Genomic DNA, 72,089 nt, shown 5'->3' with positions numbered 1-72,089 from the left:
CTCCCAGTTTGGAAATAAACAAAAACCACCACAGTGAAAATAAGCAAAAGCTACCTGATAGAGCTGTGACAGCAAGGAGAGCCAGCCACCATCTCGTGTGTGCGAACCTGTCTTATCAAGAAGACTTTCTACCTTATTGCAAAGAAAATTATAAAGGCTCTTGAAATTAATGCAAGCTCATAGAGCAATCTTTCCAAAGTGCACTTCTAGGAGATAAAGACATCAAACATCATGGCCTACAACTTGGAGATATTGTCTGTTCAAAAAGGCTAAGTCCACAAGGACTCCTTCCAGCCTCACTGGAAGGGACCATACTGGGTATTGTTAACTAATCCCTGAGTTGCCAAGCTAAAAGGTACTGATACATGAATTTATGTTTTTTATTTTTAAAAGATTCCCATGCTTGCACCTCATTCACCTGATTGAAAGTTATCCAGGATAGAGAACTGCTCACACAAAAAGCAGACAGCACTTGAAGCAAATGGCTTTTCCCAGATTCTGGGACTGGGCCAATAAAGTCAATTCCTGCTATACATACATAACCTTATGTTTATTTCATAGTTGTCATTTTTTTAGTATATTAGTGATCTTAATTCTCTTGCAACAAATCAGTCACCTTTTCTATGTTTTAAATTATGTGTTCCAGCTACTCCATATCATTAATCCTTGCCTATATAGTACTTCCTGATTTTTGCTGTTTTAACTCTTATAAATGGGAAACCTTGGCTTAGAGGTATTATAATACAATGCTAGATTGCCATCCAATGCCTTCCTCTACTTCTAGTAAAACCGATGATTTCATAGTTATTTCTGTTAGCAATTTCTCAATCATTCCTAACTTTACTATTGATTTCACCAAACCTCCCCCTTCTGAAACTTATCAGATTAAATTGCAAAAGTGAGTTCCATTTTTTTTCTATGCACACCCTATGTATGGGCCACACTCACCCTAAGTGGGACCTATCTCCCACAGTTGAATTAGGTGCTAGTCACCTCTTAACACATCGCTATCTATATCTTAAATGCCTTAAATCTGACTGCACTTATTTCAACCCTGATTGCTGTTGAACTCCCCTTTATAAGGCCCTTGTGCATGGAAACAGCTCACACTGTCATGAACCTAAATGTTCACCCCACAATGTTTAAACATACTGGGAAGAACTTCTTCCCAGGGATGTTCAAAAGAGCCCTGGTTGGAAAACGTCCTCACCTCCTTTCTTGTTAATGAATCCATAAATGAACAAGCTCTTGCAGTCAATCACCGTGCCCCCGCAGGTTATATTTTTGTCTGTACACACAAAAATCAACATTGAATATTTGAATATCTAGATAGCTGGAGGCTGATTGGCCCTTAAGGTCGGTCGATATCCTCTTTTGCTGTCCTCAAAATGATAATAGCCACTCATCCAAGTTCTCATCAGAAGAAAAAGAAGGCCTTGTCAATAGTGGATTACTATCCTGATGAGAATCTCTCTGTCTATGAAAATGATTCTTGTGGCTTTTCTTTGGGATGTGACTTGCTGGCAGGTTTTTCAGGAGATGAGAGTAATCGCTTTCTCAGAATTATATTTAATTATATTTTCATGGGGTGGCCTTGGTACTGCTCAATTAAACTTAATAATGAGAAACCTAACTAGAACTGTCAATCAAACCACTTATTCAACCACCAGAGTCATTCAAGCCCAGCAAACATCTTTAGACTCCTTAGCATGAATAATCCTCAACAACGGAATTACCCCTTATTATGTGTTCACAGCCCAAGGAGAAGTCTGCACCATGGCCAATACCTCCTGCTGTACCTGGATGAATACTTCTTCCCAGGTAGAATTAGAAAGAATCAAACTCCTTAATCTTGCCTGTGGAGTTAATTCAAAAGTAGCCCCTCCACATACAGAAGACAATAAGGACTGCTTGGTCAGCAGCCCCAGGAGGACAGGGAAAAAAGAGGACAGTGAACAAATAGTTCTCTGGGCTATACTGGCTCCCAAGGATATTTTCAACTGTTCCCATGAGCACTATCTGCTCCTTGTGCAGTTCTCATGGACATTATCTGCCCGCTCAGCTTGAGGACATGGCTGGTCTGCCTGAAGAGAAATTTTCCCCTCAAATGGCTAACCTTGTAATCAGCTCTTTGTTCTGCTTCTATGGACTTGCTTGCTGCATAGACCGAAGGGCAGAGTGATCTCAAGATCAACTGAAGACTTACCCGCCCCTTTGATTGTTCTGTCTCCAGAACAGACGTATTACTTAAATTCCTGTTTGAAAATCTCATGCTCTATAACTGCTCATAGCCCATAGCAACTCCTGCATGCGCCTGTAACCCATAGCAGCTCACGTGGTCTGTAACCGGTTGAGGACAAATCAACCTATCAGCCCATGCTAACTGTAACAACGCAGATATAAAAGCAAAATAGCCCCTGAGCTCAGGGCCCAGATCTTCAGAGCACTAGCTCTTCTGGGACCACTGGCATAAACCTGAGTTCTCCAACTCTCCGAGTGGTACTTGGTTTCTCACCGCTCTGATTTTGCAACATTTCTGCTACATGCCATCCTCACAAATGCTATCTAGGTAACGGAGGGAGGAAGCAAGAGAATTAAAATGTTAATCAAGCCACAATCAGAGACTGCAATATGCTGATCAGCCCCACAGCCAGGCCAGGAGGACACCTTTAAAACAAAGGAAGATTTCTGCTGGATTGTTAACAACACATGCCCCATACTTGTGAAGAGGAAACAGGAACCAAGAGTCATTTTCATGGCTAAAACCATGGGGAACCTTACCTTTTCAGGCTACATACTCTTTCACTTCCTTCCTCACTGTATGTCTACATCAAAGGAAGTGGGAACTAAAGAATGACATATAAACTGAATTCCCTGAACACTCAGGGTCCCTCTCAGTGGCTTTTCTCTGTCTCTCTTGTCTCTGTCCCTCTGAGTCCCACTCAGTGCCTTTATTCTGTCTCTCTCACTGTTCTCCTCTCTATTGTCGTTGTCCCTCTCACTGTCCCTCTCTGCCTCTAAAAGGAGACCAAACTCTGTGGAGTGTTACCCCTTTTCTAATAAACTTTCCTTTTGATTCTAACTTTGGTGTGTGTGTTGAATTCTTTCCGCACTCTCCACCAAAGCATCCTCTTCTTATCTCAGTGCAGGGCTTGGTCTCCCTTCCACTGGGGAAATTGGTCCTGTCTTGCATCATAGGCAGCATGTTCTATTTTCATCTACCTGGGAATGCATCTGCTCCTGTGATGAGGTAGGTAATCCCTCTCCACTCTGCTCACATGTAAAACATTACCTGCTCTTGGCCGGGTGCCTTTTCCTGCAGCTCCAACCAATCAAGTGCTAAAGCTTCCCTGTTTCATGAATAATAAACAGCATTTCACACCTCTCTGATCCTCCCGGTGGTTTTTCAGAATACCAAAGACCCAGGTTTGAGCCCAGGGCTGGAACTCCTACTTTACATTGCCAGATCCCCTAAGGGACATTCCAGGTTTGCTTCCAGTGTCAATGGCTGGTTAGGATTTAAATTTTCTGACATTTTCATTTGGCTCCCAACTGGGCTTAGAGATATTTTAAAGTCTGAGTTGCAAATTGTTTTGCTCATTGTCATTCTAATTTGTTCAATATATTTCACTGTCAAGTTATTGATGTTCTGTATAACCGAATGTCTAAAACCTACAAAAACTCAAATAATGTTTACATGAAGGATAGAAATAACCTATCAAGTCACTGTCCACTCCATGTTTGTAATTCATGATGGTTAAAACCTTTACTCCTGTTGTCATATACCTTTTGTCAATTACTCCTGATTTCTCTTACGAACTAAGTGCATTTGTTGTTCTTTAACCTTTCTCAAATTGTTTTGGCTGCCTTTATTAGAGACTGAATCTTTTTAGTTCCTCAGGTTCCTGAGAAATCTCTTGTAAGCAAATGGCTCTAGTTGCCCTATTGGCTGTTGCCCTACCCCAGGAGCACCATGGGACTTGATGAAACTGGAGCAGGTAGCCAAGCCACTCTGGCACTGACATGGGACAAACTGACCTGATCAATCATCAGTGCTCAGTGCTGTCTGTAACAGGTTCTGATCAAAGGGGAAAATGTGGACCCTGAGAAAAAGGATACCTATTAAGAGCAGCACTTGGTAATTAACTGGGCTCAAAGTTAAAACAAAAACAAAAACAAAAACAAAACAAAAACAGAGCCTAGCAACCATTTCTACACAGGGACTTCTCACACAAACTACACTTCAGGGAGAAGGCTGCACTAAGCTGCCTTCCTCCTGCACTGAACTGCCTGCCTGCACTGTGTTCCTGCCATCTAAGCCAGCCCTAAATAAGGAATTCCTGGAATAGTATTTCAGACAATAGAACTGAGGCTTTTCCTATTCAATTGAAGCTGCATAGGTATATCCCCATCAGCATCTTCACCGACCAATCAGAGCTGCTCCATTCTGACCAATCAGGACAGTGCCTTTGGACCAACCAAACTGCAAAGATTTGGAACTCTCATTTAAATGAGGACGGACCAATCAGGGACCAGGGTCAGGGATTTCTGTCTACATAAGTCAGCTCCCTGCTGTCTCCACACACTTTCTCTTTCCATCAAAGACTGAAGACTATGTTTCTCTAGCTGCAGCTGAAACACCAAAGATGATACATTGAAATCTCACAGGAGCAGAGAGCAGACCAGGGCTGAGCAGAGCTATCTAGCCAGAGAGGATCCTGGCCTCAGGGATGCCTCACAGCCATGCTGATTCATAATTGAGCTGTAACACTATTGAGCTGTTCTGCAGCCCTTCTGTTCTCATAGCTACTGTGCATCTGAGTTGTTTGTACTGAATAAGGTTTCCTCTATCTCTGCACCCAAAACTGAGGATTCCTGTTGGTGTTGAATTGACACCAACAACCATTGGTTGACACTTGCATGTGGCACAGACTCGAACGCAGGCTAGGAAGTGGGCAAGGTTTATGATGGAAAAAAAGTTTCAGGTTGGTCTGGGAATGCTGGAGGCAGGCAAGTATAAGTGGGGTATCCCATGTGAATGGTTAGGAGAGCACATTTGTCTTTCTTCTCTGGACATGGGAACAAAAATTAGGGCAACTGGCATTTATTGACCAAGCCTGACCATTGGACAGGTTACTGCAGAGGTTGTGGCCTGGCTTCCTGAGCTGGAGGTATAGGTGGTGGATCAGGGTTCTATTGTCATGTATTGTCTAGCCATTGTCATTATATGTGTTTCTCACTGAGATTCCCTCCCAGATATGCTGGGTGCACTCCAGCATTTATTTCAGGATCTATTTTGGGAACTCAGCCCAAGAGAGTCCCAAAGATGAGGATGCAGGTGGAGTGGTCTGTAAGTCAGCTGAGCCATGGGGCATTCCCCAGAGGCCTGCCAGCTCTGCCCACCATCTTGCAAGGCCATAAGGAAGCATGGTTTCAAGTCCAGTGGGGCAGAATCAGCCTGTGCAACAGGAGTAGGTCTTCCTCTTCCTGATACACCATGTGGCTGACACAGTAATGGTCCCCAGAGATACCCATGTGCTAACTCTGAAACCTGTGTCATGGCACTTTATAAGGCAAAAGGACTTTGTAGATGCGATTAAGAACCTTGAGGTAGGGGATGTCCCTGGACTACCCAGGTAGGCCCTAAACATAATCACACGAATCTGTAAGAGCCAAGAACTGGTTTTGGTCAGAAAGATTGAAGAGGGAAGGTAGGTCAGAGAGACATCTCCCCTTGGAAGTCAGCACTCCTTGTGTCCCTGTCCCAGGGCCACACTAGGCTCCAGGCACCCAGGCATCCTGCCCTGTGCCATTTCTTCCTTGTCCTCCAGTCCCAGCTTCTTCCCAGAAATTGCCAAGAGTTCCCACTTCAAACCCATGGAGAAGAGGTTTTCCCAACAGTTCTTGTACACAAAAACCCAATTTAGGGAAATAATGCATGGTAGAATCTCAGCAGGGCAGTGGCAGGGGGCAGGGGAGGGGAAAGCGGGGGGGGGGGGGGGGCAGGGGGGCGGGGCGCAATTTACGGTGAACACAGAATCTAAATCTATACACGGCCCTTGGTTCTCCCAACGCCAGGTTGTAGGTCACACTGCCACTATTCTGCAGGTGAGGCTTAAATAGCTACTGGACATGTGCCTTGCTGATAACTGCAGAACAAAATTCACTTTCAATACCACCACTTGTTCCCCTTGATCAAACCTTCCTAAGGTCAGGCAGTTCCAAGAATGACCTAAAGATCAGGACCACATGATGAGGCTTGGACTGGCCTCCTCTGAAGTCACATAGAAGCAGCATGGCTGTCCTAACAAGGAGCTCCCTAATAACTGCATTCATGCTTTGCTCACGCTGTTCTCTCTGCTTTCACTCCTCTCCTTTCCTTCCAAGAGAACTCCTTCCTAGTCATCAGAACCTGACTTAAATATCTATTCTGTGGAGATGGTATATCCCACTTTTTAGGGATAAGTTCCCTGGGGAGAAAATGAGATGGTGCTGGGTGAACAGAACCTGGTGGGGAGTGAGGACAGTTAGAATTCTGGAGCAGTGATATGCCTGTAGAGATGTCCTGCCATAAGCTAAAGGGGTTCAGGTTGGCCCTGAGCAAGGGCATGACCCTGGGCCACTCGGCTATCTTCAACCAAAGGCAACCCTCCCAGTCACTAGGAGAATGAGCACCTCAGGCCTGACCTGGGGCCTGGTGGTGCCCCACGCCCACCAAACAACCCAACAGAGTGCACAATTCCACCCTCAGCTCTTGCTGGGCAGTGCTGGCCATCTGAACTCCCCTCTTAAGACACGGGCTGGGCCCCATTGTCCTTAGGTCAGGCACAGATAGCTTTGCCCGCAGAACTCTGGTCTCTGGACACTCTTCGGGATCAGAGTAAGAGGCTGCTGCTTCCTTCAAAACAAAACACTTATAAATAAGTTAATGTGGTGAGAAATTATCAGAACAATGCAGCAGGAAACCTGGGCAGCCAGGCAAGTGAGCCCAGCCCTCCTAGATCTACCTGGCCAGGTGCAGAGCCCATTCCCCACACAGGTGAGCGTGTTTATCAGGGCTTCTAAGGTCACTTCTCACCCACAAATTGTAAGAGTAATAGAAGCAAAGAAAACATGTCCCATCCTATCAGTACAAGGTTCTGCTTCTGCTCTGGTGACCAAATCAGAACTCAGGGTGTGGCCAGTGTGGTCAGCTGACCAGGTTGATCCACCAAAAGCCTGAGATCCAAAGCCTTGAGCTGAGAGCTCCCCTATTTCACACAGAAGAATCATGTGTAAAGAGCTGGCAATTCTGTCCTTCTGCAAAATTCACCAGGCTACAGAAAGGTAGGGCTGTCAGATTTAGCAAATACAAACACAGAATGCCCAGTTAAATTTGAATTTCAAATAATGAATAATTTTTAGTATAAATATATCCCAATATTTATGATATGTCTATACTAAAAATGTATTTGTTGTTTCTCTGAGATTCAAATTTAGCTGAGTGCCCTGCATTTTAATTGGCAACTTTAGGTAATGGGATGTCAGAAGCCATGCCAGGTTTTTAAGTCATTTCTGGACATATGCCACAGACCTGGGGACAAGTAAGGCAGGCTGTGTTAATGCTCTAAGAACCAACCACATTCCAGCCTGCTAAAAAGTGACTATGCCCGTGGCCCGTGGATCTAAATTCAGATCCACCCTTGAATCTGGGTTTTTGTCACCACCAGAAAGTTTCTCAGTTCTCCTACTAAACAGCAGTACCAACTTCTCTGCCCTTCTTGATTTGCTAGCCACTGGCAAGCACACACTCCTGACACTTACCCAGCCACAAACCTGTTTTCCATCTATGTCAGTTGTGGCCTTTTTATGCTGAGAAAAATAAAAACAGGAAAATCTAGCTTGAATGATCTTAAACAGTGAGAGACTTTGTGGAAACTCATAACTGGAAAATCTAGCAGCATGTGAGCTTCAGGGTGAGTTTGATCAAGGGGTTTGTCATAACTCTCTCTACAATGTTTCCCTCTTGTAGCTTCCTCCTCAGCCTAGCTGGCTTCATGTACCAAAAAGGCTACCAGCAACTCTGGGTGCTACATGCTGCTTTATTCACATCCATGAGAATTAGAAGGAAGGAAGAAGGGGGAACAGGATGAAGAATGGAGTACACCTTTTCTTCCCCCAAAAAAGAGTACATAAGTCCTTCACTGGACTCTGAGCCACCTTCAGTCACCTGCCCACCTTCTGAACCAAGTGAGCTTACATGGGTCAGAATTGAGAGTGGTATGAACTCCTCCCAAATCCCTCAGCATGCTTCTTGCCTCATGGCTTGGCCCTTACCATGCCCAGCATTATGGCAAGCATGGGCCATCTGCACTAAATGGGCAAAGTCAAGGAGACAAGCTCCTTTCCAGAGATGTTTAGACCTTAATTTTTTCTGGACCCACTTGAGGCACATAACTTTACAAAACTACTCACATCAGTATGTCCCCTTCCACATGCCTTTCTTATAATGTGACAGTGACACTGTCCCATTGAGAGGTGGGGTCTGCTTTGTTTCCCATCCTTTGAATCTCGGTAGGTCTGTGATTATGGCAGAAGTGACACTATGCGACTTTCAAGGTTAAATTATAAAAGATAATGCAGCTTCCACCTGCTGCTCCAGGAAACACTCATTCTTAGAACCTGGCCGCCATGCTGTGAGGAAGCCCAAGCAGCCAGGTGGAGGTGTCCCAGGCAACAGCTCCAGTGGAGACTCAGCCAACAGCAATTATCAACTCCAGACTTGGTATGAACAGGCCTTAGGTGATTCCATGCCCATGCCTTCGGTTCTTCCCAGCTGAGATCCTAGAACTCTGTGGCAACAGGCCATGCCCACATGAGTGCCCAACCTTCAGCCTGTGTGATCATAATAGAACAGTTGTCAGTTTATACCACCAAGTTTTGCAGTGGATGCCACACAGAATTTAGGTGAGGAAACCCTTCTTCTACAAGGTGCCCAGATTTTCCTGGATAAGATCAAGTCAGAATGAGTGTGAAGGGTCTGCAGGCCTTGACGATTTGCAGGGTCTTCCCATTCTCTGAGAACATGGAATGCACAGAGCTTTGCAGTTTAGACAGAACTGCTTTTCCCTAGGGAAGGCCAAGGATTGCTGAAATCCCAACACTATTACAGAGGAAGCAAGCCTGAGACTGGAGCAAGTCTAAGAACAGGACAAAGGGGAGGGCTAATGGCAGGCCCTTAAGGAGGAAGTCACCCAGTCCTGAAGAAAAATTGGGAGTTATCAGTGTCCTGACAAGGCCTTGCTCATTTCTTAGTTCACAGCGCCATCATGTGGATAACATTCTCCTCACAGTCACAACCACTCAGGAGAAATGTTTAAACAGCATTCTTCACAGAGAAATATAAAGACGATAAAAGGTCTTCTATCCTTACCACTCGAATAACCACCACTGACTTAAAAAAATAAAGTACAGACAGAACACAAAAGTATCAGAAGGCCATCAGATAATCCTCTCCAGGGGCAACCAGTTTTTGTTTCTTCCATACATTGTTTAAGTACACAAAAAATCTCTCTCACCACATACACACATACCCCGAGACTCCTTCTGAAGCCACCTCACTCCTTGCTCTGCAAGGCTTTGTGATTTTTTGCTCACAGTCGTTCCGGTTGGTATATCAGCACCACCTGGCCTTTAGCTTCTTCCAGAGGCTCAGGCCACCATTAGGGACCTGCATTGCCAAGCTGGCATCTGGAGGCTGGCCAGAGCTCAGGAATCACTCTCCTAACCCCAGCCCAGCCAGTGCCAGCATGGCCAGCACATAAAGCCACAGGTGCAGGGCACTGGGCCCAGTGGGGGACAGGCAAAGGACAGAAACCAGTACCAGGGCCTGGGCTCCAACTCAGCAGAACTTTCCACAACTTCTCATCCTTTCTGTATGTAAAATGATGCTGTGGGAATTAAATGAAGAAATGGTAATTAAATTGCCTGGCACATAGTAAGTTCTGTCAGCATGCTTCCTCTTGTTATTACCATTGCTATCATAATTAATGCAGCATTTGCTGACAGAGCCCCAAATGCCCTGGGACCCAGCTGTGGCTGAGGCAGGCAGCATAAGGAGGAATCTCAGGATCTAGAGGTGACAGGATGTCTTAGATGTCCCATCTGCTTCTTGGCTGAGTGACTGGGTGGTTCTGGTCAACCAAGCCCCGTGTGCTGCAAACATGAACCAGGGCAGGGCAGGCACGCACCAGAGAATGGGCCCACAGGGTTTAGGGGTTTCACCCATCCAGCCCTGCAGAGTCCCAGGCTGGAGTCAGGTCTGCACTCCTGGGAACCAGGCCTGTATACCAGGGTCTCAGTGGCCTGGATAGATAGGGAGTGGGTAGTGGGGACTGCACCCTTCCCCACCTCACTGCCTACACCTAAGCCCTTGCACTCACACATACACACCTCTCACCACCAGCTCCTCATTCAAGAGGCCAGGCCTCCCATGGGTGGCAGGGTCTCCTGTGGCCGCTGCCTAGACTCCCGAGTCCTGCAGCAAGGGCCATGGGCTGATGGAGAGAGCTGAGTGCAAAACAAAGGGTCATCTGTCCTGGGATTAAACACACTTGCTCCAGTCACAGTTGACAAAGATTGGAGCCCAGAACCCACTCAAACTGGTCTTCTGATCCCATGCTCAATCCCACCTCCACAGAAACCACAGATACCCTGAGGACATCAAATGTCAGATCTTGAAGGTACCCTGAAAGGGCCAGCCAGGCCCTTCCCTCTGGGCAAGGCTGTGGCCTCCAGCTATGTTCCCTAGGATGCCAGAGCTCTGGAATGTTCCAAAGCTCAATGTAATGTCCAAGTGTTGCTGAGTAGGTGCATTTGTGAGCAGCCCACTCTGCTGGCGGATGGTCCAGACCTCAGCAAAATCTCAGAGCAGGTGCTTGAGTACACTAGCTGTGTGACCTTATGCAAGCGACTTCAGCCCCTGAAACTCAGTGTTTCTCATCTCTAAAGTGGGGACACTCACACCCATCTTATAGAGTTATGATGACAACCAATTGAGCCAATTTGCTAATGGGCATACAGGAAGCAGTCAGTAAAAAGCTGTTCTGATTATTTCCATCCACTCAACCATGCCAATCCCGCCACTCTCAGACCTTTTCTGCCTCCTCCCAGCACTCCTGCCTGCCCACAGCCCAAGACCAGCTGACCTCCCAGGGTTGGGGAGGAAGGCCACCCAGCTGCTAGGCTGGTGGCTGCAAACAATCACACTTCTGCCATTGGTTTTGGAGGGTGGTTTTTACAGTCTTGTAGGTGCCTGACTGACATCCTTTCACCCTAGCAGGGATTCTGCCAGGAGCATGTTTCCTGGCCCTTTGTCTCCAAGTAAAGCCACAGGCCTGGGGCTGCCTTCACAGGGCTGGTGTTGGACCCTTAAAACCACAGGGCATGGCTTGTGCCTTTTATGAAGATGCGAATCCTGAGGCTCAGAGAGCCGCAAGCCACTAAAGCTGCTAAGTTGGAGCTCAACGGCAGCATGCTCCATTGCAGTCCAAAAGAGTCAACTGCTTGGGCCTAATGTGACAGGAGCCCTCTAGTGGCCACATCTGGGAGTGCCTCCTCACTGAACTCAAAACTCCAGGGCAGGCTGCAGCAGGTCACCCCCAGCTCCCTACTGAGTCTTGCCCACCTGTCATTCCTCTCCACAGTCCCGCCTTTCCCTCACTAGAACCCTCAGACTGGAGCCCCATACACTGGTCAGAGACATTTCGAGCAGAGGTGGCTCTGTGTTGCCATTACAAATAAATCTGGGTATCTGCACACTATCCCTGCTTTCTAAAGGCTCTTAAGTCCCACATACATCATGCCTATTTGTGCAAGGAAACTTTTTGGTGCACACCTGATAATCAGATAGTCTGGAGAACGCTACTCCAGCTATGAGGATGGTGATAAAACAACTTACTGTTGTCAGGCACTCTGTGGGTCATCTTCTGGCTCATAACGCCATCCTCCATATCACCTCTTCTAAATCCCACAAGAAGCCTAGGAGGTGAACAGCGTAATGTCTCTTTCTTTATTTCTTTCTTTGGTTTTATAACAGACAAGGAGACCGAGGCTGGAGAAGTCTATTGACCCACCACAGCTAGCACCAGGAAACTCCATCCTTATGGTTTCTCAGGAACATGACATTGTGCAGGTCAAGGAGGGCTGCAATTTCCACGGCATAGAAGTATCTTTTTCCTGGAGCTTTGTGGAAATGGGAAGGACACTTTCTGCAGCTGGGTTGTAGAGTAGAGGCCAGTGTCTGGGAGAAGGGCCCCCATCGACCACATGGCCCTCAAAGGTTGGGGAGGGGGCATCGTCTTTATAATCATTGTAAGTGTCATTATAAACTCACCGTTTACAAATATTTGGTGTGTTTCAGTCCTCTGTCATTATTATTCTTATTGATGCTAAGTTGTCCCCTTGGGCCAGTGGTAGCCTCTTCAGGTTGACTCATATGTTCTTTTGACATGAGCCCAATGGTCTTTGATGGCTTCCCTGTTCTCTTGGAAGACCAGATGTTCCTGACTCACCTTGTACATTTTCTCCCTTGGCCTGGAACCACCATTTCTCCAAGAAACCTTAGCTCTTTCTAATGAGAAGTTGCATTTAGAGGTGCTCATTGCCACCTCATTGGTCATTTTTTGTAGGCGTCTTCAATACAAGTGTTTGTACTGAACTTTACTCGGTGTGGTAGCTAGATTCTAAAGTGGCTCTCACAATGCCTTCCTCTTCATATGCAGACCTATGCTGCTCCCCCCTGAGTGAGGGCAAGACCTACGACTTGCTTCTAAACAATAGAGTTTGGCCAAGGTGACGGGTGGTCACCTCTGTGATAACCTTACATAAGTTTGTAACCCATTTTTCTAGGACACTCTCTTTCTCCGTTACTGCGTTTAAGGAATCACATGGCCACAAGGGAAGGCCCACATGGCTAGGAACAATACATAAGAAACTGACAGTTGCCAATAAGCATGTGAGCTTGAAAGGAGATCCTTCCCCAGTTCAGCGCTCAAATGCAACTGTAGCCCTGGTGACACCTGGGCTACAGTGTGGTAAGGCTTGAAGCAGAGAACCTAGCTCAGCTGTGCCCAAATCCTGACCTACAATTATTGTGAGATAAGAGATGTGTGCTGTTTTAAGCTGCTAAATTTGTGGTTATTTGTTATGTAGCAGTACATAACTAATCCAATAACTGGATACACTTCTTTGAATTTTTATTTCAAATTGCAAGAGATCCATGATGAAGGCAACAAGTCAAGTACCCTGAGAACAGGACCTGCCCAGAAGTTCATACCACAATGCCATCTTTGCCAAGATGTGCCCTCTGTAGTGAAATTCGATGTATTTAAACTGATTGTGTGGCCTCCAGCTATGTCCTGTGAGCTGCAGAAAATAGGGCAGAGGGAAGTCAGAAACATCAGAGGAGAGTTGGGGAGACTGGGTGTCAGGGTTCCCGCCACCTAAAATTCACTTGCCTCTTTTTTACCCCAAGGGGAGGCAAGGAAGAGCTCCCAGGAGACCCAGTCTGGCGGGGAGGGTGGGGGAAGGAGATCCATACCACCCTGTCACCATCAGTGTCCGTAATTCTGTTAACTACTCAAATAAAAATGAATAGCACTTCCCTGCCCATTGAGCCAGAGACAGGAGCCTCCCCAGCTGCATGGGATGGGCTGTCAAAGTCCTGGCTCCAGAGGTTCTTGCAAAACCAGACTCTACAGCTTCACAATCAGTGGAGGGATATATCTGGAGTCATGGCCACATCCACTGGGGAGAAGGAGCATGCATACACCTTGACTTCACCAAGCCAGGCTTCCCTGACCTACCCACATCCCTCCAGCATCCCCTCACACCCTTGGGGGACTAGGGATCACTAGGGGCCCTGCTTTAGGACCAGTTAGTGGGCAAAGCCATGTTCTTCACATGGTGGGATGATAACTGGCCAAGGTCAGCAGTGGGCACAGTGTGGAGGCCAGAAGGACGTCATGCATATCCACAAGAGAGGAAGACAGGAGAGGCAATAAAGTGGGTTCAATCAGTGCTTCCCAAACCTTAGAAGCCAAAAATCCTCCTGGAGAGTTTGTGAAAACAGATTCATGGGCCCCACTCACAGAGAGTCTGATTCAGAAGTTCTGATGGGGGCTGAGAATCTGCATTTCCATCAAGTTCCCAGGGAATGCTGACACAACTGGTCCAGGAACCACACTTCAAGTAGCAAGGAGGTGAAGGATGGAAGCGTGATAAATGGATAAATGAATAAATGAATGAATGAGACTCAGTACAGAGCCCATCACACCTGCAGCCGTTCAGGCATGCCTTGGATGGAACAGAAATAGTGCACATAACACACATACACATAATCACACACATGCACAGATACAGACACAAATGCACTTGTGCACACACGATCACATGCACAGAGACGCACATACAAAGCTTTTTACCCAGATTCACAAGAACATACACAGACACATAAACATGCTAACATACAAAGGCACAGACACAGAAACAATATACGCTTACACACATGTATACACGTGTAGGCACAGACACATGTGCACAAATGTATCAATCAGGGGCTCTCCAAAGAAACAGAACCAACAGTGTGTGTGTAGAGATTTACTGTAAGGGCAGGCGGCAGCCTGAGAGCTGCCCTCTTCCAACATGGCGCCCAGAAGGAGGCTCTGCCAGCGGCACTGTGGTTCCCTGCACCTGCGCATTTTGGTTCCGGTGTAACTGTACTCTCCGCGTCACCGCTGCAGCCGCTGAGGCCTCCAGAATGCACGACCGCGGGCGGCAGGGCCCGATTTTGCATGAGCCCGCTCTCTGGCTCGAGGTGGGGCAGAGGACTCGCCCCCTGACGCTCCGGCAGAGGGTTCCCTTCGGCTTTCTCGTCGTCTGGCAGCTTCTGGGCTCCTTCCAAACACCGAACAGCCCCAGAGTGAGTCCCTTCCAGTCTGAGACCCTCCCCTTCTCCTCTAAGGAAGAGTGGACACCTGCCACTGTATTTCCTTAAAATGGGGCTTCTTGCAGCCGTCTCCTCACCACACAGTCGGCTGACAGCTGGGGGATACCGTTTTGCCCTCTTCAAACTCTGGAACCTTCTGACCTGCGCTAGTTCCTACTGGTCCCTGCCACTTGCCCAGTCCACGTTTTCAGAGAAACATCCGTCAACCCCATACAGCCTGATACCCCTCACACCCTATGTCCACTTTTCTTCTGTCTCCTTGGATCCACCACCTAACCAGGGGCCAGCAGAAACCTCCTACCCCAGGATGTGAGCCCCTTTAACCTGTAATGCTGTCACCAGCCATTGGCCCCTTCCATGCCATGGTGAACCAGGTGCTGGTGATTCACATCAAGATTCCAAATAGTGCAGTGGACTGAACAGTGCACTCCCAGCCACAGTTACTCTTCAGGGGTGTGCTGTTTGTGATAGGCCAGGTTCTGCCTGAAGCAACAGCCACAGCTTTTGAATATGAAGATGAAGATGGTGATAGAATTAATAGAATTACAGTGAGAAGTGTTGAAGAAATTAAGGCAATGATGTCATATTATCCCAAAGTAATGGAACAGCAAGTAAATGGACAGGTAATAGAGCCTCTGAAGATATTTCCAAAAGCCTGTAAGCTTCCTGGGGAACAGAACATACATGGCCTGAAGGTGAATACCTGGACTGGACCCTCTCAACACAGCAGCCCAACAGTCTCACATTTATTTCCAAGCAGTAGCTTAAAGAAGTCTTCTATTAAACTGAAAAAATATATATATTAGCCAATGGCCAGATGAATGAACAATACATATGGTATCCAGACACTGTTGGTCATGGCAATGGAAGCACAGTCTACAAAACATATCATGTCCTAAATGGGAAAATATCAGCTGTAAAGGTCATACTACTAGATATTACACTGGAGCTTCAGAAGCAAGTTATGTCTGATTGGAAATTCTTTATAAGTGTGATTCATCATATATCATAGGGTTTTATGGTGCACTTTTTTGTAGAAAACAGGATTTCAACATGTACAGAATTCACGGATGGGGGATCTTTGGACATATATAGGAAAATTCTGGAACATGTCCTTGAAAGGATTGCAGTAGCAGTTGTTACCTATTTGTGGAGTTTAAAGGTTTTACATAGAGATGTGAAACCCTCCAATATGTAAACACAGGAGGACAGGTCAAGATGTGTGATTTTGGAGTTAGCACTCAGCTGGTGAATTCTGTAGCCAAGACGTATGTTGGAACAAATGCTTATATGGCACCTGAAAGAATTTCAGGGGAGCAGTATGGAATCCATTCTGATGTCTGGAGCTTAGGAATCTCTTTCATGGAGCTTGCTCTTGGGAGGTTTCCATATCCTCAGATTCAGAAAAACCAGGGGTGTTTAATGTCCCTCCGGCTTCTGCAGTGTATTATTGATGAGGATTCACCCGTCCTTCCAGTTGGAGAGTTCTCCAAACCATTTGTACATTTCATCACTCAGTGCATGCAAAAACAGCCAAAAGAAAGGCCCGCACCTGAGGAACTGATGCTGAGAGCATCCACTGGAATGCATGACCTGGAGAACCCACTTGCTATTGTGAATGAGGGCCTGCCTTTCACAAAAAGAGCAGTTTATCTCCTAAGCATGGTAATTCCAGTCACCAAGGTACCAAAGTGGTCTGCACAGCTTGGGCCGCATTGGCTATGAGGCCTGCAGGATTGTAGAGGTTTCCCTATGGGCCTGTGCTTTCCAAATCAAAGTAAGAAAATCAGAGATTGGGTTGGGTAGAAATACTGAGAGTTACAGATTTGTGACCCTGACCATCAGTGAACGCAGCAAGTCTCAGCCTAAGTAAATCAGACTGCAGGGAGGGGTGGGCCACACACATAGTGGGAACTCGAGAGATTTTTATTTTTTTATTTGTGGGGGTCACCTTATATTCAGAATACCCAAGTCTTAAAATCATCATCTTTGCAACCACATTAGTCTTAAAGATGAAATGTGTAACTCAAGCTTAGACTTTTGAGGCCATTAAAATTCAAGCATCAGAACTCAAAAAAAAAAAAAAGAGAGAGAGAGAGAGAAAGAGAGAGAGAGATTTACCATAAGGATTAACTAACACAATAAAACCAATGTTATAGTTCCAGTCCAAGTCCAAAGACCCAAAAAACAGGAGGCAACAGTGTCTGTTCCAATCTAAGTCAGAGTCCGAAAGCAGAAGACTAATAATCCTGGCTTGAAGAGAATTCTTTCTTACTCAGTCTTTCATTCTACTCAGGTCTTCAACGGATTGGATAAGTCCCACTCGCATTGGGAAGGGCTGTCTGCTTTACTCAGTCCACTGATGCAAATGTTAATCTCCAGAAACACGTTCATAGATACACCCCATGGCCCAGTCAAGTTGACACATAAAACTAACCTTCACAACATACATACACAAAGATACACACACACACATGCACATAAGCATATATAAACTCATCTTTTGTATACACTCAGAAAAACACACACATTCGCATTCAAACCATATAAAGACTGAAGCAAAGATAGGCTCCTAGACACATACAATACAGAGAGACACAGACAGACACATCTACATATATGACACCACACACACACACACACACACACACACACACACTTTGCCTGGAAAACTCTGTAACAATGCTAATGCAACATCAGCTCTCCTTCTTGCCATGGCACTTTGTGACTTAACAAGGGCCTCCTTGTACCTTTGCTTACCCCACAGCTCTGAGGGTGGCAGGACTGGGGATGCAACCATCACCCACATTCACAGATGAAAAGGCTGAGGCCCAGAGAACATACAGTGACTGAGGCAAGTCCCAAAATCACTCTGAGCCTCACTCAGTGCAAAAATAACCCACAGCACTAACAGCAAGCACTAAGGACAACTTGCCACCTGAGTTTGGCAAAGACACCAGTGCCATGGCACTTGCCTCTCTTTCAGAAAAGTCCCCTGCTGGGAATGAATCCCAGACATGGCAAATGTGATCAGGCCATAGAGCCTGGCAAGGAGCCACCACCCCAGAGCCCTTACGCCACAACAAGTGACAGCCAGAGAGTGAGCAACCAGGACCTGCATAGCAGGCCTAGTGGAACATGCAGGCTATCAAAGCAGCCATAGTTTATTAAATGCTGCAATCTACCATGCACTGTGCTAAATGCACTTTGCTGATGATAAAGACAAACAGGAAATTTAAGCAAACATAATCAGTCAGGAGGGCCTATGGGAGGAGTTAGGGCTTATAGAAGTTCTCACGCTCTGTATAGCTATGAGAACCCTACACGTGAGAGCCCTACAGGAAGAACCCTATGTTTATAATAAAGCTCTATGTTTCTAACTTCCCTCCCATAAACTTCCTTTTCTTTTGTATAAATACCCCTCCATCTTGGCACGCAGGCCAGAGTGTGCACATGGTTTGCCATGTCTACACGTACTAAGTAGCAACTCTTTCTTTTTCCTAAATAAGTCCTTTTTGGTGACAAAACAGCTAATCAATGTTTTTCAGTCCACTCTAACAGTCTTCACAGCAGCCAGGAACCTAAGGGGCCTCAAGAGGTTACATGGTTTGTCCCTGCCATTTGCCAAGTCACACAAAACCCAGATCCCCTACCTAGAATACGGTAGGACCCAGTAGGAACCATCTGGGACAGATCGTCCTCTGGACAGTGTTAAAATGCAAGTGTTGATTCAGGATTTGCCTGTCCGACCAACTGGGGGAATGTTAGAGCATGCAAGGTCTAGATGGCACCAGGAGCATTAAGACTGGGGCATCTCCTGTGTTGCCCAGAAGTCTGGAGGAGTGCATGAACTGCCCACACAGCTTACTCTATCCAGGCCTTTAGTATTTACATTGAGGAAGTCCTCAAATCCTGACCACAACCCTATCAAGGGGGAAACAAGCATAAGAGCCTGTCCCACACCCAAGGCCAACAGGTGTTAACAGTCAGAGCTCGATTGGAACAAACTCCTGCCATTTGGCTCCAGAGCCTCACTCCTAATGCTGGGTCTGACATGTTAACAGGCGCTCTGCGGGGAGTACTAGAACCTCTGGGCCACATACTGTTCTTTCTTCTCCACTAACTTTGAGCCAAAGATGGGCTTGATTCATCAATCAGCAAACACTGCTGGTCTCTGGATTCCAGGTGCAGAAATCACCAGTGTGTGCCCTGACCACATTCATCCTCTGAAACTGCAGTCTGCCTGTTTCCTGCCCACTTCTGGAGTTGGGGGAAGAGTTGTCCACTCACACCAACAGGCAGACAGTCCCCTGCATGGGGCCACTCAGAACCTCAGAAGGCTGGAGTCTTGGAGCCTCAGAAGTATGGTTTGGAGAAGGAAATCTAAGTGATTCTGCTTCCGAAAATTCCTGTTAATTTTTTAATGCAACATCTCTTCCATGTGTGTTTCGAGGGTAGAAGATGGCAGCAGCTTTGTTCATAGGTCTCATTTTCTTCCTCCTCCCCTTGAGAAGAATCGCACTTTGGAAACTTTAATAAAGGAAGTGGTTGACTTTGTAGCTAACAGATGTGGAGGTGAAGAACTTCTGGTCAAAATGATTCAGCAAGAAACCACCACGCCCTCCCCGCTGCAGGGCAGGCAGCCCCCACCTAGGCCCCAAGCTCTCCAGCACCTGCCCGGGCAATCCACAGCAGTAACTGCCTTCCGCACAGCCATGCAACCCGCCAGGGCGCTACTTGCCTTCTGCGGCCTAGTCTTGAACGCCACAGAAGTCCCTTCCCCAGGTAAGAAGAGGGTTTCCCCTCATCTCTGCCTCTCCAAGACACCATTTGGATATTGCCAGGTGGAGACCGGGCTGCCTTAAACTCCCCACACTCTTAGGACCCCGAGGCGTGTTCCTGGTTGGGCGGCCCCAGAGAACAATACAGCGAGGTGCTGGGACCCAGAGTGCTGGCTGCAGCTGCCTTCACGTGGTTCAGGGATGGGGATATGTAAGCCGCCTGAGAAGCATCTTCTGTTTGTTGATGCTCCCTGCATCCACGGGGTAGCTAGAGAGGACCTTCTTCCCAAGGTAGGCTCCCCATGACCCCTCCTCAAAGACTGAGCACAGGGATGTCCGTGGTTAGACGGTTGCTATCTTATGGCTTATCCTTCCTGCCTGCTGGCTGCTGTCCTGTGACTTGGCCTGATGATTAGGGCCCGTGATGATCAGACACCATCGTCCTTCCTGCCAGGCCAATGCTGGGGGAGATGGGGAAGAAGAGAGACACATGGCCTTTGCACCAGGAAACTGAGGCACTGCTAGGATAGGTGACTTACCCAAGTCACACAGCCAGTGAATGCTTCCCCCCACTCAACCCCACACGCACTGACAGAGCTGGAGATGCCCTCCCAGCACCAGAATCAATGGTCCATGGATTCTGGTGGAAACCTAGAGAGCCCCCATCACACCTCCTTTAACTAATGAGGAAGCTGGTGCTGGAGGGCTGAAGTGACCTGCTAAAGTCACACAGCCACTGCCCAGGGAGCAGGTACAGTGCCCAGAGGGTGGCTGGTTTCTGCCCTCCTCCCTCTTCAGAAGGATGCTGGAGCCTGGCCACAGGAGACCAAGTGGAAGGTGTTCAGGTAGGACTAGTGACAAAGAGAAAGCCCCAGAGCCCTCAGTCCATGGAAGGGTAACACTCCCTCATGGTGGCATTGTCTCAGGCCTCTGGACCATCTCAGGTGGGTGCTGCACTCAGGGACGATGGAGACAGGACACTGAGCCTCTTCTCTTTCCCCGAGCTTCATTCTTAGCTCGCACAGTGATGCCCTGACACTCCCTTCCTGGCCTGGCCTGATTGGATGCCACTGTCTTCCTGTGCCCCCCTAGTGCCTATAGGATGAGACAAGCCAGAGAAAGAAGGGAGATGCTCAGACCAGAGAAGCGCACTAATTCTCGAACCTTAGTGAAGGCGCTCCCTGGGGGATGTGGTGCCTGCCTTCTCAATGGTACTGACATTTAGTTATTCATACTACTGGCAATTATTTTCTAAGTTCTTTCTATTTACTTCAGGTTCCTCTCCTAACAAAGCAGGGATAGCACTAGGATTTCATGGGAAATCTTTAACTAACTATCAGTGCCTTTCACTGGCAGGATTGTTGCCTCTCAGCTGGTGTTTTGCACTGGACAGAGGCCTCTCCAATCCACTCCCCCATCCACAGCTGCGCCTGCCTCAACAGATGAGGGAGATGGCCTCTCCCTGGGCCCTCCCCTGTCAGATCTGCTCTCTGCCACCAAGACCCAGATAGAGGGTCCACAGTCCACACACATTCAGAGGACTTTGGGGCACACAGATTCCCTGAACCTGCTAGCTGTGGAGCCTGGAGCCTTCCTAAGCATCAGTCTCATGACCCATGAAATGAATAAATAACCCATCCTCCTCAGGCCCCTGGAGAGGCTTGACTGCTGTGGCCACAGAAGGCATTCTCACTGGGCCCCAGATTCTTGCAGCTGCCCACTCTTGCCCTGCTCCTGAGTCTGTGTGGTGTTGGCAGCCCCTGTGCTTTACCGCCCCACCCCATCCTACCCTGGCTTGGATCTTTTCTGGTGCTTCCTTCACTTGACAGATAACGCCCTCAGCAAGGGCCTCAAAATGAGGGACTTGGAGACCCCTCTGGTGGTGGACCAGAGATGGGAACCTAGTCCCCGACCTGGTTCTCCCCAACCCCTTACCCCACCCCAAAGCTTCCTCAGCCTCTCTCTCACCTCCTGAGAACAGATTCCAGAGTTTTCCCATGGTGAGGAGGGTCAAGTACCCACAGGATGGTGCCATCTGAGCATCTGGCTTCTCTCCATAACCAGGCACTAAACTGCACTGACCTAAATGCAGAGACCCAGCAGCTTCACCAGCCCCCAACTGAGCCCTGCAGAACTTAGGGAATTGCTACATCAGTTTCCTTAGCCTTTTTGCCTTCAGTTGAAAATGAAGAGCCCTTCTTTCTCAGTCTGTTAGCTCTCCAAGGAAGCTCCACTTAGCCACCATGTCACCCCGCCACCCCCAGCCAAGCTGGCAGTGGCCCATCTTTTCATTTTGAGGCCATGTGGTCCGGGGCCTGGGGTCCAGAAGCCATCATTCCTTCCACCTACAAGGTGACATCAGTCTTCAGTTACCAGTAGTAAGGGCTGGGAGCACCTGTCATGCCAAGAGACCACCTACATCAAGGGAGGGTCCATTCCACCCCTGCATCCTGGAGAGGGGCCTTGGGAACTGTGTTGGGGCCCATGAGGGCTACTAACCCACTCTCTGAATCTTGAGATTTTTCTTCCAGTGGAGGACACCAATTTGCCCTCAGAGACTCACACTGTAGCCATATTGCATATTTGATATAATTCTTGATAATAATTACACTATTGCATGGCATTTATTGTTAAGAGCCCTATCTGTTACATCTCATATAGTCTCACCACTACCCTGTGAAGTCAATGCTATCATCATCTCTATTTTACAGATGAGGACATAGAGGCTCAGAGAGGTTAAGCAGCTTGCCCAAAGCTACACAGTCAGTGAAAGCCAGAGCTGAGATTCAAACTCCGGGCATATCCCAATGAGTTAAGGCCAGCATCCTGTTTGTGCCAAAATAATACGTACCCTAAGAAAGATGGGCCTAATCATTACTCAGAGCCCCCAAAACACAGCTGGGGGAGGGGGGCGACTCTTGGAATAAATGGCACTGAATTTTCGTATCATATGAGAGGAGCAGAGAGGCACAGGGCTTAGGATGACATCTCCAGGTAGGCAGAGTGGACACCAGCACCCCTGAGCCTGACAGTCACCACCTACCTCCCCAGTCCTTAGGCCCAGCCCTCTAGACAGTGCGCTCCAGGAGCAGGAGGCTGATGGGGGCTCCTCCAAAAAGGTTCTGGCACCTTGCCCACAATAAGTAGATTCCAGAGCCTTCCCGTGGCGTGGTGGAGGGAGGGCGGGGGCAGGCCCCTGATGGTGGTACCATCAGAACATCTGGCTTCTCCCACACTCAGGCACTAAACTTGCACTGACTTAAATGCAGAGCCTCCAGCAGCTTCCCACCCACCCCCATCCTATCCCCCACCACTGAGCCCTACAGAACTTAGAGAATTCCTACATCAGTTTCATGATAATGGCCAGGAAAGCCCAAGCAGCCACCTGAAGGTGACACAAGGAGGACACTAGCATAGGCTGCCAGTGTTTGGCTTTTAAACACCCTGGGGCTCTCTTCTCGGGGATGGTTTCATACTTGGGTTATCTCCACATCCCAGGCAGCACCTAGAAACCTCCTGAAAGAGGAAAGTGGTGGAGAATCCCAGCCTCCCCTGAGTACCCCTTTCCCTCCACATGCAGGACAGTGCACAGGATGGGCAGACCCAAGAGGACAGGAGTTCTCTCCGAAAAGTCTGATCCTCCATATGGATGTAGACACGTGGCCAATGTCCCAGGTTCTGGTTCCCCCCTACTGGATATGCATCCAGTGTGTCAGTTTTTCAGAAGAGTAAATTAAGGGATGTTTACCAAAAACATTCACTAATGGATTATTTTATCAACTGTTGTCAGGAAGTCTTTGTCCCATGTCTCTTATGGGACATTTGCATGTATGTTCATGGAAATTTGAAGGCAGATTATACCCTCTTTAATCTGCCTAGAAACACTTAACTGTTGATGCTGCAACGAATACTCCCATTATTGACAGTCCTCCCAAGCTGTGGTGTCACCTATTCGCCTGTGGCTCTGACTGAAACTCTTAGCTGTTTTCCTGTCAACACATACTAGTGGGCCTATAAATATAGTCCTCTGCTCACAGAGGACAGGGCAGTGTCCATGAGGGTAGCCTGCAGAGACTGGCATGCTAAAAGCAAATCCAGGGTCAGTGTCATTGTTCTGAAGGGGATATGGAGATGCGACAGGAACAGGAGCAGTGTGCTAGAGTATGAATCATTTTGTGATTCGTATAGAAAAATTACATTTTTAAGTGAGAAACATCAGAATTTCTTTTGAAGCTTTGATTCCCGTTTTGATCACTAGGGAGAGGAGAGACCCCTAGATGTCTTTAATACATGGAAGATTGGAGAGGACTAGGGGTGCAGGGGACATGGTCCAGGGATCCACTGGTGCAGGCCTGGCACAGCCCTTAGTCATCCCTGTTCCTGCAGCAAGTCTGAACTGTTCACAGGCAGATAGGGAGGGTCTGTGCCTTGGTACTCCCATGGCTGATTCTTACCCAGATGTTGGGTCTCAGTGTCAGCTCTCCAAGGCCTATTGTCTGAGGACACTATCTGCACCATCCCAGGCAAGAGTCCACATGAGCAGGCAGAAAGCTGGTGGCATCCCGATGCTCTGAGGGCTGGAACTCAGCTGTCTTCCTCCATGTCCTCCAGCATTTTCCATCTGCACACTGTGCTTGTCCCCTCCTGTTGTTACAGCTGTGCATCCTGGGGGTGCCCCTCGGTCACAAGCACATCATACCCTGCTCAGTGGCTTGCACTGCCCTGAGGTCATCTTGATCTTCCCTCCACATCCCCTGGCCCCTACAGGGAAGGGACCCTTTGGAAGTGGGCAGTGCTCCTCCCTCAGCACTCTCTATGCACAGGTTACAGTCACCTTCCTGGAACCTGTCCAGCCCAGGTATGCATGCCTCCTTTCTTCCTATACTGTGGACTCCCCAGTCTCAAAGTCATCTTGGCATTGCCCATAAAAGCTGCCAAATACACACACACACACACACACACACACACACACACACATACTTCTTGAATGAGAAAAAAAAAACATCGTTTTTAGAATTAGTCAAACCTGGGTTTAAACCTGCCCTGCACTCCTCTGAGGTCTCAGTTTCCTCACCTGTAGAATGGGGTGAGCACCACCCCTGCAAAGGTGTGAAAAGAGCAGGCTCTTCCTGCTCCCTCAGACTTCAGCGCCCTGGCACAAAGCCCAGATGCCCTTCCTGCCTGCTGTCTTCCGGAAGGGCTGGCCCCCAGGCCGGCTCCCAGGGAGCTCACCATGGGCTCAGCACCCACTTGAATGCATGTTTTCTCCCTGCAGGAGTCACCTCATTGGGATGCTTTTCTTCATGATCAGCCCTTCTTTGTTAATTTCTCTTAAATCATTCTAAAAATCGGTTTGACTTGTCAACTTTTTAAAAATTAAAAATGGAGTTTTATTGTTTGTTTGGACCCCTGTGTTGACCTGAAGCCTATAATTTAGGAAACATGGAGTTAAATAAAAATAAATCAGCTTCAATATTTTTCATAACTTTTTTATAACTTTACCAGAATAACTTAGGAACTAACATCATATTCATCAGAGGTTCAGCCACATCTGGTTTCACTTAAACGTTTTAATTCTGCTAAATTCAAGCAAAATTAAATGTAATACATTTTATTTAAAAACAGTTGACAGTGGTGTTACCTTGGAGATAATAAGAATTTCTCATAATTTTGCTAAAATATTAGGTATTTTTTAAATTTCCTACTAAAAATAGGTAAGCTTATAATCGGATAATGCAATGAATGTAATTTTTACAAATTAATAAATGTATTAACCCACAATGGGCAGTGGGGGACCATGTAATAACGAGACACGATCCCGCCCTCAAAGAGGCTTTTTTCTTTCTCCACTGTGTAGACTACAGTGATGAGCAGAAACCAAGCTGTTTTCTAAAACAGTGTTTGTTAAAACTGAAATCCACACCCATCTTCCTATGGTCAGTAAGCACAGGTACCCCAGGAGCAGCCATCCCCCACATGTGTACACAGGCCCACCTGAGTCAGAGCCACATTGGTAGGGGAAATGAAGGTTCTAGGGCCTGACACAGCCTGATCAACCCAGCTCCTAGTGCTCAAGGGACAGAAACAATTTTCGTTGCTTCCATCTTCAGACACCTCAAGTGAAAGCTTCAGCCCAGCTTCTGTGGGGATGTCATATGAGGCCTGGGTTATTGGAAAGGAGAATCTCAGATGATGCCTGCAGAAGACAAAGCTCTGAAAAAAAGAGACCAGCAGATGGCCATAACCCTCTGTTGGGAAGGGCTGCTAAAGCATAGGGAGCCCTGCAGCGGAATCGTGAGTTTAGGCTTGACGTTTTGCCTTTGGACCCAGGGAACCAGCTGGGGAAGACTCACTGACCAGGTTGGGTCCTGCTTGATTGGGCAGTGTGGGTCAGCCCCAGATGGCAGGATGCTGCTGTATTTCTAAATGTTTATTTCTTCACAGCCCAGGGAACCAACTGGTACCTTGACTATCCCGAGAAGCCCATATCCCTTGCCACCATTATCTTTTGAAACAACACCTGTCTATAACCCAAATGTACCTGGGTCTCTCCAGTCTCAGCTAGAGCCTGTGTGGAATGGAAGGGTGGTAGCACAGGGCAACAGGGATCTCTAAGCAGGAAGCTTGTCTGGTTAACGTTGCTGCTGCCCACATACCCCAAGTCTCCACTTCCTGCTGCTTGGGCACCTCTGCCACATGCTAAACTCACATCTGCAAGGACGCAACATCCCTGCCTGCACCAAACCAGACAGCAGCCATGGCCGCCACGTTCAGCTACAGAGCACCCGACACCAGCTGTGCCACCGAAGAGCTGAACACTCTGTTTACTTTAGTTAATGAAATAAAATTGCTGACTGGGCCGGTGCCAGCCTTGTAGAGCAGCTCAGCTCTGGATCATGTCTGGCATACTGACATCTCAGGAAAATATGGGGAAAGTCTTGGTAAAGAGAAGAAGTTCACAGACCTATAAACCCTCTTACCCATCCTCCCTCCCCCTAATTTATTTAGATTTTCCCCCACAACTTTTAACATTTTGTTATTTTGATATACAAGTAGTTCATGACCATCATAGTAAAATTGGCAAAATAAATTCATCCATGAGTCACCAACCAGAATAGGCCACCATTCACTTGTTGTTATATGGAGCCTGTGAATTTTTCACATTCTTATATTCTTTATAATAAAATCCAAAGTTTGTAACCTGAGTGAGTACACACCCACACCTGTCTGGCCTTGCCTCCCAGCACTTCTCCCTGTGTCCTCCTTGTTTTAGCCATGTGGTCCCCTGAGCCCTGGGCCACCTTCTGCCCTGTGGCCCACAAATGGCTCTCAGGCTCTTCCTCTGGACCTGTGTAGATGGTGAGGCCAGACTCTGCATCCCTACACACAGGTACGACTCCTGCCTTTCCTCATCCACTGCTCTGATATTTTTCTTACCTGTTTACTTGTGGAATGTGAGCTCCAGCAAACAAAAGTTTCTGAGTCCCCTGTGCCTGCAGGATGAGGACAGCTCAGCCTGTGGGGAGCTGGACAAAGGACTGAAAAGTCAGGTTCTTCTTCAGGGAGGACCCTCAGGTTCACCCAGGCTCCATTACTTGTGGAAGCTGGGAGCAAAGGACATGAAGAACAAAGAGGTATCAGAGTCCCTGGTTCTGTCCAACTTTGTCAGAGGCGGGGGGATGTGATGGATGAGGAGAAGCCCCTCATGTTGCTTCCCGCATCTTATACAACTATGGGTCCCCTCGAGACAGGACCTCCACCACATGCCAGCTCCATAGGGGAACTGCATGGGATAAAGTCACCTAGGCCTCAGCCTGCCCTCAGACTTCCCTCCACCACATGCCAGCTCCATAGGGGAACTGCATGGGATAAAGTCACCTAGGCCTCAGCCTGCCCTCAGACTTGTACCCAAAACAGTGCAAAATGAGGCAGCAATTGAGGGGTGCCAGGTGTTATGGTGCTGAGGAGTGGGGGGTGCTTACAAGCAGGGCCTGGAATCTGGATGGGTTCTAACAAGAGTCCCTGAGGCAGAGAATGGCAGCAGCCCTTCTTACAAGTGAGAAGAAAGGACCAGCCTTTGGGCACTTTTCCAAGGTCCACTTATTGAGGACAAGCTGACAGGGCAAGGCCAGATGGTGGCCTTGAAAGCTAGCTGGAGTAACTGCTCCTTACACCCTGAGGATGCATCCTGTCCCGAGGCTCTGCCACCTTCAGACTTGTTTAGATTTTCTTTAACAATGTTAGAAATAGCCCTGGGTACCGTAGGAGGCTGTGTGAGCAGGAATAGGGGAGGGAACTAACTATATCTTATTCATCATTGTAAGGAGGACCTCACCTGGTCCTCAGCTTACAGTAAGGGGCAACCATAAGGATGCATAAGAAATACACCATGAGTGAGGTCTGAACAGGTTGGGGTGATTGAACAAGCGAGGGAAGAGCTAGAGGGGCTAGAGGCCACACTGGGAGCAGAGAGAAGTGAGTGCTAAGGTATGAGGTGTGACACCTGGACCAAGGGCGCCACTAACAACAATGTTCTTTTCTGGTTCTGTGTTTCTCTTTCAGATGTTTGTTACCAGATTTTTAACTCATGTGTAAAGCCAGGATTTCCCAAAACAATCAAGACCAATGACCCAGGAGTCCTCAAAGCAGCCAGACACAGCATTGAAAGGTTCAACAACTATACAAATGACATCTTCTTGTTCAAGGAGTCCCACATCAGCAAAGCCCTGGTCCAGGTGATGGTCTGGGTTCTTGCGGCCAGCATCTCAAGGACATCACTAGGAGGCCAGGCCACCTGTCCTACCAGGGGCCCTCCCATCGAGTACCCTGGCCATCTAGAACACAGACCAGGCCAGGTGGCTAACAGCAGCAGCTACAGATAGCCTACGAGGAGCACAAATCAGTGTCACTAGAGTTGAACAAAAAGTCCTAGAGCAATCTGTTACTGACTGAAACCAGCTTTTTCTGGGCAGAGCCACCAGTAGCAGCACTGAGGAAGGCAGAACCATAGGTGGGCCTGCTGAAGGCTGCCAGTGGGGAGAAACTGGAAGTTAGGTCACAGAACCAAACTGATGAAGGTGCTGCCCTCTTGGAGGGGCCTACTGCACCACCTGCTAGAGCTGCCCATGCCCAGCATCCCACTCCTGCCTCACCCCCTTACCCACACCGCAGCCCCAAAGGACCGCTCGACATTTTCCACCTGGGTCTTGTTCTTCAACATTTGAGCTTTACCCAAGATGTACCCCCTTCCCTACAAAGAAACCCCTCCTCTTCCAACCTTCCCCTAATATCGTACTCTATGAGGCTGTCACACTGATGGCTCAGTGCTCTCCTTTCTAGAGGGGACCTTACAGGGCAGAGCCAGGCCTTGCTCATCTGTGTCCCAAGAACACAGGGTCAACCTTGGATAAGGGATGCAGAACAGTCACGAGGTGTCTGCCTGGTGATTTCTGTCTTTGCTAATAAAATCAAGGCTACCATACAGTCATTCAAAAGCAAGTTACATAGATGTGGGGAACTAGCTTTGGACAAAATCCACACACTCCCATGGATGTGCAGTGATGAGGAAAGGAAGAAGGACACTATAGTTTTTACACACTATCAATGGTTGGTTACCCTTGAGTCACAGGATTATAGGTGATTTCTATCTTTATCTTTCTGGAAATTGCAAACCTTTTAAGAGCACTGTATTTTTATTGGAAAAGCACCTTGTAGAAGGCAGTCTGGTGTGGGAAAGGCTTTATAAGGTTTTCCAAGAGAACAGCCCAAGTATCATCCCTCCAAGGATACAGCCTCAGGGACTGTGTGAGGCTGTGGCCTCCTGTAGAAAAGCTCCAAGTCTGAGATTCCCTGTGCCCGGTGCCCAAAGGCCTTTTTGGGGGAATTATCCCTCAGTAAAACTGGGGACTTTATTTCACTTGGCACTTAATGGGCACTTAATGGGGCTGAGATTGAAAATTGAGGACTTTTTCTCTGACTCCTCTGAGACCACAAATGAGGGGAATGAACCAGGTTGCCACCACGTCCAAGTGGAGAAAGGCTAGTTTGAAACCAAATTCATTCATTCATTCATTCATTCGATCATTTATTTATAATATATATCCACACCACTGTCAGGAATGGTGAGGAGAGCCAGCAGCCTGCTTGCACTCATCCCATGTAAAAGCCACGCAGGGCAGGCACCAGTGGGTGGTTAGGGCATGGAGTCAGGTAGGGGGCAGAACTTCACCTTTGGCCAGGGGCCAGGGCAGCCTCAAGGGCAGCCCTAGTTTGCTGCCTCCTGAGGGAGAGTCCTGGGCAGGAAGGAGTTGTCCCTAAGACAGGACACAGAGCCTATCTCACCCCTGGGACCAGGAGCTAGGTTCCTGAGCAGGAATGAGAAGAGGCAATAAAGGAGGGAACAGGGAGGGTTCTGGGATCCAGTTGCAGGCTTCCTTCTCACCGTGGTTCTGGTAAGTTCCATGTTCCCTATCCACTGCTCGCTCCCTTTCCAGGTGGCATGGACCAGTCCTATCAGGGCATCTTTACCACCTGACTTCATGCTACCTCCTGCTGCTAGAGGAGCTGCCATCCCTCCTGACCTGAACCAAGTAACCCAGGCCCTGCTCTCTGTTTTCTTTAGATAGTGAAAGGCCTGAAATATATGCTCAATATGGAAATTGGCAGAACTACTTGCAAGAAAACCAAGCACCCCAGTCTGGACAACTGTGAATTCCAGACCAACCACACCTTAAAGCGGGTAAGGCAAAGGAGTCTCACCTCTTCAGTAAGGAAAACGCACACACGCACACACACATGTACACACAGGCACAGTCCACAGGCAGCAATACTGGAAACTCTACAGAGCTTTATGCGGGTGGCCTCAGTAAGGTGGGTGGCCTCGGTGACATGCAGCACAATTCTCATGTTCTTCTTTGTTTCAGACTCTCAGTTGCTACTCTGAAGTCTGGGTCATCCCCTGGCTCCAGAGGTTTGAGGTGCCCATTCTCCATTGTTACTAACTTCGGCCTTTCAGCAATACTACAGCTGCTGTCACTTCTAAAATAGTATCTCCCAGCAAGCAGAATGGAAGTACCCCTGAGATACTTCCCCTATTGGACTAGGTCCTCCAATGGGAATGTTTTAAGTTCTTGACCCTTGAGGGAGCCCCTCCCACCCAGTAACCCAGCAGTTATATATCTTGACCTTTTATGGATGAATAAAATTACAAATAAATAAGAATAAAGAACTGACCACTCCACGCAATGGCTGTTGCTTTATCTGCTAAAAGGAGAATAAGGAAGGTGAATGTTGTGAGGGGTTCCCCTCGCTGAGTGGTCTGACCAGTCTAAGTTACCTCTATAAAGTGCCTCAGGTTTTCCTCACCATTAGCTGTTGGCTACAAGATACTGGAAACCAAAGCAGCCAGAAACAGGCCAGCCTGTATCCACATCATGAATTGGCAGGGTAGGTAGCACACCACAGAGGGTGCTCACTCTCCAGCTGGGCTTTTTCTGATTGTAGGCTGTCACCCAAATCTCTCTGCTCCCTTTGAGGCTCAGCACATGTACAACTGTGATTAGACAAGTAGGGTGGGATAGAGTGCTGGGACCACACCCCACAGCCCCCCCCCAGAAGAGGGAGCACCATGCCTGTGTGGCCAGCCCTACCCAGAAGAAGCACCCCCACACAGACCCACCCAAAAGAGGGAGCACTACCTACCCACAGATCCTCAGGAGGGAACACCTACACAAACGCAGCCCTACCCAAAGGGAGCACCCTTCACACAGACCCACCTAGGAGGAGCACCCTCCCTACAAACCCACCCAGAAGAGGGGGCACACACACAGCCCCATCCAGGAAGGGGAGTACCCCCATGAACCCTCTCAGGACATGGAGCAACCCACACAGAAACCACCCAGCGTAGGAGCAACACACAGACTCAATGTACTCAGGAGAGGGAGCTCCCCAACACAGAACCACCTAGGTAAAGGAGCACGCGTGTGCGTGTGCACGCGCGCGCGCGCGCACACACACACACACACACACACAGAGCTCCACCCAGGAGAGGGAAGACAAGGTCAGGGTGGAATGCTGCACTGGGGGTATGGGAGAAGGAGGAGACCGCTGTGGCCTGGAAGGCCCCAGGTCCTTGTAAAATTCAGATCTTGCATTTGACTGGAAGCAGTGCAAGGCTAGACCACAAAGAAGCAGCCCAGCAGCTGCTGAAGGCTAGAGAGCCCCGAGGCTTCACGCAGAGCTAAGAGAGGACCCTGGACAAGCTGCTCCAGTGAGCCCCATGCAAAAGCAGGGGCCCCTCACTTTGGACTTCTTCCTTTCCAGGCCCTCTTCAGACTATGGATTAGTACAAAATATGTTCTTGCTTTTAAAAAATATGGACTTGATAATTCATAGGCAAGAGAAAATCTGCATTAAGTATGGCAATTTAACATGCTATCGTAAACTTGATCAATGTGAATAACCAAAATGAATGACCCTCACTCAGCCTCCTTCAGTGATGAGAGTAACTATAATTTCAAACCCTCAATTTTTTTGCTGCCTTGACTCACTTCCTTCTGGTCATTTAATTCAGGGACAGTGGTAGCAACTATGTCACAAGACATTTAATCTACCCTATGATTCTGAAGGCCCCTGAAGGCAATCTTTTCATAAAGATGGACGAGTTCACCCAGGCTGTTGACTTCATAAGTCAACAAGACGGCAAGAACACCAACACCAGAAGTGTGAGCCAGACTGGCCTGGGGGCCTTCATGATTTATGCAAGATGGTGTAGCAAATGAAGGGAAGACCACAGACTCTGAGCTCCCAGACAGTCCTCATTTACATTTAAATATGGACCAGAGTCCATCCAGGCCAGGCCTGTCCTTAAAATAACATAGGCCTCCAGACGCTCCCCCACCCCAACACTGCCCTTATATTCAGCATCGGAAATGAGAATGCATACGCAGCTGTGGGGGAGAGCAGCTTCACAACACCCTTGCTTGGAACTGCATATGAAATCTCCCCCATACCACTTTGGCTAACCTTGGCTAACCTTCTCTCCTAGGAGAGAAGAAAACCCCTCAAATCCCAATCTCAAAACTCTCAGGTTTGAATATGAACCTGTATTGGCCAAAACATCATTTAGGGCAATGTATTTATCCCCCTCCTATAAGGTAAACAGAGAGAAGTCTTAGAACTAAGGCAAAACAGCCACCACCAAAGCCCATGGTTATGTGCTCCCAACCTCAGGTTTCTGCAAATCTTCCCTCCATGGGACCTCTGGGATTGAATTCCAGGTGGAAAGGGGCTCTACTTTATAAGACATTCACCATCTATCATCCCCAGTCCCAATCTGTTTTACATATTGTACCTCACAGAAGTAAATGCTTGTCTTTAAATAAGTCTTAAACTCACCATGGTGATGCCAGAAGGAAAGGGGCTGGGTAGTGAGCCACTGTGAGGCCACCTTGATTTTTAGAAGCCAGCAGCTGGCACACCTCTGACTCTCACAGAGATGCATCCACTAACAAAACCACTGTAAACATTTTGCTCCAGCTGCCTGGAGAGCAGGCCCTGCAGGCACTATGTGCACTCGACTATGCCGGCTCCACTTTTTTCATCATCATAACTCTGTTAAAGAGATTGTTCTCTTCAGATTCACACACCAAAGCCCCACCTGATAGAAGGAACTACCAGAGCCCTGAGGTGGATTCAAACAGGTAAAACCAAACACCCATGTGAAGATGGTGTACCTTACTACAAGTACGAGATGTCAAACAGTGATGACCTGACGTCTTGTATTGCCAACCCAATTCCACCTGTCTTTGAAAACTCATTAGCTTTACTCTGACTCAGAGGGAAGTTGTTTCATCACCTAATGTTGTCACTGAGAAAATGTAAAGTATTCATGATTCTAAGACATACCAAAACTATGACCAAAAAGAAGCACTTTCTCAAACTTGGACAAACCACCAAAATCATTGAAATTCTAAGACGGTCCTGGCCTTAGTGTTTTAGAGCAGTGGTCCCCAACCTTTTTGGAATGGTTGCAGAAATGTCATAAAACCAGGCCAGCGAGAAACCAAGTATCACTCGGAGAGTTGGAGAATTCAGGTTTATTACACTGGTGGTCCCAGAGGAACTAGGGAAGTTCCTTCCTCTGAAGGTCTGGGCCCTGAGCTCAGGGGTAACCTTACTTTTATAGGGCTTATCTGCAATACATCTGTTATCTAGACAGAACAAGCAAAGGGGATACATCTGTTATCTAGACGGAACAAGCAAAGGGGAGGGCGAGTCTTCAGTTGATTTCGAGATTACTCTGCCCTTCGACCTATGCAGCAAGCATGTCTATAGAATCAGAACAAAAAGCTAATTACAAGGTTAGCCATTTGAGTGGAAAATTCCTCCTCAGAACCAGGGACTGGTACTCCTATGAGAATATAATGCCTGATGATCTGAGGTAGAGCTGAAGTGGTGATGCTAGTCCACTGCTCACCTCCTGCTGTGTGGCCCAGTAACAGGCCACGAACCAGTACCAATCCACAGCCCACGGGTTGCGGACACCTGTTCTTAAGCTTTTCCCTAGCAATGCTCCTCCATACCTTTTCACCAGCTGCACACAGACTCAGGGATTCAGCTATACTGCCCCCTGCTCCAGATGTCCACCCAGCCTAGCCCCTCTTGAGGTTGCAGATGGGCCCAGGCTATCCACTGTCCACGAGAACCACCTGTGAAACAAAACCACACTGATGCCCAGCCTACCCCAGAGACATGGTCATCCCAAAAAACTCTGACGTGCAGCCAAGATCTGACCCTTGGGCTGGGCGATAGCCACCACAGAGCCAGGTCCTTGCAACACCACCCTGCCTCTTCCTTATCTCCCAGATTCCCCAGAAGATTCCACAGTCACAGCACAGGTCCTGGCTCAGCTGTATGTGGGCTATGACACTGGGCAAGTCATTTCTCCACCAGCCTCTGCTCCTATTTGTAAACCAGGCCACATCTCCTTGCATCAGTAAAAGGTCAGAGTATGTGAAAACACTTTCAAAACCATCGACCACTCTGTAAGTGTGTGTTGATAAAAAAAAATCTCAAAATGGGACCGCTGTCCTATAAAAGTCAATAACTGAATCCTGATACAGTTTTTATAATATATAATAAAGAAGCACACAGTGAATGAACCACTTGATTTAATTCTAAAAACATGTTAGTAACTCACATTAAAGCAAATCCATTCTGTTTACAACAAAAGCATATCACATTTTTAAACCTAATAAGACTATATATGTATCTCACCATAGCAAATTATCAAATAAAACACCCTTCTGTGCCCCTTCCCTAAGGTAGGCATTATCCCATTTTACAATAATGACACTGAGGCTGGCAAGACAGAACCAGTAGCTAAAACAATGCCCTGGACAGCTCATCCACTGCTCTACCCATCGAACCCTGAGGCCTGCTGAAAGTGCATGGTGCCTCCTAAGTCCTAGATAGTACTGTACTTAGAAAGGATTTTTAAAGAGAAAATGGCTTTACTCAACTTATCTTCCCAATAGCAGATGTTATGCTTCCCTCTAAATGCAAAGTCACACCCAGGTGAGGGCTGTCCCACAGGGGCCTGCACAACCGCAGGGTCACATCATACTTCCAAGAATGAGTTCAGGTGGGATGGCCTGTGTCCATGGTACCTTCTGGACCAGGTGTGGTATCCAGTGTAGCAACTCCTGGTCCAACTGTGATCAGAGCTGTGATCAGGGCCACTAAACAGACTGAAGGTTGAGTCTGCAGAGAAAGGGGGCCCTGAAAGAGCCCACATATAGGTGCCCATCATGCTCGTGCACTTCGCTGATGTAGGTGGCCACCTGCCCATCGGGATTGTGCAGGCTTCTCCAGAAGGCTCCACTGTCGCTGAGTTTTAGGACGAGTCTATAACGTGGCACAAACTTCATTACCATCTCCAGACTAAACAGCTGGAAGGGAAGCACAGTAAGAGGAGAGTTTACCTTCTAAGAGAAGGATGTAATTAGATCTGATCTGTTAAAAACAAGACAACAGGCACACAGTAAAGTCACCGATGATAACCCATGTCACCAAACCAAGATTTAACTCAGTTACACTTTGGACTCTCCCAGAAATGGAATATTAACCAGTTAATCAGGAATCACCTTATCAGTTAGGCTATCTGCCTGCCAGAACATCGCTGTCCCTTAAAGGAAAGTGACCTTACAATAACCAACCTGTTTTTTACCTAGTATGACCTCCTTGTTCCCATTCCCTTCTGCCTACAAAAGTCTTTCATTTTTGTACAGCTCCTTGGAGCTCCTTTCTACCTGTAAGACTACATTATATCCAGTTCATGAATCAATGGGAAAAAAAAGCCAATAAGCTCTTTAAAATTTACTCAGTTGAATTTTATTTTTTAACAGACTTCGAAGTCCCTCACCATCTAGTAAGGGCCCAGCTCCTCCAGTGACAGGAAGGCCACATAGGACAGAACCAGGTTAAACCAGCTCCACTCCCAGAATCAGGCATGTCTCACAGCAGGTCACCCCCACCCCACACCCTGTGTAGTCAGGCCAAAGAGCTCCTTGCCTCTTGCATGCAAAGACGCAAGGCTAACCCAGAACAAGGACAGCAGCTGTCCAACAGCCCTCATGTGATGTCCATCAGACCCGCAATGTAGGCACACCTCTGGATGACCCGGCTCAACATAAAGAAGCAGAAATCACATCTGAGGAAGATACGACATGAAGCCAAGGCCTAGCGTGACATTAACCCCAGAATGTGGGGATAAAACTAGCACGGACCAACCAGAATAAATCCCAAACCCTCTGATTAGATTTAAAATATTTCAAATGTGCGAGATCTGAGAGAGGTTCATGTTAAAATAAAAAAAAAAACAACCCTAGGTATGTTAAAAGAACATGTCTTTGCCCTAAGAGACATGACAATGGCTCTCGGTTCTCCTTGCACCCAGCATAGAAATCAAACATGCCCATGCTGAACAGGCACCCTCTAGGAGCCTAGCCCCTAGTTCAGCTGGACCAAGAGACACAAACGGCTACTGAAGGATTTTAAGGAGTAAAAAACCCAAACAGATGGTGAGACATGTAATTTCTGGCACAGCAAAAGGACACCTGGTAGGAAATGATGACAAAGGATACCACTACATGAGACCAACGAATGAAAATTAATAGGCAGATTTCTACCTTTTAAAATAAGGGGAAATAGCCAATTACAAATGTCCAACAAATAATGTCTCCTAGTCACTGAAAATGTTCAAACTGACATACAAGTTGACTGTGTTTTAGAAGGTTCTATAGAGATTGATCAAAGTTGCATTATAACTCAAAATATTCCATAAGGCTTCTCACAACCCATGAAATGCCATCTCCCTGCAGCCACAGGATCTTCCCCTCTCTGTTCTTTCCATCTTATCACTAAGAGATCTCATCCCCTCTTATTAGTTTAACTAGCCACTTTCCCAGAAAGCTCTCAAATCTCCACCTCTATTTCTCATGCCCAGTGCTAAATTCCTCACTGCCCAAGACCTACCTCTACCTAGACTTTCTAACAGATCTTCAAACTCAACAGACTCCCCAGCTCAGGAGAAAGGGCCCCTGACACCAGCTGCTGACACCAGGAACTCGGCCCTCACACTTAATCCCTCCAACAACATGAGCAGGGTACCATGGGGTCTTGTCATCTGCTCCACATGTACTGCCCCCACCCTGGGCTCTGCCCACCACCTCTCCTGGCCACCTCCACACAGGCTCCCCAAGCCAGTGGAGCCCTGCTACAGGCTGTTCTCCACACAGTAGCTGCAGTTATCTTTTTAAAACATTCTTTGTAGTACATTACTCCCCTCCCGAACGATTCGGTCAAGCAGCAGCTTGTAGGGCTGAGCAGGGTACGTCTGTGCAGAGGGTGAGGGAACTACAGCGGCCCAGACCAGAGAGTCAGTCTGAGCAGGGTGAGGGAGAGCCCACGCTGGGAGAAGGGAAAAGGCAGTGGCACGAAGGATGGCATCAGAGTTCAAGCAGGCTGAGACAGTGTCCCCGCAGTGGGGTAGCCTGGCACAGGCTGTCAGAGCCCAGACAAAATGAGAAGGGTTTTTACCTGGGAGACAGCTTGTGTAAGTATCAGAACACTTGATGGGAAAGACTGGCCCCTGCCCATGGCCAGGAGGAGAGAGAAGGCCCAGAGTGGGTGCTAGAGCCCTAGCAGGGGCCATGTGATAAGGGACAGTGACTACAGATTGGTGACCTTTGGAGAAACTGATCAAATAGATATGAAGAATAATGAGATTCAGGTTTTTTGATATTAAAGAAGGGAAGTACAAATACAGAAAGGAAGAAAACTAGAATAAATCCTGTGGTATTGAACTGGAAGTAGAGATAGGAGCATTACTTATGCTCCTATGTAAATATAAATGTAAATTTATATTTACATAGGAGCATAAGTAAATAAATATATGATATTTATTTTCAATGTAAATAAATATATGATAAATAAATGTAGGTATAAACATGTGTGTACATTGTATACATGTATGCATATATGTTTCAATGTAAATAAATATATGATAAATAAATGTAGGTATAAACATGTGTGTACATTGTATACATGTATGCATATATGACTACAATCCCCACTCCGTCCACTGAGAGGACCTGGTTTGAGCAATGACACCCCAAAGCAATGTGCACACTTAGCACCACATCTCCTCTGAAGGAACCAGGGCTCCTTGGGGAAGTGGTTGCTTCCAGAGCTGAGGTGGGGATAGTACAAGATAAGCCTGAACATGTGGCATCAGGAAGTGAGGAACCACTCCAAGATTGATAGGGACATGTCCAAAGGTCAAGGAGCCACACTGAAGGGGCTCCCACTGGCCACAGTTGGACAATTTGAGCATTAAAATAAACAATAATAGCAATGAATTATATAACCCATTGAATAAAATAGGCAATCATGAGACCATATTGATATTTACTTAGTTATAAAGTACCTCGCACAAAATATTCACAATTACAAATGGAAAGAGTGACTTCACAGTAGAGAAGCCTGACATTCACCACTGAATCTGGTGATGAATACCTGCTGCCAGCATGGTACAAGGTGACATCACACCCCTCCTGACAGGACATACTGAGAACCCAACTTCACTTCTGTGGTCTCCCTGCCAGAGATGATAACCTGAATCTACCCATGAGAAACACCTGACAACCCAAATAGAGAGGCATCTTGCAACGTGACTAATCTGTAATCCTCCAACAGGTCAAGATTGAGTTGTTCCTGACTGAAGGTGAATAGAGATGTGCTAACTAGGACCGCACCTGATCCTAGGCTGAATCTTCTGTTATAAAGGACATCACTGGGGCGACTGGCACAATCTGAATGGGGTGTATGGGTTGGACAGTCACACTTATCCATGTGAATTTCCTGTCTGGACAAGTGGTCGTGAGGGAGAATATCCTTGTTGTAGGAAACACACTAAAGTATTTGAGGATGATGGGGCATCAGGACAGCAATTTACTTGCAGATAGCTTGGGGGAAAAATTTCTTTCTATCCTTCTTACCACTTTTCTAAGTCTGATATTGTCTCAAAACTAAAAAGAAAAGAATCCTCAATGACCTCAATCACATTTTGAATAAAATCTAATCTACAAGACTTGTGGTCCTCACCCACTTCTCCCACCTGCTCTCTGTCTGCCATATCCCAGGTCACACACAGATGCTGAGCTCTCTCCTGCCCCAGGGATGCCTTCCATGTTCCCCATCACTGGGAACACATCCCGCCACTCCAGCTCTGTCTCACACTTAGTCTCAGCTCTCTAACCACTTATTCATTCAACAGTAACTTTCACTGTGTGCCAGACACTATTCTCCATACTAAGGATGAAGGAGTAAACTAAGCAGAAAAAAAATACCTGCTCTGATGTAGCACACATTTTATCGGGGGAGACAGACAAACACCTGCTACCAACAGATCATATCCTTACTGTAGAAAAACCAACAGGTACAGAAACTGAACATTAACCACACTTGGCTAAGGCATTATGTGTATATTCTCATTAAATTTTTCAGCACCTAATGAAATGCTATTATTCTTCCCACCTGACAGATGGAAAAATGAGGCAGAGAGACCAGGTCATCTGCACAGGGTCTCACGGTTGGTCTGGCCGTCTTCAAAACCCTTCTCCTTGCCTGCCCTATCATTCTTCCTCCTTCTAAGGTTCCAGTGGAAATAGATGTTGGCTCAGGAGCCAAGAAGATAAAGAGGAGAACTGTGTTATTTCTGAACAGATGGGGGTTTTCCACAGTGACCTACTGAATTCAGAACAACACAGAGGCCATGGGCCAGCCTGCCTATGCATGCAGCCCCTCACCAGGGCCCAGACACAGGGCATGGCACTGTATAGACTCAGTAACTGCAGCCCGGTAACTGCTAGGACTTTAAGTTACAAATACTTCAATATCTATTCAAATATTCACTATCAACTTCAAGTATCTATTCAGCCTATAAAATGGAGTTTTTTTGAAAATAAGATTTCTATATGACAGAAGCGACAGTATCAGCAAGTTACTCATCCCAGTGTAAAACATGCTGAGTTACATTCAGGGCTTTTCATGGAAGTCACTGGGAAAAGGGTAGGATGATGAACATTTAAAGGTTGTATTGAAGGGTCTGTGGCTGGTCACTGGTGCAGGTAAATGATTCTTTTATTTAATGGAAAAGAATTTAGTGTATAAAGATGTCAAAGATGGATGACTGATGGGAAGTTCTGAGAAGGCTGAAAGGAGCAGAGTGGGATGGGGACCCAAGGTAAAGGGGTTTATCTGTGTGTGGCCACAGCAAGACGCACCTGATAACCATTTGAGGAAAAGCAGTGTCATCTCCTGGCAGAGAGGGGAGGGACAGATCGTAGGGTATGGAGGAGAAGGGAGAAAGTCTGAAAAAGCCATCAAAGTCTGAAAGAATGAGGTTGACAGGCAGAGTAGAAGCCCTGAAAGGTCAGAATGGTGAGGGCAATGATAAAAACACACAGACCAGGAAACCAGAAGAAAAAACTCAAAGGGTCTCAATATTTAAGTTTACACGTTAGGCTGAAGAATAAAAGCTGTTTTAAAGAAGTCACTAAAAGTATTAAATATTATAAGCAGAACTAGAATTTTTAGAGCTAAAAAAGGTCAAAAGGGATAATTAGATCCATCTTCATTTTGGTTTCTGGAATGACAGTTTTCAGTTACCTTAAAAATCGTTCTTTTAATACAAGGTCTCTCGAATAAGAAATCCAACATTGAAAACCCAGGGCTGGAGCGAATAACTGCCATGCTGACCCAGTACCCCCCAGAGCTGCTGGGCCAGATGCTGTCTGGGAATCCAGGCAAGTTCTCCACAAACAGGTCAACCCCTTCCTTCATCAGGCCAGACCCGTAGAATCTGAAAAATTCACCAAAGTAGGCATGAGCAGCAGTCCCCCAATTTAAGAAAAAATTTTAGTTAAGCACGAAATTGGTCTTGGTTCTATTAAGTTTATGGAAACAACTGTAAACATGTCTATCATGAACACGGCACAGCTCCTGAAAGAGGCACCCAGGGGTCCTAGGCCCCTAGGCCCCTAGACGCAGTTTTGGGGAGGAGAAGGAGCAAGCCAAGACCCACTGGTAGGAAAAGGGACCTGGGATGCACAGTCAGCATTAAATTAAGACTCTCCCAGACTGCAACACTCAAGTAGGCTGAAAAATGAGAGAATGAAAACGCATCTTTGAGTATGACTTTTACCGTTGTTACACAAAGGAGAAGGTGCCCTGCCACATCTCAGATTCTGTCAATAGACATCTCCATACCCATTCTGGGAATAAAGAGCACTAGAGAAAATTGACAGCTCAGCAGATGCCACATACACCTTGTTATCCTTGCCATGGTCATCTCTGCCACCAGGATGAAGTCCTCTCCAGGAGAAAGCTGTGCTCCTTTGGGAATCACAACTGGTCCAGTAAAACCTTCACTTCCTTGGCCTCACTATCATACTCTAGCAGGCTGTGGGTGCCAACAGCAAAGGATCACGCAAGGAGGGTCCACGGCCCCCACGCTGGGTTGGAATCTTGCTCCCCCTCTGGGCCGGGGCCTATGGAGGGAGACTCAGCCTCTCACTGGAGTGACAGGCCCCTGGTGGTCCTCTGCTCAGATCTTGTTCCAGGCTGGCCCCTGGGCACCCTTCCCCATCAATGGCAGCCCTAGGCATCCTTTTACAGACAACCCCCACTTAGCTCTCTCATTGACCCGGGAGCCACCATGGCTCCAGCCTCACAGGAGTCCCCCTTTAGAGAGACAGTCTGAAACCCAGGCCTGCCTGAAGGTCTCTCCCAGACTGCCTAGGCCACATCCTCACATGAACCGGCCTATTTTTATTTCATTTCATCAAAGGGTAAGTAAGATCATCTTGCTCTGTTTTGTTGCGTCTATCACCTGTTTCCAAAGAAACCATTAATATTTCTGAAATGCTGAAATATTATACTCAGAAACATTCTAACAATTCCTAGAAGTAATCAGCTCTGCTGAAGCTACCCTGCCTGAGTGATGATCTCACTGAGCACAAGATCTGAAATACATACTCAACCGCCCACCATCCGTTCCCTCCATAACCAGAAGCAGATCATCTCATCTTTGCCATTTACTGCTAGAATCCGTAAAATAAATCTTCCTTCCAACCCGAGTTATTGTAAGATCGTTCACAAAGGACATTTTCCTCCCCTCAATGAGTGTGTCAGAGGACAGCAACAGTTTCACTTCACCTGAAGTAGCAAAGAAGAAAAGGAAGGATAGGAAGAAGGAAGGGAGGAAAGAAGGGTAAGAGTTTTGCTTTCATTCTAAGAACCTGTATCTCAATAATTTCAAAATATTAATTAGCCTGATTTTAAAAAGAAAAACTAAAATGAGCTTCTCCATTCATATGTCAGATTTATTCCTTCTTATAGTAAAATACAGTGTTTTCCTTTCTTTCACCTTTTAGCTGATGAATTTTTTTAAACCAATTTTTTTAATGAATTTTTGCTTTCATTAAAGCAAAATCCTTCCTCTAAGGATGAAGAATTTTCTTTTATGGAGACCAATGACTTAAAAATCTATCAAGAGTCTTAGTAAAAGGCAATCTTCTGTTTTGAGAGAAATATAACATGTTATACTCATCTGCTTTTAAATAAAGAAAGAAGAGTAGTAGTAAGTTTTTTAAATAGTAGAATGAACATTTATTGTTAAGCTCTTTCCATGTATAATATCATTTAAATCCTCACAATCCCACAAAGCAGGCAATTACATTATCTCTATTTCATGGATGAGGAAAGTGTGCACAGAAAGGCTAGGTAACTTGCATCATCACACAGCCAGCCAATGATACAGATAGGCTATCCAGGCAGTCAGTCTTTGGTGCTTAAGCCCAGGGCCCCATGCACCAACCATGATAATAAACTCTTCCATAGCATGACCCTCTCCTGCTGAAGCACATACAGCAAATGTTATACCACTGGTCAAGGTGACATCATGACCAGTCGGAAGAGAAGAATAGGAGGAAGAGATGGAGAAAGATGAAAAAGAAAAAAAAGAGACAAAGGGAAAGGAAAAAAGAGAAGACTGAGAGGTAGAAAACATGACGTAAAAAGACAATGAAAAATAAAGATGGAAGAAGGAGGTATACGTCCTCAAAATAAGTCCTCTTGAGACCTGTGGCTAAAGCACAAATGCCAGAGAAAATTAAAGTAGTGACCAAGTGCAGTCATGAGTAGGGATTTATATGGTACTTATACTAGCTGATATATGTAGGCAATGCTTTCAGTACTATTCTATAAGAAAATATTAGTTCAATACAAATTCTATTAAATCTATTTATGTATTGAACAAATTCTATTAAATCTACTTATGTACATATTATTTAAAGGGACATTTTCCTTTTAAATCATCACAGAAGGACAAGGTCGGGCCTGGTTAGTACTTAGATGGAGACCACCTAGGAAGACCAGGTGCTGTAGGCATAAAAAATAAAAAATAAGGATTGTAAGCTGACAAGGTCCTTGCAATCTGTGAGGTCAATCAAGGGTTGCCTTGCCTAAAAAAAAAATAAAAAATAAAATAACAAAAATAAATAAATAAAATAAAATAAATCATCATAGAAGGAAACAAGATATTGTCACATACGTCCAGGGATTTACTTCGAATAGTCCCTTGTATGTGTCAGCTACATAAAGGGTCCCGTTGGGCACTGCCCGGATGCCCATGGGTCTCCCACACGTAGGCTCATTGCCTCCGGTTTCTAGGGAAAGAAACAGACAGGAATTGGTGGCTGGTGCAAGATTCTGCCTGTGCGCCCCTATCAGTGTTTAAGCACCTCATTCCTCTCTTCTTAAATATGCATAGTACTACAGAGAATAAAAAAGACCATGGCATTGGAGGCAGACCTCGCCACCCAGTATTCTGTGGTAATGCATATTCACTGCAGGGTGCACGCTGTGGAGGTCTTTATTGCAGGGTGCCTGCTGTGCGGTGCTTACTGCAGGGTGCTCACTCCAGATGTGACTACCATGGGATGCTTACTCCAGGGTGCTTACTGCAGGGTGCCCACTGTGGGGTGCTTACTCTAGGATACTCACTGTAGGAATCCTTACTGCAGGGAGATTACTGTAGGGGCACCCACTGTGGGGTGCTTATTACAGGGGTGCGTACTGTAGGGTGCTTAGTGTGGAGTACCTGCTGTGGGATGCTTACTGCAGAGTGTTCACTGCAGAAGTGCTTACGGCAGGAGTGCCTGCTGCAGTATGCTTACTATAGGGCACTTACAACCAAATATGGAGTGGAAAAAGGCAGGTTAAAGAACCAAATGCATAGCATTATTCCATTACATATAATAGTATGTATGAGCATCCATGAACAGAAAGATATCTGAAAACTTATTCATTAAAATGCTAATCTGAGAAGACTGGAGTGATTTTTTTCTTCTTTGTACCTTTGTGTTGTTTGCATTTCACAATGAAAATGTATCATTTTTATAAAAACATTCTAGCTATTAAAATATGATAACTAATAAAAAGTCTGGACTACCAGTGTTTCAACAGTGAGATTCTTCTACTCCAGTTTTCTAAAATTAGAGTGACTTCAGGATATTTTCACTTTGATTAACAATACTAAAATTTCTGAGAAGCTAATGTAGGAAACACATTTAAGCATCCAAGTAATGACAAAGCCAACTGCTTTGCTATAGCAACACTCAAACGCCATCTATTAATCTTCTCCAAGTTACCTCAGAAGTGAACAAGGGCCTTTGCAGAATGGCAATTGGTGGGGCCCGAGAAGTAACCAGCAGGTGCCGTGGCCACTGCCTAGCTGGGAAATTGCGATGCAAGGTGAAAACCAGGCATCGTGAGGTCCAGGGACCAGCAACAAATGAAGAGCATGTGGTAACAACTAAGTCAAGCTCTCTGCCAGGTGGTCAGGGCTCTTTTTCTCCAAGGGTGAACCTAATTTACACAAGGCCATTTGGCTCCTTTCTGAATGAATGGAAGAGATGTATGTCGGGGGGACTGTTGCTGACTTACTGCACGGGCCTGACCCCAACCAATCGCATGATGGTCTGCCTCTATTTCACCATTTTCAGATTTTATGACCTGGCCATCTGCTGTACCAGTAAACATCACATCTGTTTAAAAAAAAAAAAAAAGAAAGAAAAAGAAATAAGCATGTTACTGGGTTAGCCTAAGAACTGTGTTTATACCACCTTCTTCTACAACAGAGGTGGCTTGTTGGTGTTTTCCATCTCCAGAGAGAAAATGGCAGTTCTGAAGATGAAGAAGTGATGCTGAGAACAAAAAGTCATTGAAATGTGTAGCGATAAAACCATGGGGGCCTAGGGCATCAGCATGTGGCCTTGAACCTGACACCAGAACAAGAGTGGAGCAGACACTAGTCAGTGACAAAACCATTAGGATTTTCTACTCTCTGAAGAGCATAAGCTTTTGGGCTGGCACTCGGGGGCATGTGTTCACATCTGCCTCACAGACTGATCACATGAGGCTGATCATATCCAACTAAAAGAACTGCTAGGAGGTCCCTCGGGATAAAATTAAAGCATGTTAAGTGCTCACTTCAACAGCACATATACTAAAATTGGAAAAATACAGAGATTAACATGGCCACTACACAAGGATGACATGCAAATTCATAAAGCATTACATATTTTTAAAATGTATGTTACAGGCTCTAGGGCAACCACAAAAAAATGCTTTTAAAAAAGTGTAACTGATATGCTAAGGAGAGAAAATGGAATTGTATAAAACTACAAAAGGCAGAAAGAAAATGGAAGACAAAATTAAGAACAAAATACAAGGGCAATGAATAGAAAACAGTAATAAATATAGTAGATATTAATCCAAATGTATCAATTATTACCTTAAACATCAATGGTCTCAATACACCAATTAAAAGACAGAGACTTTTAAAAGTCAGAGCAGATCAAAAGAAAAAAAAGAAGACCCGATTATATGTTGTCTACAGGAAACTCACTTTAAATATAAAGACACATAAATTAAATATAAAGGAACAGGGAAAGATATATCATGTTAACACTAAACAAAAGAAAGCTAGAAAAGCTATATTAATTTCAGACAGGGCTAACTTCAGAGCCAGGAAAGTTATCAAGGATAAAAAAGGACATAACATAATGATACAGGGTCAGTTCTCCAAGAAGACATCCTTACTTCGTATAGGCCTAATAACGAATAGTCAAAATACAAGAGGTAAAACTGACAGGACCACAAGGAGAAACAGATAAATCTGCTATTAGTGTTGGAGACTTCAGAACCCCTCCATCAGAAATGGACAGGTCCTACTGACAGAAAATCCATAATGACATAGTTGAACTTAACAGCACCATGGATCAACTGGATATAATTGACATCTATCAATTATATCATCCAAACACACTAGAATATATACATTCTTCTCAAGCTTACATGGAACATTCACCAAGATAGAACATCTTCTGGGCAATAAAACACACTTTAACAAGTTTAAAAGAATAGAAATTATATAATGTCTGCTCTCAGACCACAATGGAATATAAATAAACTAAGAATCAACAAGAGAAAGACAGCTAGAAAAATCCCAAAATACTTAGAGATTAAATAACACACATTTCTAAATAACACAAGGGTCAAAGAAGAAATCTCAAAAAAAACTTAAAAAATATTTTGAACTAGAAGGAGTCGCGGCTGCCTGAGCTGCACACAACAACACGCTTCTTCCTGCTGCCCCACACCAGCTAGGCCCGCTCACCTGCTGTCAAAAATGGTGAAAAAAAATCACTTACTATGATGTTTTGGGGGTCAAACCCAATGCCGCCCAGGAAGAACTGAAAAAGGCTTACAAGAAACTAGACTTGAATTATCACCCTAATAAGAATACAAATGAAGCAAGGAAATTTAAACAGATCTCTCAAGTTTATGAAGTGTTCTCTGATGCAAAGAAAAGGGAATTATATGACAAAGGAGAACAGTCATAAAGAAGGTGGAGCAGATGGTGGTTTTGGCTCCCACATGGACACCTTTGATATGTTTTTTGGAGGAGGAGGAGGAAGAATGCAGAGAAAGGAGAGGTAAATATGTTGTGCATCAGCTTTCAGTAATCTTAGAAAAATTATATAATGGTGCAACAAGAAAACTAGCTCTACAAAAATTTGTGACAAATGTAAAGGCCAAGGTGGTAAGAAAGGAGCAGTACAATGCTGTCCTAATTGTCAAGGTACTGGGATGCAAATCAGAATTCATCAGATAGGACCCAGAATGGTTCAGCAAATTCAGTCTATGTGCATGGAGTGCCGGTGCCATGAGAAACAGATCAGACCTAAAGACAGATGTAAAAACTACAATGGAAAGAAGATAGTTTGAGATAAGAAGATTCTAGAAGTTCATATGGACAAAGGCATGAAAGATGGCCAGAAGATAACATTCCATGGTGAAAGAGACCAAGAACCAGGACTTGAGCGCAGAGATATTACCATAGTTTTAGATCAGAAAGACCATGCTGTTTTTACTTGACAAGAAGATCTTTTCATGTGTATGGACACAGAGCTGGCTGAAGCATTGTGTGGCCTCCAAAAGTCAATATCTACTCTTGACAACCAAACCATAGTCATCACCTCTCATCCAGGTCAGATTGTCAAGCATGTAGATATCAAGTGTATGCTAAATGAAGGCATGCCATTTATTATAGAGCAAATGAAAAGGGTTGCCTAATCATCAAATTTAAGGCAAACTTTCCTAAGAATGACTTTCTTTCTCCTGCTAAACTCTCTTTGCTTGAAAACCTCCTACCTGAAAGGAAGGAAGTAGAAGAGACTGATGAAATGGATCAGGTAGAACTGATGAATTTTGATCTAAGTCAAGAAAGACAGCACCATTACAATGGAGAAGCACATGAGTATGACGAACATCATGCTAGGGGTGGTGTTCAGGGTCAGACTTCTTAATGGAGCCAGTGAATGACACTCACTTTTGGCATTTTATATGCAGTAGTGAATGAGCAAAAGACTATAACCATAATATGTTCACTACCTGCTATTGTTTTTTGTTTTAATATTTATAGTAGTGTTTTAAAAGTTAAATGAAGAATAAACTCAAATATAAAAGCTCAAAAAGAAACATTTTAAACTAAATAAAAATTAAAAAAAAACAACTTATCAAAATTTGTAGGATGTAGCAAAAGCAGTGCTTTGAGAAAAATTTTCAGCATCAAATGCATATATTAGAACCAACCATCTAAGCTATCAAGAAACTAGAAAAAGTGAAAATTAAATCCAAGGTTTGCAGAAGAAAGAAACAATAAAAATTAGAACATATATCAGTGAAATTGAAAATAGGAAATCAATAAAGATAATCAACAAAACTAAAAGCTAGTTCTTTGAAAAGAACAATACTGACAATCATCTAGCCAAAAAAGCAGATGCAAATTACTAATTTCAGAAATGAAAAAGGGAACATCACTATAGACCCAATGGACATTAAAAAGATAATAAAGGAATACTATGAACGATTCTATGACCACAAATTTGATCACCTGGATGAAATGGACCAATTCCTTGAAAGACCATCTGCCAAAACTCACGTAAAAAGAAAGAGACAATTTGAATAGGCCTAATGAAAAAATGAATCAATTAATAACCTTCCAAAACAGAAAACACCAGGCTAAGATAGGTTCACTGGTGAATACTAGCAAACATTTAGGAAGAAATGATAGCAATTCTCTACAATCTCTTTCGGAAGACAAAAGCAGAAGGAATACTTCTTAACTCATTCTATGAAGCCAGCATTGCCCTAATACCAAAACCAGACAAAGTCATTATAAGAAAACTATGAACCAACATCTCTCATGAACAAAGATACAAAATTCTTTAAGAAAATATTGACAAATTGAACCCAACGATGATGTATAAAAAGAATTATACACCCAACCAAGTGGTATTTATCCCAAGTATACAAGGTTAGTTCAGCATATGAAAATCAATTAAGTAATCCACAATATCAACAGGCTAAAGAAAAATCACATGACCATATCAAGAGATGCAGAAAAAGCATTTTACAAAATCCAACAGCCATTCATAATCAAACTTTCAGTAAATTAGGAATAGAGGGAAATGTCCTCAACTTGACAAAGAACATCTATAAAAAAAAAAAAATCTAGAGCTAATATCATACTTAATGATGACAAAATAGAAACTTTCCCATGGAGATCAGGAATAAGGCAAAGTTGTCCCCTCTCACCACTCCTTTACAATATTGTACTAGAAATCTTAGCTAATTCAATAAGACAAGAAAAGCTATACTGATTGGGAAGAAATAAAATCATCTTTGTTCGCAGATGAAATGATTGCCTATGTAGAAAATCCAAAAGAATCAATAACAACAAAAAACCTATTATAGCAAGGTTGCATGATATACAAAAGTCAATTGCTTTCCTATACACAAGCAATGAACAAGTAAAATTTGCAATTAAAAACAGAACACCAATTACATTAGCATCCAAAAGAATGAAATATTGAGGTCCAAATATAACAAAATATGTACAAGACCTAAATGAGAAAAACTATAAAACTTTGATAAAGATCAAAGAACTAAGTAAATGGAAAAATAACCCATATTTATAGGTATGAAGATTCAATACTGTCAAGATGTCATTCTTCCCAATTTGCTTTATAGATTCAAAGCAATCCCAATCAAAATCCCAGCAAGTTATTTTAGATATCCACAAACTGATTCTAATTTTTATATGGAAAAACAAAAAATCCAGAATAGCCAATACAATCCTAAAAAACAAAGAGGGAGCACTGTCACTACTTGACTTCAAGACTTATTACAAAGCTACAGTAATCAAGATAGTGTGGTAGTGGCAAAAGAATAGATAAAAAGATCAGTGTTTTGGAGGGGGGGGCTTGTTTTTTTTTTTTCTCATTAAACTTTTTTTTCATGGGGTCTCAAAATGCTGTGACCTACATAAATATAGTCAACTGATATTTGATAAAGGAGTAAAGGCAATACAATAGAGCAAAGATAGTCTTTTCTGCAAATAGTGCTAGAAAAATTGAACACCCACATGCAAAAAGAAAAAATGAATCTAGACACAGACCTTACACTCTTCACAAAAATTAACTCAAAATGAATCACAGACTTAAATGTAAAATGAAAAACTATAGAACTCCCAGAGATAACACAGGAGGAGATAACTATTTGACCTTGGGTGTGGTAATGATGTTTTAGATACAATTGTAAAGGTACAATCCACGAAAAAAGAACTGATAAGCTGGACTTCATTAAAATTAAAAACTTCTGCTCTATAAAGACACTGTCAAAAGAATAAGAAGACAAGCCTCAGATGGGAAGAAAATATTTGCAGAAAACACATCTGATAAAGGACTGTTACCTATAATATGCAAAGAACTCTTAAAACTCAACAATAAAAAAATGAACAGTCTGATTTTTAAAAGGGCCACAAGACTTAAATAGATACCTCATCAAAGAAGAAATAAGCATATGAAAAGATATTCAACGTCATATACCATTAAGGAACTACAAATTAAAACAATGAGAAACCACTACACGCCTTTTAGAATGGCCAAAATCTGGAACATTGACAACACCAAATGCTGGTGAGAATGTAGAGCAATAGGAACTCTCATCTATTGCTGGTGTGAACGTAAAATTATACAGCCATTTTAGAAGAGAGTTTGGTGGTTTCTTACAAAAAGAAATATACCCCTATCATAAGATCCAGCAAATTGTGCTCCTTGGTATTTGCCCAAATGAGTTGAAAACATGTCCATACAAAAATCTGTGTGTGACTATTTATAACAGCTTTATTAATTATTGCCAAAACTTGGAAACAACCAAGATGTCCTTCAATCAGTGAACAGATAAACTGTAGTACATCCAGACAATGGACTATTATTCAGGAATAAAAAGGGAAGAGCTATGAAGGCATGAAAAGACATGGAGAAACCTTAAAGGCGTATTACTAAGTAAAAGAAGCCAATTTGAAAAGGCTACATGCTGTATGATTCCAACTATATAAAATTCTGGAAAAGGCAAAACTACGGAAGCAGTAAAAAGATTAGTGGTTGCCAAGGGTTGAGGGGAGAAAGGGATAAATAGGCAGCACACAGAGGATTGTTAGGACAGTGAAACTGCTCAGCATGATACTAAAACAATGGACGCATTTCATTATACATTTGTTCAAACCCATAGAATGTAAAACACCATTAGTGAACCCCAATATAAACTATGGAATTTGGGTGATGATGACATCTCAGTTGAAACAAATGTACTGTCTGGTGTGGGATTTCCCATATACCCCCTATCTCCACACATGCACAGGAGGCTGTGCATATGTGGAGATAGGGGGTATATGGGAAATCTCTGTCTATTTTTAGAATAAAAATAAAGTCTAAAAATAAAGTCTATTTTTAAATAAATTAAAGCCTGTTAATTGATTACTCGAGTACCTGGTGCCTCCCTCTACTGTTAGCAACATGCTGGCCATCCAAATGACAACTTCCAAATGAGGCAACACCTGCAGGAGCTAACTAGATAGGTCCTGACTGTGTGTCTAACGAGAAATGTCATCAAGAATATAACCAGCTTTTATACACCAATGATGAACTTGCAGAAAGAGAAATTAAGAAAACAATCTCATTTACAATTGCATCAAAAACTATAAAATACCTGCGAATCAAATTAACCAAGCAAGTAAAAGACCTATTCTCAGAAAATTATAAGTCATTGAAAAAAAGAAATTGAAGAAGATACAAATAAATGGAAGCATATACCGTACTCATGAGTAGGAAGAAACAACATCATTAAAATGGCCGTACTACCCAAAGCAATCTATAGATTCAATGCAATCCCTATCAAAATGCTAATGACATTTTTCAGAGAGATAGAACAAATAATCCTAAAATTTATATGGAACTATAAAAGATTCCAAATAGCCATGGCAATCTTGAGAAAGAAGAACAAAGTTAGAGGTATCACACTACCTGATATCAAACTATACTATAAGTCTATAGTAATCAAAACAGCATAGTACCGGCATAAAAACAGATACATTGATCAATGGAACAGAATAGAGGACCTAGAAATAAATCCACACTTATACACTCACTTAATATATGACAAAGGAGGTAAGAATATACAATGGGGTAAAGAAAGTTTTCAATAAATGGTGTTGGGAAAATTGGACATATATATGCAAAAAAAAAAAGAAGCTAGACAACCTTCTTACATTGTATACAAGAACAGACTCAAAATGGATTAAAGACTTAAATGTAAGACAAGAAACGATAAAAATTCTAAAAGAAAACATAGGCAGTAAACTCTCTGATATTACTAACAGGAATTTCTTTCTCGCTATATCTGCCAGGCAAGGGAAACAAAAGAAAAAATAAACAAATGGGACTACATCAAACTAAAAAGTTTTTGTACAGCAAAGGAAACCATCAACAAACCAAAAAGACTGATTGGGAGAAAATATTCACAAATGATACATCTGATAAGGGGTCAATATCAAAAATATATAAAGAACTCATTCAACTCAACAAAAAAACAAACAATCCAATTAAAAAATGGGCAAAAGATATGAATAGATCCTTCTTCAAAGAGGAAATACAGATGGCTAATAGACATATGAAAAGATGCTCACAGTCATTAATCATTAAGAGAAATGCGAATTAAAACCACAATGAGATATCACCTCACACCTGTCAGAATGGCTATCATAAATAAATCAAAAAACAAATGCTAGTAAAGATGCAGAGAACAGAGAATCCTCATACATTGTTGGTGGGATTGCAAATTGGTACATTCGCTATGGAAAACAGTATGGAGGTTTCTCAAAAAATTAAAAATGGATATACCTTTTGACCCAGCAATTGCACTTCTGGGTATTTATCCAAAGAAAACCAAAACAATAATTCGTAAAGATCTATGCACCCCAATATTCATGGCAGCACAATTTACAATAGCCAAGATATGGAAGCAACCTAAATGCCCATCTACAGATGATTGGATAAAGAAATTATGGTTCATATATACAATGGAATATTACTCAGCCATTAAAAAATAAAATAAAATTCTACCATTTGCAATGACATGAATGGACCTAGAGGTTCTTACGCTGAGTGAAATAAGTCAGACAAAGATAAATATTCTATGATTTCACTTATATGCATAATCTAAGGAACAAAACGAACAAACTAATCTAAAACAGACTCACAAATATAGTGGACAATTTGGTGATGGACAGAGTGGAGGGGTTTTGGGGGGCTGGGAGAATAGGGTGAAGGGTTAAAAAAGTACAAATTAGTAGTTGATAGATGGTCATGGGGATGGGGAGCGTGGCATAGGGAATGCAGTTAGCATTAAGGTAATGGCTAGATGTAGGGCCGAGGGAGGGAGCAATTGGGGGGATCGTTTTATGAACTATATAGATGTCTAACCAATGTACTAATACTTGAAACTATTTAAAATAAATAAATTAATTTTAAAAAAAAAGGAGAAGAAGATAACCAGCTCCTTTATCTGGTGACACAATAAAAGGAGATGTTAGCCCAAGTGGAAAGGAAAAAGACAAGAAAAACATTCTCTTTGAAAGGTTTTAAAAAATCACTTTAATTCCTCGAAGTTTGTTTTAAATATCAATATTTAATTTTTCACCAAAAAAATCCCATAAAATTTGTAAAATTTATCAATAATAAATGTCAATGTCTTTTTAGAAGAAATACAAAGTTCTATCATGAAGCACCTATATACTTCTGGAAGTAATTTTGACTTTGCCAGCCAAACAAACAACTGCAGAAATGCACCAGTCTTTGGGTCCCACATTAAACAGCAGGCCTGGGAAAGCCAAGCTGGTCAACATCACCACAGGAGCAGCCCTGACCTGCCTTCAAAACAAAACAGAGGAGCACTCCAGATGCAAGGGTTCACAACTACTCCACGGAAAACACATTGTACTAAGGAATGAGGAGCAGAGTGCCAGTTAAGCTGTTCAGAAATCCTCACACCATTTTAAGTTCTGCAACCTTTTCATTAATTTTATTTTTTGATTCCTAAGCTTAATTCTCACTGACAGAAAATGCCTTGTTTCGGGTGGTTAGAGACTCAAGTATTAGAACCAAACCCAATTCTAGTTCTTAGGTTTGGGCAAGCCTGAAGAAGATAGCTAACCTTAAATATACCCACCATTGTGAACTTTAAAAAAAAATGGAAATATTGAGAATCATTCATATTCTTTTCAAAAACGAAATGTATACAAAGATAAACTGAGCTAAGAAACAATGATCTATCAAGTAATACCTGCTAACTTTGATAAATGAACTAAACATAATGAGTCCAACACTTTGAACAGAATAAAGTGCTCCATAGACATGAACTCAAAATCACCCAGTACTAAAATGGCCCACAACTGGGAGAGCCGAGATGCTCCCAAGGGGTGTCTGCTCAATAAGCATATGCACATCCCACATCTGCCGCTAAGGTTTCCCCCAAGGGCAGGGTGCCATTGTGGCTGCTCCTACAGAATCCCCACTTCAAGCAACAGACAGTCCCGAAGTCACCCCAGACTCTTAAGTTCCAAGGTCTACTTACCCTCAATATTTGCTATGGATTCTGGCCCAATGAGTTGATTTTCAAATAGCCTTTCCACTTGTCGTAACTTCGTATTTGGTTGAGAACACCAAGCAAAAGAGGGCGTTCTTTAAAGCTGTAAAATAATACAATTATAGGAATTTGTTTATAGGAAATATATGAAGAGAGTGTTTACTAAGGATCTATGACATACATAATTCAGTTTGATAAACAAGTTTCATTCCAATAATATCTTTATTTGCCAGAAATACAAAGATTAAGAAAAAAACTGTCCTAGGATATCAGAAAGTCATAGTACTAAATAAAAATGAAAATATAAACATGGCTAATACAATAACTTTGGCAATCATCTGCTGCCTGAGAACACTCCAGGGCTTCCACCCACCTGAGCTTCTCATTATTGGTCCAATGCCTAACAGCTGGCTAGACTTCCTCACACCCTCTGATCACACACCCTGGCATTTATAGTCCCAATGGTTGCCCTCTCATGAAAGTTCAACAGAGCTGGAGAGGAGCCATGTTGACATTTCACAGCTGACAGCCTTGCTTCTTGCTTCGTGAAGAAGACATAACACACAATAGGGAGCTATCCTGGGACTGGAACCACTGCCCCATTGTCCAGCACAGGCACACTCTCAGGACCCACTTGGCTCCTCTCTAAAGCTGGACTCCACTGGCTCCTGGATCTCTCCTTTCACACAGACTGGGCTCCAGGAACTCTTCTCTCTCCTCAGGTCCTTCCCATCCACATGCAAATATGCTATTTCTCCTAATCCCCCAGCAAATCATGCTGATGCCACTGCCAAAAGAAAGACATCATTGAACCCCTTCACTCCATGTCCTCTGCTACCACCCTAGTCCAGGCCACCATCTCTCCCCTGCTTCCTCCCTTGTCCCCTACAGTCTATTGTCAACCCAGCAGTCCACAGGAGCCCTGCAGTTAGATCACAGTATTTGTCTGCTCAATGCCCTGCGACAGCCCTACCTCACCCAGAGTGTAAGTCCTTGCAGTGGCTCTTAGCCCTATACCATCTGGCCTGTCACCTCTCTCACCTCCTCTCCCAGTAGTTCATTCTGCCTCCATGCCAGCCCCTCCCTACTGGTTCCTGACTATACTAGTAATCTCCTACCTTAAGTCCTTTGCACTGGCTGTTCCCTCTACCCTCACCTTCTCAGTGAGGCTTGCTCTGACCACCCAATACAATATTCAATACCTTCCCCAAAAGCCTAGTCTCCCCCACCACTCTACTTGATTCATTCTATTAGCCCTTTTCAGCTTCTCACTTCTGTTATTTTATTGTCTGTCTATCCCCAACAGAGCACATGAGATCAGGAAATTATTCCACGTTTTTTGCTGCAAGCACCTGGCATACATGAGGCTCCCAAAGAAGACTGTAGAAGAGGTGGGAGTGAGGATTATGGGAAGGGGGGTTTATCTCCCAATTCCCCTCCCATTTGCCCTACAGCAAGGCAGTTTCCTAGCCAGCCCACCAGAGTGGGAGAACTAAGGGAAAAGGGTGGGCTGATGATGTGGAATGACAGAAAAGCTCTGTCTTGCTGGCAAAGCACTTCACCCTTGCCACCAGCTATGAGTGGGCACCTCTGCAGGACACAGCACAACTTCCCTCAAATTAAACTGCCCCTCCTTCACTCTCTGCCAGGCTCCCAATTCTGGCTTTCTACCTATTTAATAAAAACACTCTTGGTTTAACTAGGAGTTTTATTTCCAAAGGAAGAACAGAACTGCAACTTTCATGCTTTCATGAAAAAAAAAGCCTGCGCTATATAGTTGAACACACCTGGGTTCAAATTCTGAAAGGTTGCACTTCCCAAGGTACATGTGAAGACTGAAGAACACAGACAAGCATAGAAAGTCCAAGGATAGAGGACACTCAGCCAGCCCTTCTCATCCAGTCCTTGGACCTTGCCTTTTTCTCTACACACAGGACATCCCTAGGAAATATTTGTAGAATCAAACCAATTAGTATATCCTACACTATCCCTACCCAAAAGGAGCCTGAGTATTATCTCAATAGGAAGACAAGAAAAAACTCATCTGAGAAAATACAAAGGACTGGCAAGAAGGGCCCCCACTCCTGCAGCAGGGTGGCAAAAGCACAAGCAACAGTGACCTCAGGAAACCCAAATCAGCACTCATGGTCAGCCAGGCCACATGGTCTCTGGTTAAAGCCAGCAAGCTTCTGTTAACTCTTATTAACTCCTGTAAACTCACATTAATTCCTGCTAAATGTATTCTGAAAGATATTGGTCAACATCCTCCAGAAATCAGGATGTCACTTTTGTTATAACAGTCCTCCAATCTTCCAAAAAGGAAAAGAAGGTGGCTTTAGATGGCTGATTTTGGGCAAGGCCCCACAACCTTCCAGGTGACTTTGCTCCCTAGAACTAAAACCACTGTATAAAAATCCACTCTGGAAGGGTCTAGAGTGTCCAGGCCTTGGCCCATTCTCAATCTTATGCAAGCTAATTGTGTTTTAACAACACCTTGTACCTTTACTAATTCTAAATCCAACAGCAAAAAGTTGACTCTTCTAACATACGTCAATCTAAGATCAGAACTGTGTCCTCTTTGTATCTAATTGGATACCTGCCTCAAGCATAATAGGTGCTGAATGCATTTTTAGTGAACTGAACCCAATCTAAAACCTTAATTTTATTTACAAAACACCAACACATTGTACAGTTGTATATATTATATTCACTCTATAATGAATTAATGAATGGTTCCTTCTGAAGTTTCTAAAACCTTACATGGACTCACTTAAACTTCAGACAGCTCACCCCTCTGGGCGGTTGCAAGGAAAAACAGGAACTTACTGAACCAGATTGTGCAATCCACTTACACCACCTCAACATCAATGTCAGAAATCATACCTATAAGAACCTGGCTCTGCATCACTATAATTAAAAATGTGAATACATTTCATGGACCTCCTAATTGTACACTATTTTTTCAAGTTATAATGAACGGCATTACTCAAAGGTCCCCACTGATGAATGGTAACTTTGGAAAAAGAGAACACTAATTACAAGTTTTTTAAAAATCAGTTACTTATAAAATTTAAACCAGGTAACTTAAACTTAACCTTCATTTGTATCTGCTTTTGCCACTTCATATGAATTCAGGTCACTTGTGTCTAATACTGAAGCTTCTCTTATTTGGGATTTTTCTGATTTTTGTTTTTGGTTTACACAGCTTTGTTTTTGAAACAAAAACATGGGCAATACCATGTATATATTCTGTGGAACATCTAATTCAACATAAAATGCAGGCACCAAAGAAATCTCACATCTCTATTTCTCATAATAACTTACCGTTCAGACCAGATTGGTTTAATTACTCTAGAAACCATCCCAGCCTATTATATTTTGCTGGGTAACACCTCCCGAGAATTGCTGGGACAGGTCACCTGACAGGCTGTGGATCTATGAGAGAATCCAGCAGCATTATGGCTACAAGCAGGGAAACAGCAAGGGAGACAGCTAGCATCAAGAATGTCACTCGGAAAACTCTACCAGTAAAGGAGCTACCAAAAATAAAACATACAAAGGCAATTAGCAGAGGCTCAGATGGTGACAAGCTCGGCTGGTCCTAAAGCTCTTTTAGTAGGAGCAGGCCTCTCACCCAGTTTGCCCACTACAAGGCTGCCAACCTCTATGGCTTGCGATTAAACTTTAGCACTATTTGCAAGCATTGGCAAACATGCTTTTTTTTTTTTTTTTTTAACCTTCCAGCTGTGTGGAGCACTCTTAACAGTAATTTTCCAGAGAGCATGATAGGCTGTATCTTGAACCCTCTAACAGTTTGAAAGAGAAAAAACACAAAACGTAATGGAGTAAACAGTTGCAATAAGGGAAAGGAGACACTCATCTACTTGGTAGACAGGTGTTTCCCAAAAGCTACTATTTCCTGGCACATGTATTCAAAGAAGCAACACTCAGTACAGGTTTCTCAGGTTTTATGGATAAACAACAGAGTCAAATTCGTGAAGAGATGGAAGCAGAACAACTTCCTGAGCATCTAATTCCCCAGGCATTTGCAGACCATACCGTTAAGAACTCAAAGGTAATCCCTGCTCTTCCACCTGGAATAGTCTGACAAATACTGACAGTTATTTACGAAGAATCTATAAAATTACAATTTCAAGTCATCTCTACTAAAGCCTTAGGAAGATCTGAAAGCTACCTTGGGAATCTTGCATTAAAATTTTGGACAAATGACCAACAGTGACTAAAAATCTCTCTCAAACGATTCTCATATACATCATTCTCATCTGGTAAACAAGTTAGCACACTTAGCCTCTTGCTACTAAATAAACTTTACAAGATCATGAGTCGCTTACATTAAGTGCATTCAAATTTACTAAGCACTTGACATAAAGATTAACTCAAAGTAAATAAAATCATGATCTCCTAAGATGGAGATCATCTTTTTCTATACATGAGGGGGAAAAAAGGTGAATTAAAGAAAAAAATCAAGACTTACACTTAACGAAACTAATTTAAGGGTAGTATTTTGTATAATTTTGACAGGATAGTCTTCTGCTGCATAAAACTGTTCCAGGTAGAAATATGGGGGCCTGGGTACCAGTCCTAACCTCCCAACAACCAGCCAAGCCACTGCAGGTGAGTTTCTTCACCCAAAGCCCAATACTCCCTTCTGTGAAATGTAGTGTGGGACAGAGAATCTCAAAGTCCTGCCCAGTTCTGAATATGCATGATTTTATTAAATAAAACAGAAAACAAAATAAATCATTCTGTTTCTATAGGGGTAGGTGGAAATGAAAGGCAAAGAGAAAGACATGCAAAGGAAGGGAGAGGGAGAGGCTTTCATAGAATGTCATCCTTTAGACATTTAAGACAGCACAACTAAAGAGTGTTTGAATTCTGCCAACAAACTGTGTGGGCAGAAAACAGGTTCTCCCCTAGAGCCTCTAGAAAGGAACACTGCCCTGTGACACCTTGATTTCAGCACACTAACCTGTCCAGGACTTCTGACCTCCAGAACTATAAGATAATCAATCTGTGTTGTTTAAGCCGCTAAGTGTGTGGTCATTTGTCATGGCGGCCATAGAAAACTAAATATGTTTTTCTAATTAAACTAGTTTTATTAGTTTAATAATAAAAGTGGGACGCTGCTGTAACAAACACATGAAAACATGGAAGTAGCTTTGGAATCAGGCTGTGGATACAGGAATTTTGAGGAGGAAGATAGAGAAAGTCTATATTTCTTTGAACAGACTATAGAAGAAATATGACGTTAAAGAGACTCTGGTAGCAAGAGCTCAGAAGGAAGTAAGGAGCACAGTAGAGAAAGCATATATCATCTTAGAGAATATCTAAACTGTCAGGAACAGACTGTTAGCAGAAATATGGACATTGAAGGCACTGCTGGTGAAGGCTCAGAATGATGTCAGGAACAAGTTATTAGGAACAAGTTATTATAAGAAAGAAAGTAGATCCTTGTTATATGGTGGCAGAAAGCTTGGTTGAATTGTTCCTTGCAGTGATATGGAAAGCAGAACTTGTAACTGATGAACTAGGACATTTTAGCTGAGAGCATTTCCAAGTAGAGTTGAGAGTGTGGCTTCATTTCTTCTTGCTACCTTCTCCTCTAGAGCAGGACAGCATAGGGGACAATGCTAACCAGTTCTTTTATACTTTTGTCATTTTCCCTTTGCCGATGAGAATTCTAATAACCTAAAAGAATGAATTTTGTTCCTAACTTCCTTCTCTTCACTCACATGAGGTTTAAAACTCACCCCTCGCCAGGTAAAATGCCAAGTTGTTAGTCTTTACCTCCTTTGCTAGCTGGGAAAGAAGGTGGTCCAGTCCCACAGATCCTGTCAGAAGAAGCCGAGAGAGCCCAGGGTCCTGGAAGAGGAAAGGAAAAGAAAAATCAGGCCAACCCCTCCCTCCCAGCCCTATCTTCAAACCCCAGGGCCACACAACCTTCTTCTAAGGTGACTAATTGATGCTGATCAGGTGTATAAAAACACAGTGGATAAAAATGCATCTCTGGCACAGATCAGCTATTAATCCACACGATAGAAGGTTAATACAACCTAAAAGGTCTACAGCAGTAAAAGAGTAAGGGCCATGACGAGAGTAATGATAAAAACAGTGACAACAATGTGCCATGTAATGTGCTTTATTTACATGGGTAACCAAGCAGAACTATGTATCTCTTTGCTTTACAAACAAGGGAAGTGGACAGAGAAAGCACAAGTGACTTGCCCATAGCCCAGTGGAAGAGTACGAACAAGTGCCAGGTCTGACTCTAAGCCTGTGATCACCATTAGCAATACCGCCTGCCAGAGTCAAGAAGACAGGGAGAGGATACCGGGACCTAGAGCCCTCAAAGTCAGAGTTCGAAACACTCATTACCAAATTTAATGGTGGTTTGCCTATTCTGGACATTTCATATAAATGAGATCAAACAATACTTCTGCGAGTGGCTTCTTTTGCTCAGAATAATGTTTCGAGATTTACCCAAGTTGCAGTATATATCAGGACTTTATTCCTTTTTATGGCTCAATAATATTCCATTGCTAAATACAGACCACAATTGGTTTAGCCACTTATCTGCTGATGGACATGTGGGTGGGAGGGGGAAATGAGGAGTGATTACTTAATGCACATAAGGTGTTTCATGGGGTGATGAAAAAGTTTTGAAACTAGGGAGCTGGTGATTGTCCAACACTAATAACACTTAACTTACACAGTCTAAGAAGGATAATTTTGTTATGTTAAATTTCACCTCAATTTAAGAAAAAAATTAACAGTGATGAAAATGTGGTGATTGTTGCAAAACTCGATGAGTATACTAAAGACCACTGAATTGAACATTTTAAGTGGGTGGATTTTATAGTATGTGAATTATATCTCAAAGATACTTTTTTAAAAAAAAGTCAATGACTCAACTATGCAAACTGCCACTCCAGAGGCTGGGACACTGTAACTCAAGTGATTTTCTTTAAGTGGCTTAGTTTTTCAACATAATGGAAATAACAAAGTATCTGTACAGTAAGGCAGGGCTGTTTACAAGTGGCAGCAATGACTTTGATCATGTGGTTCTTTCAAAAGCAGAACCTTGAAGAGAGACAAATGGTCAAGATGTGTGGCTGTCAGTGGTGAGTGCTGACCACTCTGGCATTCTGGTAGGGTCTAACAGAGAGAGGAGTCCCTTTCCTTAAAGGAAGCTGATACAATCACCCCTCCCCACCAAGGCAGAGAAGCAGTCCCTTGGGAGAAGCTCCACTGTGCAATCTGTCACCATAGGGCTGTCATTAACAAAATGGTGACACTCTGGCCAAAGTGCTACTTTACCTTTTTCATACCTAACATGATTCTACATAAAACAGAATCTTCTCATTTGTCTTAGACTCCTATATTGTTAACTCTCCTTTACCACACTGTAGCTTACATCTTTTTAATCTAAATTTACTAATCTGATTCAGAGCTTGTGACATCCTACTTGAATATCTGGCTGCCCCTTCACACAATGGTAAAAGGCTCACTTATCTCCAAAAAAAAAAAGTCCAGCCAGAACTGAAAGCATCAGTGCTGATAACTAGAAAGGCAGCCAGAAGTCCAAGATGACCTGTGTCCCACATGGCCTATCCCTGCTGAAGACCTAACTAACGCCCTCTTACAATCACAAACTATAAAAGCTGAAGAATTTAGAGGCCACCCAGTCCGGTGCCCATAAGACTGGCCAGCCCCTGGATCACCTATACCAAATCATCAGGGTGGCTTTAAACAAGGCCCAGAGATTCAGAATGGCAGGTCCAGCAGGGGCCTAGAAAACCTTTTTTTTTTTTAGTATGCTTCTGTTGTTCCTGATGTGCAGCTGGACATGACCAACCTTATCTAATTCCCTTCCCAGTGAAAGAAGTCTGGTGATCATCAGCTAGCCTCTATTGGAAAGTTCTGTGCTCACATTTTACAAATAGCACCTTAAACTCCTTGAGTAGTCCAATGGAACTTTCTGTGATGACAGAAATAGAGCAGCCACTATCTACATGTGGCTACTGAGCACTTGAAATGAGACTAGCATGTTACATAAATGAGCCAAAGACCACCTCTGTCAATCAGACCCTAGGTTGTTTATTTCTTCATTGCAGGCTGTGAGAACCATTAGCTCAAAAGGCCCACCAGTGCCAAACTCCAACTTTTACATATTCAATTATTTTTTAAAATAGCCCAAACAAGCAAATATTTAGCGATTTAGAGTTTGCCTGCTTTGCATAATCTGTGAAAACACACCTGACAGCTGTTGCTCATTGATAAGAGGGCCTTGCCCCAGCCACTGCTGCCCTTGGAACTCTCTCTGATCCAGAGACTCACCTTGACCAGGGAGCCCTCTCTTCATTTCCCCTCTCCTTCGGAGTTCCTTGGCCCTCCTCCCCTTAGGATTGTGGCCCATTTCCGCTGTGAGATGTTCCCCATGTGCAATCCTGTCAATGTCACCTAAGAAAGCTCATATGTGCTGCTGCTACCTCATAGTCATATCTTTTTCCTTGATCAGCCCCCAAATCCCTCAAACTCCCTAACAGAGCACAAATGAGAAACTGAATTTTTAATTTTAGTTCATTTTAATTAATTTAAACTTAAACAGCTGAATATAGCCAAGTGGCTATGACATCAGGCAGCAGCCTTATTTACTATTTTTTCACTTGTAAGCATTTAATAATCACCTATATACATGTGCCAGGTACTATGTAAGGCCCTGAGAAAATAGCCATAAATAAAATAAAGTGTCCTGCCCTCTTTGTATTCTAGTATAAATAAGCAAATGCCAGACAGTGGAAGAACAATGAAGAACAATACAGCAGGGTCAGGGGCACTACAGTGATGCAGAGGGCTGTGATCACACACAGGGGTCAAAGCAAATAATCTCTGAATAGAGATATTCAGTGAAGCTGGGTGAAATCAAGTATCTGTGGCAGAGCAACACAGGCAGGGGAAACACAGTAGAACTCAACAAATTCTTGGCATATGAGTAAAGCATACATGCATAAAAGAATTAAAAGTCCTCATTCTCATGCCTTGATTACAGAGGCAGAATGACCATAGCAGAGAGCCTGAGACAGAATGAGTGAGTGGAAGCTGCTTAAACAGGTCAGGCACACTGCCAGGGCAGATCCCACAGAGCCCTGAAGACCAGGGAAGTGCCTGCCAGCAAGCACGGTCAATGTCCAAAGAGGCCAGAATACAGAGCATTTCCCTAATCTTTTACGCAAGGATCTTGGCTGCTCAGGTCATCTCATGCAACATGTTCTAAGAAACATGCTTTCCCCTGGCTCACATCGACTAGGTACAGTTCTGCCCTCAGGTGCAGCAAATCCTTGCCCTCTCAGACAGCCCTCCCTAGAATTGATGCCTGAGGTCACACCACCCTCAGTTCTTTCCTCTCCAGGCAACAAATTCCCAGTCAGTCCTATGGGAGTACTGCAGATGGTAGAGCTTGTAGAACATTCTCTTTCCTGGTTGTTTTCCTATTTCTCAAAGTCCCCCATAAAATGTGGTGCCCACAAATCAAAGCAAAGTTCTAGTCTAAACCATAAACTGTCACTCCACAAAATGGGGTTAGTTGCCAAAACTGAAAAATAAGGAAATTTCACAGAAAAATTTGAGTTTCCAGCTTCTCTTTAAAGTAGCAAATCTGTGCCTATAAAACTCAAATTGCAGGGCAGCCGCACAAGTATTTTCACTCTTCAGACATGCATGCACTTTCCTTTCCCAGCCCCACACTTGCTGCAGACAGTACCACATCAGGCTGGTACAAAAACCAATGGGACTGACACCAAGACCAGGTGCTGGAATACAAAAATTTTCAGAAAATGGTAGGTAGCAGGACTGCAGCTCCCTGGAGGCATCTGAGTCCCTGATTGTCTGTTGTAGAGTCCTTGGGGTGGGGGTGGGGTGTTCTGTACCCATACAAATTTACTTTAGCCCAAGGTTCATTAACTTTTTGGCAGGCCTATCTCACTGCTGGTTCCTGCAAACTCACAATTACAATTCTGCCTTTCCTCCATGTGTTGCCTCTGCATACCTGCATTATAAAGGACACTACATTTATCCCTATCCATTTTCAATTACAAAGCCCATCACATCATACTCTCCTTCCTAATCTGTGCTGACACATTCAGGAAAGCTGTCAACTTACTTTCTAGGTACAGTCTGGGAAATCAACTTGTTTGCCCTAATCTCTTGGAAGAGGCCCAGGTGATCAGCTCACCTCCTTGAGGACATCTGAATCCTAAAATTTCCTACATCTCCAAGGACAAGAGACGTTACTCTGATGCAACAGGATTTAACCATTACTGTTGACTCAGTCACGATTTACAAAATCCTGTTCTTTCACCAGCCAAATATGATGGGGGTTCTCTAACCCCTTCTGTACCAGGACATCAGAGCCTCAAGTCATGGTCTAAAGTCCTGACCAACAGACCCTGTGAGAGCAAAAACGACCTGTGATTCTTGTAGAAAATCTATAAGCCCCAAATCCACAAGGACCAGAACCCCAGGTGTCAAGGTAATCCCTGAAAATTGAGAAAATCAAACAATAGAGTCAAACAGTCTTTTTAAGTGAAGCACCTTGAAATTGTTCATCTTTCACAGTCGTTTATACTGGGGCTCTTAGACTATAGAATTCTTTATTTTAGCATTGAAAATAACTAAGAAGTTAAAAGAGCCACTTGAAACCACACACCTGGGGGAAAGAGCTAAGATTCCTAACCCCTCATGACTTCATGAATTTATGATAGCCCAATCTGTCTCTCTACACTGCACCCCCTACTCTTCAGTCTTAAAAAGGAAAAAGGAAAATTGACCTAGTAGAGAATTTTAATTAGTCTAAAATCCTTTAGAAAAAAACTATTGAAAAAGCAGCTGTTAAATTTTCAATGTATTCACTCTTCAGTCCTAAAGAGTTATGTGTGGACATTAAACAACTATTCTCTCTTCCCAGACAGAACTATGTTTCACAAGGGAAGGAACAGTTTCAGAGTTACAATCATTCTGACAATAAAGTTTCTAAAGCATCTGGGGAAACTGATGTCAAATAATACTAATTACAAGCTTGCACTGGTATGTTAAAGTGCTTAGCTCATCTATGTTCTGCACTGAATAAAAAGATTTAATGCCTGCATTCTCCATTATAGCTAGAACACAGAAATTTAAGAACTTTGGCATAAAACCTATTTCCAAAGCATAATTTTAAAAATATGCTTCTCAATCATTGTCCAGCTGCCAATTCTATCCTCCTTTACTCATTTTCATTTCTCTTTGACTTCAATATTCTGTAACTTTATATAAACTACATCACTCACACAGACCTCAACAACCTCATCCATGAAACAGCTAACACCACCTTCACGCCAAGAGTCAGAAGAAGGTCAAGGTATTGCTAGGTGTCCCTTCCACTAAAATCTATTGTCTTACTTCTGTTAATTGAATAATGTATCTTTCAAGGCTTTTATTCTGTTTAGCACATCTAAAGTTTATCCTGTGATTGTCAGGGTTCTACTTGCTTCAGATTCCCTTACTTCAATCACTATACACAATACTTTCATTTCTTGTGGTGAACCTTCAACTTCTAAGGTAATCAAGAAGACAATAAGATGAACTACTAAAAATGACCACAAAAGAAACGAAATATAGAGGAAAATCACGAGACAAATAATTAAAAACAACAAAAAAAAAACATAGCATTATGATAATAAATGCAGAAAGGAAGGTGGGTGATAAGAACTCACTATGAAAGAGACCATTACATATATATAGAAAAGGGATCAAACAAGTAAGAGAAAGAGGAAAACAGAAAAAATAAAAACAATGTTCGACAAGAAGTCAAGAAACTATCTTAAATGAACACAATGTAAAAGGCGCACTGTAAAAAAACAAGCAGCAGATGACGACTTTGGAACATCCAATTTACCCTGCCATTAAGTCAGAAATCCCCACAGAGAAATTGAAAAACAATTTAACTCTGCCCCTGTGCCCCAGGGCCAAGAGTGTCAGAGGAATCCAGCTGAGAGTTGGACCCATCCAACAAGTGACCTCAGATGCTGTATACCTTGGTTTCCAACACACTGCACCTCATGGCAAACTCAGGGCCAAGCTGTGTTTTCGTTTTTCATGTAAAAGTGTACACAGCAATACCTTGTTTTAATGATTTCTGTAGTAAAGCATTGCCAGTCCTTGCAAATCCCTTCTAAAAAGCTCTTCAGTCATCAGCAGAAGATGATTTCACAATATCCACAGTCAATCAAGCAACCAACTTGTCCCTCTCTGCAAAGGTCAGCATTCAAAGTCCTGCACCCTTGGAAGCCTCTGAGTCCAGGTCAAATCAGGATGGTTGGTCATCCTACAGTCAGGACTATATCATGTTCCTGACCTTTCCACTGACCCCAGGAGTCAGATATTACCAAAAAGTCTTCTCTGTAAATCGCATTTTAGAGCAAAAACGCTCCTGCTATAGTATAGCTGTCCTTCAAGGATCACGAGGAGCGACCCGAACATTTTTTCAGACCTCCCTTCAGGACAGTGAAAGCGTGGGGCCAGGAAGACTCGGGCCGTGGCTAGGTAGGCTGTCCCCGGGAATCAGGTGAGCCAGCGGGAAGGACAGCACGGAAGGGAACGGGGAGCGGAGGAAAGGCGAGGAAGCCATCGCTCTGGAAGCTGGGGCGGGAGTGAGGGGCAGGAGGGGCAGGTGTGGCTTTACGTGGTCTTGGGACAGAAAGCCAGAGATAACGCCGCGATAGGGCGCACAGTGCGACGAAAGTCTCCAGGACCCGGCAGGTGCATCCGCTTGATCAGAGACCGTTTCTTCCCCATAAAACGAGTTTTGCCGAGGATATTAAATGACACGGTGTAAGCCCAAGGTTGGCATCAAACTGACCCTGCTGCTGTAACTGCCATCATCGTTTCTGGGAGTAGACTCAGCAGCTCGCGGACCAGGTCTAGGAGCCCAGCCTATCTCTGGTCCTTTGCCTCAGGGGTCTGGCCATCGTCCGTGATGACCTGTGGCCGCGAGGGCCGGAGCTGCCGCAGTCCGTCCGCCTCACTCATGCTGCGACTGCCACAACCGGCTGCAGGAGCGGCTCCTAGACAGACTAGTGCGGTCCCGAAGGCCGCCGCGACCCGCCCCGCGCCTCGCACCACCCCTTTCTCAGCCGCGCGCAAAAGTGACGTGTCTGGATCCGCCTCTTCCGGTCGCTCGTCCAGCTGCTTCCTGAACGTCTCTCAGCGAGTTGTCAGGCAAATTCGAGAGTGTGGAACGTCAAGTTTCCCCCAGCCGGACCCGGGTCTTGGAAGCCGGACCCAAGTGAGAGCCTTGGCCAGCGCCGGCCTCTGGAACTTGGAACGCGCGCGGCCCAGCACAGCGCCTGCGCTGCCTTCTCTCATGTCGTTTCTGATGGTGATCGACAATTCTCCTTGTGCACCTAGACAGTGCTGGTCTGAGGTGTTGGTAATTTGTGTTGGCAGAGAGGCTGGCGCTACTTATTAAATGACAAAGACCCCGGTTTCTACAGGCAGCGTAAAAAACAATGGGTTCATATTCTTCGAGACACAGAAGTGCAATAACCCCCACCTAAAAATTATACTTTTTCCAAACCAATCTAATTAAGGGAAAAACGGGTTAGAATATGTCCCTTTGGGTAAGGCCAGATGTTGAGTGTTAAGTCTTTTTGTAATGGTTACAACAGACATTCGATAAAGTTTATAAAAGTGATAGAAATTCTGAGATGTTCTAAATTAAATTACAGCGGCAGGAAAGTGAGAGAACTGCTAGCCTGTTAATAATAGCTGCTGATCAGCTAACAAAACACTTTACATTCCCGTTTTTCCTGTTGGAATTTTGGATTAGTTTCCAGGTGGCTATTTCTACAGATTATTTTCGCCAGGCATCATTTAACTCCAGGAGCCCCATTTGTTTACACGAGGGCTTTCCCAACTGCTGCCCCCAGCTAATCTACGGGAGCAGACATTTCTTACCTTCACCCCACCTCTTTGCCTATAGCTTATGTAAATTCTTTCAGACTACGACTTTCTTCTCCCTTCTTGATGTATAAAATGCTTGCAGATCTCTGGGACTGCGGACATGCTGTCTATTCTATCTAGGATGCTGCTGCTAGTTTAGATTCCATGCCCCAAGACCCGTCTTTTGGCTAGCATTTTTGGCTTTATAAAACCTTATTTACAAAAAGACTTTCAGCCATGGAAGTTAAAAATTTTTAGTTTAACATATCAAAAGGTTATCTTTAGAAGTAAAGACAGAGTATAAATGGAAAGTATCATTAACAGTAAATAAAGCTCTTCTAGTGACTCTTTCTATGGTCTGGAGAGCCTCTCTCCTGTGCACAATGGTAACTCTTAAGGAAAAACTGCACCAGTTGCAGAAGGGGCAGCATTCTCAAATAACAAGATCACTGTAGTAGGTGTTGCACAAGTTGGTATGGCATGTTCCATCAGCATTCTGGGAAAGTCTGGCTGAAGAGCTTGCTCTTGTGAATGTTTTAGAAGATAAACTCAAAGGAGAAGTGATGGGTATGCAGCATGAGAGCTTATTCTTTCAGACACCTAAAATTGTGGCACATTAAGATTACTCTGTGACCTCCAATTCTAAAATTGTGGTGGTAACTACAGGAGTGCACCAGCAAGAAGGAGAATTGTCTCAATCTGGTACAGAGGAATGTTAATGTCTTCAAATTTATTATTCCTTAGATCAAGTACAGTCCTGATTGCATCATAATTGTGGTTCCGAACACAGTGTACATTCTCACATGTTACCTGGAAACTAAGTGGATTACCCAAGTACCCTGTGATTGGAAGTGGATGTAATCTGGATTCTGCTAGGTTTTTTTTTTTATCATATGACCAAAAAACTTGGCATTCATCCCAGCAGTTGCCATGAATGGATTTTAAAAGAACATGGCAACTGAAGTGAGGCTGTGTGGAATAGAATGAATGTGGTAAATGTTTCTCTCCAGGAACTGAATCCAGAAATGGTAATGGACAATGGTAGTGAAAATTGGAAGAATGTGCATAAGATGGTAATTGAAAGTGCCTATGAAGTCATCAAACTAAAAGGATACACCAACTGGGCTATTGGGTTAAATGTGGCTGATTTCATTGAATCCATGTTGAAAAATCTATCCAGGATTTGTCCCTTGCCAACTATGGTGAAAGAGATGTATGGCATTGAGAATGAAGTCTTCCTGAGCCTTCCATGTATCCTGAATGCTTGAGGATTAACCAGTGTTATCAACCAGAAACTAAAGATGATGAGATTACTCAACTCAAGAAAAGTGAAGCTACCCTGTGAGACAACCGGAAGGACCTCAAAGACCTGTGACTTCAGGTTTTTAGGCTGTGGAAATTTAAAAATTACAATGCGATTAACCATGAGCCTTTAGTTGCCATCAATGTACATGGATCACATGTTTATCCTTCTAAATATATGAATCTGGGCCCACAGAATCAAAGCCCATGCTTGGTTTAATGCTTGCACAAATAAAATTAACCATAATAATGTGAAAAAATAACAATAAATAAAGTCTAAGCAAGCATGAAGCAATCATCAGTTCATTCATTAATTATTTTAGTGAGCCAGGTATATTTCTAGGTGCTGGAAGATGATGGTGAGCAAACCACAGACAAATTTGCTCACTTATGGAAATTTAACTAAAGGAAAGATTACTTTAATCAGATCATAATAAATATAAAATTTTAAATGTAATATTTGCATTAAAGGGAAATAACATGATCCTGTGAGAGCATTGGACAGATGAAGGAGCTGAAAGATAAACAGGGAAGAGAATTTACAGGCAGAGGAAACCAAGTCCTGTTACTATGCATCATCTATAGAAAAGGCATATTTGAAACAAAATATTCAGAATTTCCTCATTGCACTCGAAGGCTTTCCTGATGGAAATGTGCCCTTACCTTTCTCAGTGCTAGATAGCACTAGAATACCACATGACTGCTCCACAGGAAAAGAGATGAAGACTAGCATGAGAGAAGTGAAGAGTTCTATAAATCCAAGTCTGCAGGGATCCCAGGTCATAATTCAGGCATGGACATTTTATTTCATTCCCTGTTGAATACAACCAGAATAGCTATTACATCAGAGACAGTTAACAGTACTGCATAATCTGGCCCACTTTTAACAGTACTGCATGACCTGGCCCTTCCTGCCTATCTGGATTATCCTTCCTGCCCTGAATTGCATGTTTCGGACTCGATTGCTTGCTATTTCTAATTCTATGCCTTCCTGTCTTTGTCCATATTATTCTTCCTCCCTGTGATAATGCTTTCCTTAACTTCCACTTGGCCAAAAACATTTATCATTCAGGACCTGTTCCCACGCATCAGTTCTGAAAATTGTTCCCCTGATTTCATAAGCAGAAAATGTATTTGTTTCTAAAGCACTTTGAACATGCCCTAATTATAGGACTTAGCTCATCATATTAGAGTTATTTGTATTCCATGCCCAGTATTAAAGCCCTCCAACCAAAATAGCCAGGAACATATCTATAAAAATATAATGTTAGTGTACAGCATAGTGACAGGTTAATAATACCTTATTGCATATTTGAAAGTTGCTAAGAGAATAGATCTTAGTCTCATTACATGGAAAAAAATATGCATGGTGACAGATGTTAACTGGACTTGTGATCATCTTGCAGTATATACAAATATCAAATCATTATGTTGTACAGCTGAAACTAATATAATGCTGTATGGCAATTATTACTCCATAAAAAACATAACAAGTTAGGTTTATTAAACTTGCTACAGCAAAGGAATGCACCAGAGCCCCCGTGAGGCTCCTCAAAGCTCTGGAGTTATGGAAGGGTCATCTTGGGGTTTGGGGGCTGGAGTTACTCATAAATGGTCTTGGCAAGGATAGTCAGATTTGTAAACTAGGAATGTCCCTGGAAGGAGTCAGTGGTCTTGGAGCACATGGTCTGAATGAACTAAATGAGTTAAATGGTCTAAGCTTAGATCATTCATGTTATACGTCACAATTTAGTGTCATTTTTCTGTATACGAGTCATGGAGCGGTCCACTTTGTCAGTTGTGGTTTGTTTCAGTTCTCAGTTCCCCTCCGCCCCACCCTCCAGCCT

At 44.0% G+C, this 72,089-nt stretch overlaps 2 protein-coding genes, 1 non-coding gene and 3 pseudogenes across 5 annotated transcripts; 5 read left to right on the top strand and 1 right to left on the bottom strand.

Moving 5' to 3' along the window:
- Positions 1-15,309: 15,309 nt before the first annotated feature.
- LOC105304083 lies at positions 15,310-16,770 on the top strand (annotated as a pseudogene).
- Positions 16,771-19,591: 2,821 nt separating this feature from the next.
- CST7 (cystatin F) lies at positions 19,592-31,403 on the top strand. Of its 3 annotated transcripts, XM_011378008.2 has the most exons (4): positions 19,596-19,771; positions 28,330-28,502; positions 30,389-30,505; positions 30,690-31,403. In XM_011378008.2, the coding sequence occupies exons 1-4, from the start codon at positions 19,702-19,704 to the stop codon at positions 30,765-30,767; spliced, it is 438 nt and encodes a 145-aa protein (XP_011376310.1). In that variant the 5' UTR covers positions 19,596-19,701; the 3' UTR covers positions 30,768-31,403. The 3 variants fall into 3 exon arrangements, with proteins under 3 accessions (XP_023377810.1, XP_011376310.1, XP_023377811.1); XM_023522042.1 differs by having other exon boundaries at positions 19,592-19,771; positions 30,389-30,807; XM_023522043.1 differs by lacking the exon at positions 19,596-19,771 and having other exon boundaries at positions 27,645-28,502.
- Positions 31,404-34,920: 3,517 nt separating this feature from the next.
- On the bottom strand, positions 34,921-68,124 carry APMAP (adipocyte plasma membrane associated protein). The gene is given in 12 exon segments (XM_011378009.2): positions 34,921-35,717; positions 40,999-41,191; positions 41,658-41,727; positions 41,730-41,791; positions 42,372-42,546; positions 43,926-44,057; positions 45,337-45,373; positions 45,376-45,437; positions 54,931-55,011; positions 55,014-55,045; positions 58,362-58,484; positions 67,943-68,124. Coding segments are annotated over 12 exon segments (1,263 nt in total). The 5' UTR covers positions 68,029-68,124; the 3' UTR covers positions 34,921-35,507.
- On the top strand, positions 45,875-45,978 carry LOC111730682. The gene has a single exon (XR_002776784.1). It is a non-coding gene; the product is annotated as a U6 spliceosomal RNA (small nuclear RNA).
- Positions 47,076-48,338, top strand: LOC105304077 (annotated as a pseudogene).
- A 1,156-nt stretch (positions 68,125-69,280) lies between the features above and the next one.
- On the top strand, positions 69,281-70,259 carry LOC105304075 (annotated as a pseudogene).
- The last annotated feature ends 1,830 nt before the right edge of the window (positions 70,260-72,089 follow it).

Source organism: Pteropus vampyrus, unplaced genomic scaffold, assembly GCF_000151845.1.
Source record: "Pteropus vampyrus isolate Shadow unplaced genomic scaffold, Pvam_2.0 Scaffold327, whole genome shotgun sequence".
Classification (NCBI taxonomy): Eukaryota; Metazoa; Chordata; class Mammalia; order Chiroptera; family Pteropodidae; genus Pteropus; species Pteropus vampyrus.
Note: the sequence above shows the minus strand (reverse complement) of the source record. Positions and strands in the feature narration are given on the sequence as shown.

What these genes read in the sequence shown, in the direction of transcription:
- CST7 (XM_023522042.1), top strand. Translation starts at nt 19,702, where the DNA reads ATGCAACCCGCCAGGGCGCTACTTGCCTTCTGCGGCCTAGTCTTGAAC. An exon ending in CACAGAAGTCCCTTCCCCAG is followed by an intron (nt 19,772 to 28,329) that starts GTAAGAAGAGGG and finishes TTTCTCTTTCAG; the next exon opens with ATGTTTGTTACCAGATTTTT. An exon ending in TCAGCAAAGCCCTGGTCCAG is followed by an intron (nt 28,503 to 30,388) that starts GTGATGGTCTGG and finishes TGTTTTCTTTAG; the next exon opens with ATAGTGAAAGGCCTGAAATA.